This window comes from Eptatretus burgeri, chromosome 18 (genome assembly GCF_056783735.1).
Source record: "Eptatretus burgeri isolate ZD-2024b chromosome 18, Ebu_testis_v1, whole genome shotgun sequence".
NCBI lineage: Eukaryota > Metazoa > Chordata > Myxini > Myxiniformes > Myxinidae > Eptatretus > Eptatretus burgeri.
In genome coordinates this window covers 2,931,371-3,003,459 of record NC_140978.1, presented here as the reverse complement: position 1 = coordinate 3,003,459, position 72,089 = coordinate 2,931,371, and the positions used below count along the sequence as shown (strand labels likewise).

At 43.4% G+C, this 72,089-nt stretch overlaps 1 protein-coding gene across 1 annotated transcript; it reads left to right on the top strand.

Moving 5' to 3' along the window:
- The first annotated feature begins 17,354 nt into the window (after window positions 1–17,354).
- Window positions 17,355–47,546, top strand: LOC147008476 (beta-1,3-galactosyltransferase 1-like). Its single transcript, XM_085864652.1, has 2 exons — window positions 17,355–17,825; window positions 45,393–47,546. The coding sequence occupies exon 2, from the start codon at window positions 46,047–46,049 to the stop codon at window positions 47,061–47,063; it is 1,017 nt and encodes a 338-aa protein (XP_085720778.1). The 5' UTR covers window positions 17,355–17,825; window positions 45,393–46,046; the 3' UTR covers window positions 47,064–47,546.
- The last annotated feature ends 24,543 nt before the right edge of the window (window positions 47,547–72,089 follow it).

Here is a 72,089-nt window from a genome sequence, read left to right as displayed (position 1 = left end):
AGAGATCCCTGATCTCAGTTCAGCCCCGTAGGCTTAAGCGGTCCCCGACCACAGGATCCTTTCAGGCCTATCAATAAAGATTCTCTGAAATGTACTTTCCTTCGTTCACGTACGTTTCCCGTTAAGGGCAGGCCTCCCCATCAGGGATTGGGTGAATGCTCTCCGCTTACCTTCTCGTCTGCGATGCTCAAGCGTTCGCCGTCCCTCCAGACCATCGGCTGCCCCGAGGGATTAGTACATCCGAGTCACGGCACCAAATTCAGTGGAATTCTTAAGTAGATTCAGTGCAAAGTCCTATTACTCAATTTTGCAACACTTCTAAATGATTCACTGTCCACACAAGGAAAGCACATTAAAATCAAAAAATATATATTCATGATCGCGGAGCCACAAAACATCGAATGTAGGACATTACAATGGTTTGCGTTAAAGCTGAGCTTACATTCTTGCTATATATATATATATATATATATATATATATATATATATATATATATATATATATATATATATATATATATATATATATATATATATATATATATATATACCTTGGGAAGAGTAGGGGAGGGTTGAGAGGACAAATGGATGAAGGGAGTTTGGTCATGATGACCTACAGCTGGCCTTGATGAGGCGGCTATTTCACATGAGAAAGACATCTTCGACGTTTTATCATACTGGTCAAAAAGTCGTTACATAAATTGTTGAAGGCCTGACACAAGCTACTACAAACAGACAAGGAGGGTAGAGTGGAGATAAACAAAGTGAGAGAAAGAGAGTGAGAGATAGAGGGTGGTAAAGGCAGCAGATTACAGGTCCCAGTAAATACACTCGGTTTAAGATCTTTGACTATATGAGTTCCAATACAAAGAAATTAATAGTAATTGAACATAAACAATTGATTATCAGTCGTATACATTGAGTAAGCCATGTGTACATTTCAGAAGTTGTTTAAAAAGGAAATTTTCCCCATCACATGCAACACCTTCTTCTGACGCATACCTTTATTTGGGGCGGTGTATAAGCAATGCTCAGCTCTGTATAGGCCAAAAAATAAAAAACACTGGTTATGTGCATGAAGCAAAAACATACCTACTGCTTATAATTCAAAACACCTCACTGCACTGAAAAACGTGAGCACAGGCAAACTGCACTGTAAATGGTGGAGATTTGTAATACCCCCCCACCCCCACCTGGAGGTGGCGCTACACCATACACGTTTACGTCGACAATTTTTGTCATTTCTCTTCCCCCTCCAAGACGACTGGCAAAGAGAAAAACACCCCTATACATTAATTGGGGCATGCTGATCTTAGGTATCAAGTCTGGATGTAATCAGCTCAGAACTGTAGGAGGATTAGCGTGACAAACAACCAAGAAGGCATCAGGTGATAGTCTGATCGGTATGATGAAAATCATGCAAATTGACGTCACTGTCACCTCCACCTTTGAACATGGTTGCAATTTTGTACCTCTATCTTGAAGCATATCCGAATTATATCCTTCTCAAATTTCAAATTCTCAAATCTACTCAGAATTTGTAGTTGATGTTTTCCAACCCATTTGTGTCAAGTTTGATGTCACGAAGCACAAACACTTTTGGTGGCATCTGTTTTATGCAAATGACGTCACTTTCACCTTGACCTTTGACATATATATATATATATATATATATATATATATATATATATATATATATATATATATATATATATATATATATATATATATAGTCAAAAAACATTGACAGCCTCACTTTTATCCTTCGGAATCCTCTGGTAAAGTTTGACGAAGATAGTTGAAAGTGTTCGTGAGTTTTCACACTCACAGACAAACATACAAACAAGACAGTCCAACATATGATGGAAATGTTCAATTTTTGTCATAACAAACACCCATCCACCGGTCCATGAATTATAGTTAGGATACCCAATTAATTGTAAGACCTTCAAGAGTGAAAAGCAGTCAGGCTGATAAAAAAGTAAGGCTTCAGGCTACCTCGGTTAGGATAAAAAAAAAAGTGGTTCGCTTGTTATTTTATTGACATTTAAAAAAATGGAAATCATATATGCGTGAATACCTAAATGGGCATGTTAGAAGCAGCATCATGATTTTCAGGCTGTGCACAGCATGTTGTTAATAAACTCATTCCCTGTTTATAGTCCTTTGAGTTTGCCTGGGTGGATCAAATTTGTTGAGTGAAAAAATTCACCATCTGAAGCAGTTTGGAGATATCAAGATAGCTGGTAATTTCTGTCTTCTACGGAATAAAAAAAAAATTGGGGGAAAAAGGTAAGAGACGATTCGGAAGCCACTGTGGCTATAAAAGTCACGTGTCCCCCAATCCTGGAACCACTCTTATGTTCCGCATTACTGAAATTAATTTGAATATAAAATGTCAAGAGAACAAAACCGAACCTCTATTTTTTTATTCTACCCAAAGTGGAATAGCCATCGGCCTGAAGTTTATACTTTACTAGTGGGGTATGCTTACACGTTGTGTAAGCATTCAAACCGTGCTTCCCCATTGTCTCAGGTTGCTCACCTGCATTCGATTTTTCATTTATTTATTTTCATTTATAAATTTTCATTAATTTATATTTTCATTTACAGATGCTTTCCGATGGTTCTGTGATTTTTCCTGGTATATCGGCTTTGATGCCCATTGGCACACAAAATTGCCGTGCTTCATTTTTGTCTTGGGTTGCTCAACTGCATCTTTTTTTTTTTCATTTATTTATATTTTCATTTCTGGATGTTGTCCGACAATTCTGTGATTTTTCCCCAGTGTACCGGCTTCATTATCCATTGGCACACAAAATTTCAGCTTTCTCCATCACCCAGAAGGTACCAATCTTTAATATCAGTCAGTGGTTAGAAAGAGCTTTATATATTAGATAACTTATAAACAGAAGATACCAGTTATAAATGTGTGTTATAACTGACAGTTGTAACTAAAAGGGGTCATGGAATCGACATTCAGCTTTCTCCTTCAGTCTCTGACTTTTATGTAAGGTTGTTGTGTATGATTCACATGTACAAAACCAGAAATTGTGAAATATTGACTGTAATTACCTCCACCACCAAAAGTGGATGGAGGTTGTTTCCAACCCTGTCTCTTTGTCTGTTTGTGAGCAGGGTATCTGAAATAGATTTGGATGGATTTCCACAAAATTTGGTGGACATGTTGGGTGTGTGACAAGGAGGCACTGATAAGCTTTTGATGAAGATCTGGATCCGGATCCGACTCCTATAATTTTTAAAGTGATTCTTCACCATTGAGAGATGGAGCCCAAACCGCAACACACACATATATATATATATATATATATATATATATATATATATATATATATATATATATATATATATATATATATATATATTTTTTTTTTTCGCTCGATATTTCAAAAAGTTGGTGACGGAGTATGACAAAACTTGATGGATGACTTGTGTAGGTGACAAGAACAAACCAATTAAATTTTGGTTGAGGTCTGGATGCGTATCCGGCCAATCAGTGGGATACAAAATGGAGACTGTCGAGCCTTGTGGAGGTACAGTATATGCTCTACTGAGTGCTGTTCTAGTTACAGAATGTGGTTAAGAAAGAGCAATCCTCACGAAATATAAAAAAAAAGTTTGGATGAAAGTCTGGCGAAAGCAATGGACTGAAAATGACAGTTCAAGCCAAATATTTCAGGAATCACCTGTGAAAGCGACAATGTACTTTGTGAACCACATTCCCCAAAAATGTTTGCATGCTCTTCTCAACTCCAATTAGCTTTCTGTGCAAAACTGATGGATGTGACTGACGAAAATTTATACTCGATTAAACTATCTCAATTATAACTTGTTCAAAGAAACGACAGTTTCATATACATACTCTCTTTCATAAATGTCATTTTTTTTTCCTCGACTTGAGAGCTGGAATCGTGGAACAGCAAGGTTAAGTTGACATTGTGCTAATGACGCAACAATTTGGCACATCCAGCAAGGGAATAAATGAACAGGAAAGGAAGAGAGAGACAGAGACAGAGAGAGAGACTGAAATCAGCAAGTAATATGTTTGAGTTAGGTTGAGCTAATGTGGGTAGTAAAGATCATGGATCGGGACGGAGGATGACATGTGGTGGTGCTCTGCCTGCTTGAAGCATTGGAGGGAAGAGGAGGAAAGAATGTCTTCTGGAAAGTGGTTCCATAATTTGGAGAAGCAATGAATAAAGGAGTTAAGTTGTGCAGTTAACCTCAATTTTGGAAGTTTAACCGGGAAAGAGTTACTGGAAGAATGCGTGCATCCTGGAGTTGCCGGGGATGGTTGGAGAACTACAAAGAGAAGGAGTAATATGGGAGAAAGGGCGATAGAAAGAAGAGAAACCACCGATCTGCCTGAGATTTGAAAGATTTGATTTGAAACCTTGTGCTTCAATCTCATCACAGGAGATTCCAATAATGTTGAGAGCTTGAAGTTCTACAGAATCCAAGAAACACAGATGTGATCCTGGAGTGCCAAACCATAGGGAAGAAGAGTAATCCTTTTAGTGATCTACAGACAAAAGTGAAGTAGACTGATTAGTACCTCTGATTTTTTTTATCAAAGAAAGCTTGGATTGATATTGATTCCTAGTCTGTGGCTGGCTTTGGAGACCAGCTTTGCTATGTGGTCGGCCCAGGAGAAGTCATGCATGGCTGATGGTGAGGTTGAGATGTTCAAGGGACTGAACCTCTTTCAGTGGCTTACCATGGAAATACCCAAATGGATTAGTTTGACAATCCTTTGGGAGCAACAGGATGAGACTGACATTTTCCAGGATTGAATGACATTCCATTAATCAGACCAGCATCTAATCAATGCAAGATCAGCAGAGAGTGATGCATCTGTAGTTTATCCAACGGTGGAAGAGGGTACCCCACCCCCACCCCTCCTCCTTCCAAATTTCCAGTTTTCCTCCCTCAGAGTTTCCTTCTGCATCAATCTTGTCCACTCCGTGCATCCTCTCCTGCCCCCCCCCCTCAAATTCCTCTCCACACCCATTGTTTGGCCAAGTCTAATTCTATCTTGGCCTTCACCTCTGCTGTTGGTGTTTCCCCTCTGTCTCGACTGTTCCTTTTGGCCTGTTCTGTCCTGTAAAAGTCCATGAGGGCCCAAAAGTTCCCGAGGACCCAGAAGACCCAAAAGTTCCCAAGGACCCAAAAGACCCAGAGGACCCAAAAGACCCAAAAGCCCTGGAAGACCCAAAAGTTTCTGAGGACCCAAAAGACTCCGAAGACACATAAGACCCCGAGGACCTCAAAGATGCAGAGTACCCAAAAGACCCTGGAGACCCTTTAAACTCCACGATAAATGGTGTACATGTGTATGCGTGCACTTGCGCACGTGCGCGCACGGGAACATGCGCGCCATGTTTTTGTGGAGTTATACGAGAGCATTCAGATGTGAAATGGGAGAAACCAAAATGATTTTCATGACCTCCTGAGTTGATTAGGCAAATAAACTATGAAAAAATTCTGATAGAATTCCCATGTTTTAAACGCACGCCATGTTAAGGTAAATAAAGCAGCTTAATAGGTCCTTCTACCACGGCATGGCACTCTAATTACAAAATAAATAACAAAAACAATGATAACATTGTGACAAAGCATTAATTAATTAATACTAATAATATTTACAGCAATAATTAGAATGGTCATATCACATGGCAATAATAATAATGAACATGTAATCCCCACCCTGGCCCCAAGCACATCTAAGCCTGCTCAAGCAGCACAGCAGGCTGGTATGTAACAAGGCTGTGAAGACCAAGGAAAATTTGGTCAATCAGACCAACGGGCCCACGAGTTTATATAAATGAGGAACAAGATGGGGCCCAACATACTGCCCCAGAGGACTCCAGCCTCCACTTCGACAGTCAAAAAGTAGCATTTTCACTTATTTGAAAGAAAAAAATAAATTAAGACTCGTTACGATTTTGCAGCAAGACAGAAGGATACCTTTGGACCACACGGAATGTATCAGACACCTATAATTTGTAAAGAATTATTCTCAAATAACTTGATACGAATAAGATATATGGGGAATTGCATTATCACCTCAAATAAAATAATCACACTCCCCTCTGATATATAGATCTTGTAAAATGTTAAGACTTTGGATTGGTTATTTTGGACAAACTCAGATCTAAACAGTGGATGAGGCCTACAATGTATTTTGTGGTGATACTGTGAAGCAAGTTCTGAAGATGGTGGGCTAAAGAAAGATCGAAAATATTTTCTGCTCCAAAATTTGAAACATATTTTATTATGTGTGGATTGATCGGCCATATAATCTCTTTTAGATGCCATTAACACCAGCCAAACTGCATTTTGGTTTCAGCTGGAATAACTAGTTCAAAAGAAATTGAAGTGAGCTATAAAATGAGGTGACTAGAAAATTAACATTGCTCACGAGTTACAGCCGATTGTTTATGTGAATTAGCCATGATAATCTTTATCTATGCACAGCGCCTTCAGAAAGTATTCACACCCTTTGACTTTTTCACATTTTGTTGTGTTACAACCGGAATTTAAAATGAATGAAATTTAAAGTTTTTGTCTCTGATCTACACAAAATACCCCATAATGATAAAGTGAAAACAAGTTTTTAGACATTTTTACAAATTAATAAAAAATGAAAAGCTGAAATGTCTTGCGTCAATAAGTATTTAACCCTCTGAGTTAATACTTTGTAGAATCGCCTTTGGCAGCAATTAGAGCTTCGATTCTTCTTGGGTATGTCTGTGTCATCTTTGCATGTCTGGATTTGAGGATTTTCTCCCATTCTTCCTTGCAGATTTGCTCAAGCTCTGTCAAGTTGGATGGGGAGCATCGATGAACAGCAATCTTCAAGTCTTTCCACAGATTCTTAATGGGATTAAAGTCTGGCCTTTTGCTGGGTCACTCAAGCACTTTCATGTTCTTGTTCTGAAGCCATTCCAGTGTTGCTTTGGCTTTATGCTTGGGGTCATTGTCCTCTTGAAATGTAAATCTTCATTACAGTCTATGGTCCTTTTCACTCTGAAGTAAGGTCTCCTCAAGGATTTGTCTGTATTTGGCTCCAGTCATTGTTTCCTCTATCCTGACAATTCTCCCAGTCCCTACCACTGAAAAGCATCCCCATAACATGATGCTGCCACCACCATGCATCACAGTGGGGATGGTGTTAGATGGGTGATGAGCTATGCTCGTTTCTGCCAGACATTCAGGCCAAAGCATTTAATTTTCATCTTATCAGATCACAGAATCTTTTGCCTCATGACCTAAGAGTCTTTCACATACCTTTGTGCAAACTCCAGGTGTACTGTCATGTGCCTTTTTTTCTCAGGAGCGGCTTCCGTCTGGCCACTCTCCTATAAAGCCTGGATTTGTAAAGTGTTGCAGAGATTGTTGTGCTTCCAGCAGGTTCTCCCATCTGAGCTAAGGAACTCTGTAGTTCTTTCAGAGTGGTCATGGGTTCTTGGTCACCTTCCTCACCAAGGTCCTTCTTTCCTGGTTGCTCAGTTTGGTCAGACAGCCAGCTCTAGGAAGAGTCTGGGTTGTTCCATATTCTTTCCATTTCCTAATGATGGAGCTCATTGTGCTCTTGGGAACTTTCAACACTATAAATTGTTTTATTCCCTTCCCAAGATCTATGCCACCTCACAATTCTATGTTTGAGTTCTACGGACAGTTCCTTGGACTTCATGGTAGAGTTTCTGCTCTAACATGCACTGTCAATTGTGGGACCTTCTATAGAAAGGTGTGTTTCTTTATATATCACGTCCAAGCAATTTAATTGGCCACAAGTGGACTCAAATCAAGGATGTTCAAAGGAAATTGGATGTACCTGAGCTCAATTTGGAGTGTCACAGCAAAGGGGTTGAATAATTATTGATACAAGGTATTTCTGCTTTTCATTTTAAATAGATTTGTAAAAAAAAAATTAAAACATCTTTTCACTTTGTCGTTCTGGGGTATTTTGTGTTGATTGGTGACAAAATTTTTAAAGTTTAATCCATTTTAAATTCAGGCAGAAACACAACAAAAATGTGAAAAAGTCGAGTTGTGTGAATACTTTCTGAAGGTGCTGTACGTAATATGTTATACAGGATGTTCCAAAAATATCTGGACCATTTTAATTGTTAATATATTTAGTACCACAAATGATACAACGATACTCTTTGGTTTATATGATAACGAAACTCATAAAGATTTCTTTTTTTTCAAGTCTTGTGATTTAATGTAAGAGAAAATGGTGACTCCACAGGAGAAAGCTCAGTGCATCAAATGCTTCATGAGACGAGATCCGACATGCAACTTCAGGGTAATTTCCGTTGAAAGTATTGAAGGAATCTGCCATGGTGGACTAGAATCAGAATCAAGTGAATTGGCCACAATCAATTGAATAAATACATTAACAACCAAAGTTGTCCGCATACAAGAGATTTAAGGAGACTGGAAGTTGTCAGACAGAAAAGTACCGGTTGACCAGACACTAGTGCAGCAGACATTGAATAAGTCCGTGAATCATTTCAACTAAGTCCCAGAAAATCAATTTAATGTGAATCCAGAGAATTGATACCACCAACCACCATTGCACACAGGATTTTGGATAAAAGACTGAAGCTTTATGCTCATAAGGTGCAGATTCTGCAGGAACTCAAACCAAACAACGGACCCAAATGGAAGGTATTTAATTTCGACCGGTTTGCCCTTTTATATCTTGTGCCTGATATAATCAGTTTTTCATCAATCTAATCAAGTACAATTATGAAAAGACAGAGAGCAAGTGTCTCCCCTTCATTACATCAGTCTCGCCTCAGTCTCAATGAAGGGTCTGTGGCTGGGAATCGTCTCTTGGCTTCCATCCAGCAGACATATCACCCAGAGTCTTGTAGGGGAAGATCCAGCTGTAAACAAGTACTACCTTGTGGAAGGATAAATATGAGTGTGCAGGGAGTGAGAAAGTTCACAGGATCATGGTGCCATCTGGGAGCTGTAATGAAGAGGATTACACACTGGACAGCATCGTGCCAGAATGGGATGCTTGGATCCGAGGACGCAGGAATGACCCTCCAACTCTTCATGAGGTACAGAAAGGTGCAGCAAGGCAACAGCTGTTTTGGAAGCGTGGTTAGGATGTGATTGAGAGGGAGCAAGAGCATAGTGAGAGGGTGTTTCAAGAGGGTCTCGTTAGCAAATATAGACCTGGCCCCTTCGAGCCAGAGGCCTGGAAGCCAAAGGGGAAATGATAAGGAAGCAAGAAGATATGGGGAGCCAAACATGTTGGACAAAAGAAGGTGATGAAGAATTTTTGTTTTTAATTCGGCAGTAAATAAATACAGGTTTTCCCTCCTTGGAGTTTCCTTCTGTATGCATTTTGTCCACCCCATGCATGTGTGTTTTGAGTCCTGTTTTTGTCTGTTCCGGCCTGATCCGTTCACTGTACTAGCTCTTCCACGAGCCTCGACTATGCATTCAAAAAACAAATGCTCAGTTTCATAGAGGATGATGAAGATTACCTGAAAAATGTCATGTTCACAAACGAAGCTTGCATTCATGTGTTTGGTGGAAGGTCAACTGGCACAATGTGAGGATCTAGGGTTATGAAAAACGCCACATGGTTATTGAACACATACTTGACAGTCCAAAGGTCAGTGTGTGGTGTGGCCTGCTCCATGACCGCTTGGTGTGTCTTTTTTCTTTGCAGAGGATACAATGACCTCAACGATTTACAGTACATCAACATGTTGCAAGGATTCGCCTTCCCACAGATTGAAGACCTGCAACCTAATATTATTTTTCAACAGGACAGCGCTCCCCCTCATTCGGCCTTCATAGTTCGAGCCATCCTGAATTATAAATTTCCAGGTCGCTGGATTTGCCAAGATGGACCAACCGTCTGGCCCCCATTATCACAACACATGCCCCCCAACCCCTCTGATTTTTTTTACTTTGGGGGTTTGTCAAAGATGTTGTCTACAACACCAAGGCGGCAAACCTGCAGGATCTTCCTTCTCGGATCACAGCTGCATGCGCACTGCTGGACACAAACTTGCTGAGCCAAACACTGTGAGAACTCGTGTACCGCCTTGATGTCTTGCACATGACAAATGGAGCTCACATTGAAGTGTATTGATGGTGTGCACAAAACTATGAGTTTCTGTATCATATAAACTAAATTGTATCATATTTATGGTTCCAAATATATTGACAAGCAAAGTTGTCCGGGTATTTTTGAAACATCCTGTATGTACATATACATGTTTGTGTATGATATATATATATATATATATATATATATATATATATATATATATATATATATATACACATATATACATATGCATTGATAATAATTATTCAACCCCTTTACTATGACACTCCAAATTGAGCTCAGGTACATCCAATTTCCTTTGAACATCCTTGATATGTCTCTACAACTTGATTGGAGTCCACCTGTGGCCAATTAAATTGATTGGACATGACTTTTTTTTTCTTTTTTTTTGTATACCTTGGTCGAGGCTCATGTGAGAGCTAACACACAACTCACAGCAAGTGAGGATGGGACGGGGAACATGGCGAAGAGAAGATGGACATTTCGGGGACTTTCAGGAAGGAAAGCAGGAGAAATGAAGGAAGTGGGCTTGGGTGGATTATTGGGGGTAGAAAAGATCGAGGATTTGGATGGGGGAAGATAAGAGGTGGTGGTGAACAGCTGTTTTGAAAGCCTGGAGGGAAGAATGGGAAAGAATAGAGTGAGGAAGTTTATTCCAAAGGCGGGAAAAAAGAGGAATGAAAGAGTGAAGATGAGCAGTGATTTGTGATTTTGGTAGTTTTACCAGAAGGGGGTTGTTGGCGGACCTTGAGCGCCCTGTGGAAATGTGGTGGGGACAAATCGCAGAGAGAGCAGGGGGGGCAAGGCTGGAGAGGAGTCGGTAGAAGACAGAAAGGCCACCGACCAACCTGCGGTGATTGAGTGAGAGGCCCAAAGACTCAGCTTCATTGCGGGAGATGCCGATGATCTTAAATGCCCTGGTTTCGACAGCGTGAAGCCGAAAAAGGTGAGAGGCAGGAGCACCAGCCCAGAGGGGAGAGCAGTACTCCATCAGGCTATGGACAAAAGCTTTGTAAGTGGTCAGGAGCTCAAGAGGGCCGAGGAAGGACTTAGCACGACGGAGGATTCCCAGTCGGTGACTGGCTTTTGAGGCGAGGTTGGAAATGTGACTTTCCCAGGAAAGGTCATGGCAGATAGTGAGACCTAGAAGCTTGAAAGAAAAGACTTCTTCCAGAGGATTGTTGAGAAAGTGGATGGGGGGGTTTTGTAAACGGTCCTTTCAAAGAGACATAGTGAGAGTGTGAGATTTGTCTGGATTGAAAGACATGTTCCACGTGTTGGACCAGTTTGTGATTTTATCCAGATCTGCAGTGAGCGAAGAAGCTGCTGCTTGCCGGTCTGAGGGATGACAGATGGTACGGCAGAGGGTGGAGTCGTCGGCAAAGAGAAATAGAGGATTTTCCAGAGAGTCCGAGAGATCATTGATGAAAACCAGAAAAAGAACAGGGGCCAGAACGCTACCTTGAGGAACTCCAGCCTGCACAGGAAGAGGGGATGAAAGAACTCCATTTAGGGCCACACGTTGACTGCGACAGGAGAGGAAGTCTGCGAGCCATGAGTGGAGATGGCCTTGAATACCATGGGAAGAGAGTTTGGTGAGTAGGGCAGGGTGCCAGACTGTGTCAAAAGCACGTGATATGTCCAGGGATACGGCTCGGATTTCCTGTCTGGCATTGAGGACCTCCATCCATTGATGGGAGAGCAGTAGCAGCATATCTAGGGTAGAGTGACCTGGTCTGAAACCAAATTGATGATTGGAAATCAAGCCATTGGAGAAGAGGAAGGATTTCATCTCTGAAGCGATGATGGATTCCATCACCTTGCTGATGATTGGGAGAAGGCTGATTGGTCTGTAGTTACAGGGATCTGTTTTTGCACCTTTTTATGCAGGGCAGTGATGTTAGCAGATTTCCAAGCAGATGGCAGATGACCTTGGGCAAATGAGAGGGTGAATAGAACAGAGAGAGGGTGAGCAAGAGCAGAAGAGCAGGCTTTGAGGACACGTGGGCTGATGCCGTCTGGACCGGTTGCAGAATCTGACTCGAGGTTTGAAAGCCAGCTCTCCACCTTGTCAGGAGAAAAGGATACAGAGTCCAGGGACAGTTGGGTGCGACTGGGTAAAGTGGGTAGAGATAATGATGGGTTTAGGACACAAGATTTAGCTGCAAACACCGAGTTTAGACATTCAGCTTTATCACGTGTGGAATCAGCAGTGCGGCCATTTGAGGTAAGGGAGGGGATGGAGGGGGAACATACACCAGAAACAGATTTGATTAAACGCCACCAGGATTTTGAGGAGGGAGAGAGGTTTGAGAGTTCAGACTTGAGATGAGAAAGATGTTGTTTTCTGGCTCTCCTAAGGGTAGATACACACTTGTTCCGAGCTTTGTGGAAAGAACTGAGATTGCCCTCAGTTGGGTTTGCTTTCCATGAGGCAAAGGCAAATTGTTTCAGGACAACTGCCTCGCCACAAGCTTCAGTAAACCAAGGGCGGGAGGAAGGGTAAGACAACTGAACACGAGAGGGGATAAATCTGTGCATGAGGGAGAGCAAGTTTCTTTGAAAGAATTCCCAGGATGAGTTGATGTTTGAGAAAGTAGTGATAGGAGACCAGTCTGTAAGTTTGATGGCTGCTCGGAGACCCTGCCAGTCGGCTTGAGTGAAATGCCAGACTCGACGGCGGTGAGGTGGTTCTCTGATAACAGCCAGAGAGATGTCCACTTTGACAAGGACGTGGTCAGAAGAACCAATTGGAGCGAAGGAAGAGCAGCAGATATTGTCAGGGAAATTTGTCAAAATCAGATCCAGAAGAGATGGAGTACCATTGGTTGAGATCCGGGTCGGGAAGTTGACCGATTGAGTCAGTCCCAATGAGTCGCAGAAAGCTTTTGCTGAGGTGCCATGGCAGGTGAGAGAGGTACCCACACCTAGCCAACTGGCGTGATGACAATTGAAGTCACCACATAAGAGGAAGAGAGAGTTTGGATGAGAAGATAGAAGATGGTCCATGTTTTCGGATAGTGAGGTGTAGATGGAGTCATCACTGTTCGGTGGACGGTACAGTACACATATAAACATGAGGTGGGAGTGGAGGGGAAGCCGAAGCCAGAGGTATTCCTGGGGGTGTGGGGGAGTGAGAGCAGTGCATGGAGAGTGAGGAATAGAGTCTTTGATGAAGAGAGCAACACCTCCACCAGGACGAGGCTCAGGTCTGTCATACCGTAAGAGGGAGTAACCAGGGAGAGATACTTGGGAGTCAGACACGTCTTGGGAGAGGAAAGTTTCTGTTAGGCAGATAATGTCTGGTTTGTCAGTGGCAACCTGTATGGAAAGATCTGAAAGGTTTGAGCGAAGGCCCCGGATATTTGAGGTGCACACTTTTAATGAAGAGGAAGGGGAGGAGGCTTTGGGTGCAGGAGGTGGAGGGGAGGGGGAGGGTAGGACAAGGGACGAGGGGGCAGGTAAGGAGGGTTGCTGAAGGAGTGTGGGGTATTGCAGAATAGCGAGGGGAGGGGGCCGAATGAGGAGGAGAAAAGGCTCTGTGGTGCTGGGGGAGAGGGGGGGCAAGAGACAAGGAAGAAGGCAGTTGAGGATTTGAGGAGGTGGAGTGAAGAGATGGAGGTGAGAGGGCAGTGGAGGGAGGCAGGTTGGTGGATGAGAGGGGGGACAACTTTGAGAAGGAAGAATGAGGGGGATGAAAGGTGGGAGAAAGGTGAGGGGGAATTTTTGAGAGAGGTGAGAGGGAGGCTTGGAGGGAGAAGAGTGGGATGGTTGCTTTGAGAGTGAGAGTGAGGGGTGAGGGGGGTGAGTTGGCACTGAAGTTGGAAAAAAAGAATGGTTGATGGAAAGCGAGCATCCATGGCAAACTGTGGTTTTGAAAAGTTTTAGGTCAGAGATGCGATTTAACACAATTCTTGATGGATGCAATGAAGGCGAATTCAGAGCATGGAGAGAAGAAGCGCTGTAATAGTTTGATTTTTTAGGCAAAGAGGAAGGGGAGAAATTTTTTAGGCAAAGAGGACTTGTAAAGAAACATACCTTTATATAGAAGGTCCCACAGTTGACAGTGCATGTTGGAGCAGAAACTCTCCTATGAATGCCAAGGAACTTAAAATATCTTAAAACAACCTTGGTTGTTCATATATTTACTCAATTGATTGTGGCCAATTCAATTGATTCTGATTCTAGTCCATGATGGCGGATTCCTTCCATACTTCGTACGGAAATTACGCTGAACTTGCATGTCAGATCTCGTCTCATGAAGCATTTGATGCACTGAGCTTTCTCCTGTGGAGTCACCATTTTCTCTTACATTAAATCACAAGACTTGAAAAAAAAGAAATCTTTATGAGTTTCATTATCGTATAAACCAAAGAGTATCGTTGTATCATTTGTGGTACTAAATATATTAACAACCAAAATGGTCCAGATATTTTTGGAACATCCTGTATAACATATTACGTACAGCACCTTCAGAAAGTATTCACACAACTCGACTTTTTCACATTTTGTTGTGTTTCTGCCTGAATTTAAAATGAATTAAACTTTAAAAAAAATTGTCACCAATCAACACAAAATCCCCCAGAACGACAAAGTGAAAAGATGTTTTAAATTTTTTTTTTACAAATCAATTTAAAATGAAAAGCTGAAATACCTTGTATCAATAATTAAACATTACAGGTTGATAATTATTTGGACAATTTCATACTTAACTGTCGATTAATTGGTTTGTTATATTGTTCCGAGTGCATGAAAACAAAAACAAAACTAGAAGTGCACTCAGTAGAACACATACCTCCGCCACGTCATACCTGATCCATGAGAACATATCGGGCCCAATACATTTTTGAAATATGCTATAGAGTACTATATCGTTTTTGGCCCGATCTCTCAATGGTGAAGAATCACTTTAAAAATGACATAATTCTCATATCCAGATCCGGATCCGAATCTTCAAAATCGAATCAATTCGTCCTTGTCACACGCACAACATGTCCACAACATTTCATTCAGATCCGTCCACAACTTTTTGAGATATCCTGTACACAAACAGACAGAAAGGGTGAAAACATAACCTCCTTCACCTTCGGTGGCAGAGGTAACAAAACAATGAAATTGCCTCGTAGTTTCATAAAGCAGTCCAACGTCACATGTTTCTATTAACAATGGTGCCGTACAATTAATCTTAGCAAGACTAATACTTAAAAAGGAAAAATACACAATGAACATTTTGCCTCATTTCAAAACAGTCTATTTATATATTTAAAATGCATTTGTATATTGTCTTACTAATCGTTTATATTTGTTGCCAATTCTGTCAATTAATGTATTGAAATTTTTGAAACCCTCGGCATTTTGGACTATTACGAATATCGCGTTTGTGGAACCTTATGAACCCCCTCGTCTAGTAACTCAGAGAAGGGGAGGAGTTGATGCTCCTCGCTCTTGAGTAGCATGGGGACCTGCTCCTAGTGAGGAGCGGTCCAATTGTATGTTGATGAATCAACAGCAAACTCATACGTGTTGTATATTTTGTTAGCGTAGGTGCTGTTCCCCAAAACAAGAAAGAAAGGGATATATGGAGAAAGAAAGAAAAAGATGTATGGATATGGAATAAACATTTTAAAAGACAGATACATGGGGATAGCAGGATGCAATGAAAGAAACACTGCGCTAGATGGAAGTAGAGATCTGTGTTGAAAAATAAATTTGCCATGTGTTGGTGCTCGAGAAAATGTTGGTCAGTGATGGACTTGGGCTAGATCTCAGCAGGCTGCCAGAAGTTTATCCGTGAATACATTTGTGACACCAAGAATCAACTCTTCCTGAAACCGATGACACTTTTCTTTTCTGGATGGCTATCTGCACTGACAGTACCATGAACACAAGATATGCACGATTTGATATATTAGGCTACAATTTTTTTGGGATGATTGACATGTATGATGCAGCATGCAGGCTTGGAGGTTTTATTGACCCTGTGCTATGACAACAGTTGCATTTATTGAACATCCCTTCTGTGAGTTACAAAATGAGGAGGTTCAAAATGTTCCATAAATGAGATACTCATAATAATCCAAAACGTCAAGGATTTTTCAAAAAAATGTAATACATTAATTTACAAAATTGACAGCAAATAAATGATTAGTAAGAAGATACATAAATGCATTTTCAATTTATAAATTATCTTTTTTTTGACTTTTTCCATGTCTTGGACTATTCTTGTTTGTGTAACTTTTTGAACAGCCAACATATCTGCTTGCTCGGTTAATAAAGGGAAGATGTCAACGAAACACACAATTCACTGAAAGTTGTGCTTACATTGAGGGGTGAACAGAATCTTTCATGTGATGCAAGAGAGGCTGTTCTCAGCTTGAAAGATGGATTGACACATTCTTTATCGCTGTGTCAAGTAAAAATTATAGGTCAGAAAATAAATTGTCAACGCATGGAGCAAAACTACAGTATATTTAAATGCATTTTAAAAATGTCACTACACTATTTTAAGTTTAATTAATATTAACATCCTAAACCTACAATAACACGGTTTATGAATTGACGGCAAACTCGTATCACAACACAGGTGAGATGGGCCTATTGACCATTTCCTCCTGTGCTTTGTTCACTGTGTAACTGTTTAAAGGCAGTGTACTTTTTTCGTTCAAAATTTTTTTTTATGATGCCCGAGCTAAGAATAATTTTCATGATACATGTTCACGAGGATGTTAAATGTTTGCTTCAGTTATTTTTGCTGCCTGGTTTGTGGCAGCTGCATATCCTTTGTTGATTGCATTGTCTCTTGGTCACTACTGCATGGGCATTGTGTAGTGAATTTAATGTTGGTTCGGTCATATTGTCAATGAAAGTCAAATGCACAATGAAGAAGGGAATGCAATAGTATGTTTGCATTGTGTGATGCTGTGAGCTATGCACGCTCGTGCTAACTGGTTACCTTCCCATTTCCTCCAACATAGCATGTTACAATATACCTGCTAAATTGTACTTTATACTGTATATATAAAGTTATTTGTGCTAACTGTACATATACAGGTAATTCGTATTGTCTGTACAAAATTAATTGTGTATACAGCAGGCAAAATAGTAAGTATAAATAGTCCATGTAGGCTTTCAGTTATTATTAGAGCAAACTCAAGGTGGGGGAAAAAATCAATGTAGTACGGTTTTTGTAAAGCGTGTGTTTGTGTCTGTGTAATGCCGTGTTGTCAGTCTGTCTGCGAATCGCACGATGCAGCCCCATCCGAATGAACAGGCGCTCCAAACACGTGCTGATGCACTACCTCCTGCAGGTTGTACATGATGCGCGTACTTGAGACGAACACGACTTCAAATCATTCTGCTCTAGAAAGCATTTTAAGGGAATCATGTTTCCTTCAGGAGGAGAAATCCTTGTTCATGAGCGAAACGCGAAGAGGGAGAGAGGAAATGGAGAGAAAAAGAGAGAGAGAGAGGAGGGAGGGGAAGCTGAAAAAGAGAGAGATTCTGAACAGCGGACGAGATGAATCCAACAGCACGTGTGTTCCTTTCGGTGCCTTCTCATGTGGCTCTTTTCAATACTTCTTCATGCTGCTTCCTGGCCATGCTTCTTTCTGCAGTCAATTATTCCTCTCTACTCTCGGTGCATCTTGACTCCAAGCCTTGACGAGCTCGTCCGCACCATCTACAGTGACTGCATGAGGTTTGCGGCATGACGTTTAGTTTGTTTCATTCAAAAAATAAGCAAAATGATTCATTTTATTTTTGTAACATGGCAGAAAACAACGTATAATTTAGATTTGTAGTAAATTTGGACTGAGAAATGGAGGGAAACATTGAGACTTTATGGATGCTTAATCACAGATAAGTTACGTGATGAAGGTTAATATTTGAGGCTCAAGTGAACAAGGTATCGTCATTTTTATGAACTTTCAGTTTCGAATTGCAGGTCGAGGTCAGCTCAGCAGAACCCATGCAATTAATGTGTATGTGTATGTATGTATGTATGTATATATATATATATATGTATATATATATATATATATATGTATAGATATGTATATGTATATATATATATATATATGTATAGATATGTATATGTATATATGTGGACATATTTTTTTTTATATATATAGATATACTTGTTATATAGTTATATAGATATATTTTGTTATATAGATAGACATCATTGTTATATATATATATATATATATATATATATATATATATATATATATATATATATATATATATATATATATATATATATATATATATATGCTATTTGATGAGTACATTAATTTATGCAATTATAGACCCCATCATTTACATGATATTTTCAGGAAATAAACAGCTACACCAATGGAATGTTTCAGTTGATGTCTGCAATCTGTAAAAGTGGTCTGGAAGGAACTGTTTATCCCGATTAGATTTGTACTTTCAATAATTTCTCACGATGAACATTTGCTTTGTTTCTTGTAAGTTAAACGTTTTCGTTAGATTTACTGATGCTTTCTGTGTGCGGTCATGTCGGGTGATGCAAGTTTGTTTGTTCAACGTTGTTTCGGGTGAATACATTTGGATCAACCGTGAACAACCATGGATGCACGTTGAATTAAGGAAGGATAAGAAAATATTTTGGCAAAGTTAAGATCTTTTGAGGAATAACATCAATAATAAAATTTCTGAAAACCAAAGGATTATAAAATTAATGATCTTGTTCACTTCGCCAGCAGACCTGCTTTGCTGACTTTGAACCATCACAACATTTTTATCATGCTCGGTAAATCTTTCTGTGATGTTTATCAAACAATGAAAGAAATTTCATAACGGGTGAACACTATGTTTAGTCCAGTCGAAAGCAGTATGATTGGAGAAAGGAGTTCATTAATTTTTATCATTAAGTTAATGGCTTCATGTACACATCGACAAATAAACTAAGGCAGATTGTTAACCTCACTAGTTCACTTTTTGTAACAAGACTTTGCAGAAAATATGAACTAAAATCGCTATTTAAAAGTCACAGCTTTCCGAAGGTCAGTCAATGATTTGTAATGTCAGTCCACAGATTTACTGATCTGTTTAAAAGATAGACATGTCAATGCAAGATTGTATGAGAGAGGTAAAAACAAATGGTTCGTCTGCAGAACAGAATTGACATTGTCACGGAGATAATGTTTACGTGTTTATCATGTTAGTTGTTTACACTGTATATACTGTATTTACTGCTTCCATTAGCTTTACACAGTTTCTCCTGTTAAGTTAGGTCGAGTTATTATTCTTATTTTAACACACTTAATAAGTTTCATTTACCTACACTACGAACATGCTTAATAAATAATATAGAACAATTTTATTTTTGCATGTTTGTACGAGAGTATTTTCTGATTTTTATCTTATTTATCATCACTACCTTTGGGTAGATTTCCTATATTAATATGAGCATTCGATTTGAGAGTCTGAGAAATTATTGCTCTTACATTCCTGTGGTTGTCACGACACCACATAAGAGACGATGTCCTACAGTTCGTGCACCTGATGAGTGAGCGCAACACGCTAAACTGACCTTCTGGTGCTGTTATGGTATTCCTCAATGAAAGCCTGGTACAAAGTACCTTCAGGATTTGCAATTTTAGTGCAAAACTTGAATTAATTTATTGCAAGATTCTTCTGTGGGAAGGTGAAGATGTGATCCAGGTGAAGATGCGGATTCCATCTTAGATGATGCCAAGCACCTGGATATATGGAACTCAATAAGTTGTAATAATAACAATACAAAATGTGCTTTCTACAATCCCTGAGAAGCTGAAAGGGAGTTTGCATCTGTAGCCTGTTAAATATTTATATGCTCGGAAGGCAACGCACATGCCATTTTGCTGCCATAATGCACCTGTCTGACACATAACTCAGAGTGCTGGGAATAAATAGTTAAATATTTTGTCTAATTTGACTGCATGTACTGTAAGGTTGTCTTACTGTTTCTGCTCACAAATGAAGCTAGTGGTAATTCCTGAAAACAATGCATTTCTTAAAAGAAGCTTTGAATTAACAATACAGTAATTATTATTCATACTTTTCAATCAATGATCTTGCCTTTTGGAAAACTATAGTATAAATACATTGGCTAACATGATGTAATTTGTTGCTGTCTAATTCAGTGATAAATGCCAGTGTAGCAATTTCAAATGTAGACCAAAAGTTCCTGCTGTACAAGGAATACTCAATAAGTGAAAAGCCTGATTAACTAAAAAAAATTTAAATCACATGTTGACATCATTGATATTTAATATTATAAGGATTTAATGAACAATCTATTGGATGTTGTTATTCCATATAATTAGAGATAAACCCTTGTATATGAAGTGGTTACTGTGTGTATGTATATATATATATATATATATATATATATATATATATATATATATATATATATATATATATATATATATATATATATATATATATATATATCCAATTAATTTTTATTAATTTATGTTATACATTAGCTCATAATGTCCTATGTGTGAGACTTGTACAACAGCAATTATTTAAAGCTACGAGCTCCGGGACATGGCATGCTTGGGCCCATATACACCACAACGCAATCTTATCTTCCCCCAACTTATTAATGCCCAAACAAGGTATTGTACCTTATCGATCTTTACCTCTGCCACCGAAGGTGAAGTGAAGGAGGTTATGTTTTCACCCCTTTCTGTCTGTTTGTTACTTGCAAAATCGAAGATTTTTCATGTATATTGGTTAGTCGAATTTGTTATTCTGTCTGTTGGGTAGTCAATTTATCTACCCTTAATAACAGTAATTCCATCGATATGTTTGTCTGTCTGTCTGTTGGCTGCTCTTAGAGCACCCTTATTCGAGACATTTCCATCTGTCTGTCTGTCCGCGAAGCATTGGTCAAGCCTAGGGGCTAAACCACTCAACTGATTCCAACGAAATTTGGTAGGTAGGACCAATATTTCTGGGAATCGTGTGCTTTCAAATATGGGACCCCGGGCCCTAGCAAGGGCAGAGCAATGGCCCTTTAAAGTGGTCAAAAAATCAAAAAAAATCGAAAAATCGAAGCTTAGAGTTCTGTGCGCAATCTATCTAGCTCCCTTCATGCCAATTTTCAGCCCTAACAAAAAAAAATGTTGGAGGAGATAGGTTTTGGGTGAGTACATGTCGAACATTTCAGAAACGGTTAATTGCGAATATCTCTAAGAGAAAGAGTCTGATTTTGATGAAACTTGGGTGAAATGTGTACAATGTGGCTTGCATGTACACAAAAATGAATGGTTGCTATGCACACCTCCATTGCTTAGCAACAGCTAAAATACTTTATCGTACATCGTACACTTATTGTGGACTGCACAAAAAAACAATACCTCCGAAACTGGACCTCCGAGGGACCTCTTTTTTGTGCCCAAGGAGAATGTCTTACAGCATCATATAAAAAATAAAATCTTTAGCGAATAGATAAATGGAATTACCAGGGCTGCCATTTGTTAGAGTCTCTTTGGAAACATGCCTGAAATTTCACAAGGCGGGTTTCTGGGCGCAAGCTAAGAGGGCTGTGATAATCATATTTATTGTGCTAAATTGATTGATAGCATGTACATTGCACATGAATATCGGCTAGTCGCGTCGGCCAGCTTTCCATCTAGAGCGAGCAGCCATGTTGCCTACCGGCTTGTCTGTATGTATGTCTGTTCAGTCCAGTGCTCTGTTAATACAATGGCAATTTCGATGAAACTTGGTTGGTAGGTTTATACCATGACCTAGTTGTGTGCAAATGAGAACCGTTGCTATGGACCCATCCGTTGCCAAGCAACGGACCTTTGAAATTTTCAAAAAAAATCTCAAAAATCAATTTTTTCGAAAATCAAAAATCGGGCCACGAGCGACTGTGGGTAGTACATTCAGCCATATTGTCAAAAATTTCCAGCCGGATCCTATGAAAACTGTCGGAGAAGATAGAACCTGGTCGAAAACAATAAAAAAACGAAGTTCTTTATATCTCAGAGACTATGAGTCAGATATACATGAAACTGGTATGGTAGGTTCATGGTATGTCCGAGTTATGTGTGAGAAAGAACTGTTACTAGGGATGCTTTTGTTGGCTAGTAACGGCTGAAAAATGACTAAATTCGTCTTGATCGACTACCCATGTCCGCCTACCGGCTTGTCTGTCTGTCTGTCTGTTTATCACCTACAGATCACAATTTTAATGCGATCTTCATGAGACCTCACCACATGGTAGAGTTTGTCATAAGGAAGAAATATTTTGTTTTTGAGGTCAAAAGGTCAACATAGGCCAAAGGTCAACAACTTACAATAGGTGGGATTTCTAAAATCCTCAATTTTCATCTGAGTGACTTGAAATTTGAAGAGAATACATATTTCATGTCACTGAATTCCACCACCAATTACTTGTTGGTCCACTTTGGCCAAAAGGTCAACATAGGCCAAATTTCTAAAATTGTCAAGTTTCATCCAATTCACTTGAAATTTGAAGAGGAGTTGCATATTTGGTCATTGAATTCAACCACCAATTATTTTTGAAGTCAAATTAATGTTTTTTGGATTTTGCAGGTATCGTGCTCTGCTTGACGTCTTCTTGTTTGTCTGTTTGTTCGTTTGTTTGTTTGTTCGTGTTTAGGATATCTCAAAAAGTTGTGAATCGATTTGGATGAAAATTTAAGGACAGTTTGGGTGTGAGACAGAGACAAACTGATGAGATTTTGGTGAAGATGTGGATCCAGATCTGACAACTCAATTTTTTTTAAGTGACTCTTCACCTTTGAGAGATAGGGACAAAAACTATATATAGCACCATATCTCAAAAAGTTGTGGACGGATTCTGACAAAACTTGGTGCACATGTTTAGTGTTTGACAAGAACCAACTGATTCGATTTTGGTGAATTTTTGAATTCCGAAACTGGATATGAGAATTATTTAATTTTCAAAGTGATTCTTCACCATTGAGAGATCGGGCCAAAACAATATAGTACTGTATAGCATGATATTTCAAAAATGTAATGGGCCCGATATGACCTTGTGGTTCAGGGATTGCATGGCAGAGGTATGCGCTCCACTGAGTGCCGTTCTAGTTTCTAATGCTTCTCTCAGCTACATTTACTATGTTAATCCATCCATCCATTCCATCCATTTGGACCGTACTCTGTGCAGAGCGTTGGTACTGCTTAAGCAGTCTCCTTGGCTATTGGGCACAATCCTGGACAGGTCACCACTCCGACACAGGATACCAGTAAGCTGGCACTCATTTTGCCGACCTCGGAAGGATGACAGGCAGAGTCAACCCCACCTAGTATTAATTCAACAGCTGAGTGGAATTTGAACTCAGGATCATAGGATCACAAGCCGACCACCCTAACATTAAGCCAACACCAGGCATGCTATTTTAATGCTCCTTTTTAATTAGCTTTATGACAGATTGTAGCTCAATTGCACAACATCCAGCCTTCTAAAATTTCCTTGCATTACTTTTTAAAATTAGGATTGTAACATAAATATATATTTTAATATCGAAAATTAATTGCATTTTTTTTTTTGCATTTAATGACGACAATATTACTGTACTTTTTAATACATCAAAAAGACATTACCATGCAATGGAAAAAGAAAATCAAAGCTTTATTCACACGTCTTAAATAATAGGTCTAAATCCCACTGAACATAAAATGAATAACACAATGATAATGATAATAATAACAACACCGACAGCAGCTGTAATTTCCACATTAATTATTACTTGTTGGCATAAATCAGAAAACAAGCAACACCATGGTTCAGGGTTGTCCTGAAATGACCCACATCTGCCTGGAGCAGTCCAACCTCTCTTCCCAACTTCATATTCCCCTTTTTATGTCATACCTAGAACTTGCCACGGTATGTGGAGTGGCCTCGTTGAAATGCTGCTCAGGTTCAAAAAAAATCATTTAACCACTGGCGATGCCCTCATAACTTGCGAAGGGCATTATTTCATGTGCATTAGGGCAGAAAACAACAATTGGCATCAGCTATTCTGCATCACAGTGTTCAAAGAAATCGCTCCGCGAGCTTCCCTTTCATATCAAAGTGCTTTATCTTTATAATGTAGTTTCATTCCAATTATTATTTCCGTATAATTATGAATAATGAAAATGAAAAAGGATAAATTATGATTAATTTCATGTTGAGTTCCACTGTTTCATTGATGTGCCCGAGTAATAAACAAGATGCAGGGAACGTTAGAATCTTTGATGCAGGAGTGATATGACTTCTTACATTTGAAGCTATTCCTATGAGGCTATATCACAATATCCAAAAGCTCCATTCAGTTACACATTTTAATGCAAAAATGTTTTGTAGTGGAGTGGTGTTGTGTCGGGTGCGATTAAGCGGGCTCGATTTTGTCGCCGTGAGAAAAAAGGGCCCAGTGTCAAATGAATCCTTGTTGTTTATCAGTGCAATGCAATTGCAATTGTGCAGCAGATATTCACACGTATGATTGTGAAAATGTGTAAAATTTTATATATATATATATATATATATATATATATATATATATATTCGATTACACAAATGCAACAAAATGTAATGTATTTATTCATAAAAGTTTTCAACCTCTGAAGTTCACATGGAAAATCTGATGTCTCATCCCATAAATAGTTTATATTATATTAGTTTCCTCAGCCAATAATAAAAATGTGCTCAAACAAGGAAACATTTCCGATTTGATCAGCTGCAAACTCTTTGGATTCTTTCTGAGTATGGCTTGACAAAAATCAACTCATAAATCCAAGTCCAGGTTTAACCGTTCTGGTGTCTGGCAGACAGCTCTTCTTCTATTTTCTTCGCTTCTCGCAAACCTGCACTTAATCTCCCATCGCATTCCTTCAGTGCTGTCTTTCTTGGTTTTCTCAAACATCCTTCCCGCCTTCCCAATTCTGAGGTCAGTCTTCGTCTATCTGCCAATGGAAATGTCAAACCAAACCCATTTTGTTATGAGTGTGGGATTATGGTGGTAACCCCCTTCACATCAGTACCCTCCCCCACATCATTTCTTTCATGCACAGGTTTCCCCAACATTTGCTCCAATTCCCTCCATTCCCACCCTTGCTGTGTGTCCCCCAATTATGCATCCCTCCACCCCATGTCACCCCTCACTGCTTCCCCATGCCCTACCCACTCTCCACTCCCCTCCAACTTTCCATGCTACCCCCCCTACACATTCCCACACCCTAAAAACATCCCCTCCTCTCTTATCCCAAACTGTATGGACCTCCAACATCTCAGGCATTTACTCCAATTTGACATTCTCTCAATCCAGGCCATCACTACTAAAGCTGACATTATCTACTTTATATAATCCTTCCTGCCACAGGATACCCTGAGTCATCTGTCTCTCCACAGCTATTGTCTCCTTCAGTTTGAGAGGCCTGATCCCAATCCTGGTGGCAAAACTGCAGTTCATATCAAGAACTCGCTTTGTCACTGTCCATGTACCATTGCTCCCCCACCTTCAAACACCCACAAGTTCCATTGGCTCCATTTTCCCCTCCACAAATATATATTGTGTATGAGCTGTACTGTCCTCATAGAGACTACTCTATTGATATTTCTCTCTCTGCCTATGTGGACCAATGTATAATCACCCATCCCAACGCTCTCTTCCTTAACTCTCACCATGCCAATTGGCTGGGTGTTGGCACCTCCTGATCCAACCATGGCATTGTAACAACTCCATGGGGTTTGAACCACTCTGTGAACTTTCCAACCCAAATTTATGCCAAGGGAAAATCCTCCCTCTTGACTTGTTAATGATGGATTTTACTGCTCACATCTCCTGTTTTTCCACTTCAGCAATTGCTTCATCTGATCACATGCTAGTGAGTCATTTTCTCGCTGGTTATTGTCAGAGAGCTGCCTCAGTGTCTGAGTCTAGCAGTTCACTTTGGCTGCAAGCTGCCCTCTCACTTCAGGACTCGTCTTCCCTCTCCACCTCTCCTGAAATTAAAGCCACCTGATGATTCTTCCACAGAAACCTGCTCACCTTTATGTAGAGACCTATCCTCTCTTTTCTGCAGTTATCATACCCATCATCTTGTCCTTTGTACACAGAATCATGTGGTGAGCCAATTGCGTTCAAACAACTTGCCTTCTCTTCCATAAGGCAAATCTGTCTTGAGGCAACCTCATATCACTCCACAAAGACTATAATAATCGTATATCCACTTTAAAGAGAGCCAGAAAACAACATCTGGTCAACCTCAAGGCTGAACTTTCAAACCCCTCTCCTTCCTCAAAAACCTGCTGGTACCTTGTTACTCCTGCCTCTGGTGTATGCTTCCCTTCCATCCACTACCGACATCCATGTACCGACTCTACCCTCTCATACTGAACTGCTTTATGTATCACCTGAGAAGGTGGAAAAGCTTCTGAAAACCTTTGACTCCAATTCTGCAATAGCCTTTGATGGCATCAGCACACAGATCCTAAAATAATGTTCTTGTTGCTATATTCACCCGATCATTCTCGAGATCACCTTCCGACTACGTGGAAGTCAGCCAACATCACTGCAAAAACAAAAATGGTGCAAAAACAGATGCTCTTTAAATACAAACCTCTTAACATAATTCCATTTATAAGCAGCGTCATTGACTCCATTATCTCAGACCATCGGTTCAGACTCAGACCTTGTCATTCTGCTGTGGTCATGCTGCTTATACTCTTCCAGCACTCAATGAAGGCAGAGGCACTCAATCTCAGAAGTGAGATCAGCACTGTTTATCTGGACATATCTTGAGCATGTAACACAATCTGGCACCCCACCAAGATTTGCAAACTCACTTTTAACTGAATCCTAAGCAACGTCCTTTCATGGTACACTGATTTCCTCCACTCTCATAATCAGCATGTGTCTCGTAATGTTATCCTTTCATTTCCCCCTTCCTGGCAAGGCTGGAGGTACCGCAAGGCAGTGGTTTTGGCCCAGTCCTGTTCCTTGTCTTCACCAATCTTTCTGATTTATCTGGAAAATCCTGCTTATCATTTTGCTGTTGACTCCACCCTCTGCCATATCACCTCTCTTCTTTCAGGTTGGCAGGCAGCAGCCTCTCCCCTCTCTACAGATATTGATAGAATCAGCAGCTGGTCCAACACTTGGAATATGGTCTTTAAACTCTGACAAATCCTACTCACTCTGTGTTTCTGGAATTACTGCCTGGAGAACCCTCCCATTTACTTCCTTAACAAATCTCGAGAAGTTCAGCTGCTCAAATTTTTGACACTCACCATTGATCAGCACTGATCTTTCTTGGGTAAACCATATATTTGAGTTGATCTCCAAGGCCAACTAATGGAATTCTCCTCTCCTATTTATGTGGTTGTCCCTGCCCCTCACCTTGCATGTATTGATGCTGTGGAAACCAGTCACTCAAAATCATTGAAATCTCCTGCGATGAAGCTCAGTTTCTGGCCCTGTTATGCATCACAGACAGTTAGGTAGCCTCTGTCTTCCACTGCCTCCTTTTTGGTCTTACACCCTCTTCCCTTTCCTTGTTCTGTCCACACCCCACCCCTACTCTCCATTCCAACCCACCTCTAAGTTTTTGCAAGGTGCACATGGTCTGCTGGTGACCCACTTTTGGCGAAAACTCCTAAATGCTCCGCTCATATTTCTCACCCACGCTCATTTGTTCCTCGTGTTTGTGGAACCAACCTCCTCAGTCTTTTGAATCCCATTCTTCCTTCCAGGGCTTCAAGATGGCGGTTCACCACCACCACCACAGGTCATGTTTCATCACATACTCATGATATTTTCTACCCTCATTAGACCTTCCCAAGTTACCCTCTTCCTTTGTAGGTTATTATGTTTCTTCCCTCTCTCTCATCCTATTTTTCATGTATTTGTCTATTTCTGTTTCATCTACAGTTTTCCCTTCCTCTTCTTACTGTGTTTGAGCTTGTTCCCAGCTTTTTTAATTTATGTGTCCGAGTTCCTCTGTTGTGCCCCTCCACCTTGCTTTTGGTTTGTGTCAACCATTTCCACTCTGTTTTTCCTGGGCAATTTTCTGTTATAGCTCTTCCATGAACCTCAACTTCATCTAAGGCCTGGTGTTGGCTTAACAGTTAAGATGGCTGGCTTACGATCTGAGGATGTTGAGTTCAAGCCCTTGTCGGGCTGTTGAATTAACATCAGGTAGGGTTGACTCAGCTTATCATCGTCAAAATGAGTACGATTGTGCCAGTAACAGGGGGCATGGCATCAGTGGCACAGCTGTGGCCCCCAGAAAATATTGTAGCCAAGCAGCGACAAGTTGCATACGAATAAATTTAAAAAAAAACTTCATTTACAAAAAAATTAAAAAACAGCCAAAAATGGCATCAGTCGTGGGTTGTGTGGATTACTCCAATGGCTGTGCTGAAATTATGCAATTCACGGTGGTTAACTATATGGGCCACAGTTTGGTCAAGGTTCCTGCAGTGCAGATTTTAAGCAATCCAAGCATTGGATATGCAAATCCATAGAATATTCAATGTGGACCATTGTTTCCAGGGTAGATTAAATCCAGGAGGTTCTTCCGTCAGCTCAAGAATCAAGTCCAGGATTTGTTTGGGATGTTGGTATTTTCTTAGTGCTGTATAGCCATTGATCTTGGATATCAAATCACAAGTCACGGAGGGCCCTTGCTGTGCTTCAGAATGGCTTGCTTGATTTGAGATGGGAGGTAGGTAAATTTTGCAGCTCTTCATGGGTGGGGAGATTTTGAATGGCTTGAGTTTGGTAATTTTTGTGCAGTAATCTGTATTGCCCAACGATATCATATGGAGGGATATTGGAGAGCACCGGTAGTCAAAGTAGGGAGTTGTTTTTAGTGTCCCAGTGATAGTTCATAATACGAAATTTAGGATAGGATCCATGTGTTTTGTGTGCTTACTCTCTGCCCACACAAAGGCACAAGTATTCTGCAGTAGAATACACCAGGGCCAGGTAAAGCAGTGCAGAGAGAATATGCATCTTTCCTAAGCTGGTGCTTGCAATTAAGTTTCCAGTTAATATTGGCCCATGTCTTCATCTTTCTCCAAACCTTCCTCAGACCTCTTTGGATAGCAATTACATTTGCATCCCAGCAAACCAAGCACTTTGGATCATAACGATATTTTCTTCTAAGATTAGATTTAGAGATACATCCTCACCCAACATATTTCTGGGATATCTGAATGCTCTCATCGAATATACAATAAGTATTTTTCTTATGTCATGACTTGGAGATTGAATTAGGCCCAGCTCAAAAGATTACAATATTTTTCTATTCCTCAGTCCAGTTAGCATTGTCCTTGGTGCATTCTCGCAGCTGTTGTTCATACACCAGGAGCCCTTTCCTCCGTTGACTACTATCCAGAATTTCAATTACAATTTACTGTTGCTTCACAGTTTGACTGTTATCATCTAAATGATAATATACTGTTGCTGTTTTGGAAAGTCCTTCGGGAATTACATTCAATATATAAAAGAAGCCTGGAGTTTCGAAATTTCCATAATAATTCTGTTTCGTTAGGTTACTCACCCCCAATGCCTGGTGTTGGCTTAATGGTTAGGGTGGTAGGCTTGGGATTCTAGGTCCTGAGTTCAAATCCTACTTGGCTGTTGAATTAATACCAGGTGGGGCTGACTCTGCATGTCATCGTTCCGAGGTCGGCAAAGATGAGTGCCAGCATGCTGGTGCACTGTGTCGGAGTGGAGACCCATCCAGGATTGTGCCCAAGAGCCAAGGAGACTGCTTCGGCAGCACCAACGCTCTGCACAGAGTATGGTCCCAATAGATGGATGGATGGACTCATCCCCTTGTATTAGTAGACAGGGAAATACGTTGTGTTTGTGCAGCAGTTCCGAATCCTCCCTTTGTAATTCTTCCTTTTCTAAATTCTCTCTCTCCCCCCTCTTCTCTCTCTCTCTCTCTCTCTCTCTCTCTCTCTCTCTCTCTCTCTCTCTCTCTCTCTCTCTCTCTCTCTCTCTCTCTCTCTCTCTCTCTCTCTCTCTCTCTCTCTCTCTCTCTCCCCCTCTCTCTCTCTCTCTCTCTCTCTCTCTCTCTCTCTCTCTCTCTCTCTCTCTCTCTCTCTCTCTCTCTCTCTCTCTCTCTCTCTCTCTCTCTCTCTCTCTCTCCCTCTCCCTCTCCCTCTCTCTCTCTCTCTCTCCCTCTCTCTCTCTCTCTCTCTCTCTCTCTCTCTCTCTCTCTCTCTCTCTCTCTCTCTCTCTCTCTCTCTCTCTCTCTCTCTCCTTCTCCACACGCACCTTCCTACAGCGCAACCATGCAAACAAAGCAACATGCATTACAAAACATATACGTTCCATGACAAAGCATTATGTTACATTCCCAATCAAAGCCATTCAAGGCTGAGCACAATCAATGAGGGAAGCTACATCGCTAACCCTCTGAGCGGCTATGCAAACGCCACAGTATATGGCCAACCCTCTGAGTGATAGATGAAGGTGTGGCATCGAAAGTACAGCTCCCTATCTGGGGAAATTAAATCGCCAGCAAGGTAACGCGAGATTTGGGCGCTGGGACCTGATTTCGTCGCCTCAGATGACATCCGTGGTTTCTTAGCAACACATGGTTCCATGGACTTTTCTGTGGCTTGTAAGCTTCAGGTTCAAAGGTCGAGACGTGAGTCCAAGAGCCACTAATGACCTGCCTGGCAAACCCGTAACAATATATTTCCTGCCAAGACCATTTTATATTAGGTTTCTCAACAAGACTAATCTGTTTTAGAGTCTCCAACTTTGCTCTTGTGATGACGTGGGTTCCTGCTTCCCCATCTTAAATGTACTAATCATGTCAGTAAGTCCTGTTATTTTTCTACTGTCGCTGAGGAATCATTCATTATAAGAAATTATATTCACAATTTCCTTGTTGCTTAATCTTCTTGCACCCAAAGTAAGATAACCTTATTCCGTGGAGTGAATTCAACACGTTTTCCAAAAGTAACCATTGTTCTGATTTTCAAACACAATGGCAAGGGGCTAATGAAGTCCTTCATTGAACAGAAAGATTGAAAGTAGAATATTTGAGAGTGAATCACCAAATCTAAAATATAGTTGTCTCTTTATGCTATCATTCGTGTACAATGATTTTCGGAAATAATGATAACATAACAAAGTATAATCCAAACAATTGAGATACAAGTCTCTCCCAGGGCCTCGATGCAAGGAACCATCAACCGAAAGGGGGCGCCATGCACTGCATTGAACTCGATGGAGGATTAAGTCAGTGGGCAGTGGCTGGAGGTGTGGAGTTGGAAGGAAAGGGGCAATCATTATTTTAAAGTACACAAACATTAGAAGGAGATGCAAGTATAAATATAAAGGAGTTGTTTAATAACCCAAGGTAATTATTGAAGTATTTGCAATTGGATATTATGCCAGGGAGAAGGAAGAAGGGAAGAGGGTGATTATGATGTGAAGGTTTCAATTAACTTGAACTCATTTGATGAGCTGAATGAAAGTTGTTTGTGGATTCCAAAAGTGAGAGGTGTACAGGTTAACGCAAACAGCAAGAGACATGAAAATGGAAGTCTTAGAATGTGATGGTGAGAATTGAGGCCCAGAAAGTTGAATTTTGTTTGTATTAGGATGACTGTGCACCTCCACAGAATGTTTTCTCTTCACTGACCAAAACACCCACAGTTTCCCAGAAGTAATAGTTTATCAGTGGGTGTCATGCTATCACTATACTTTTTTTTCACCTGATTCTTCCTAAGTTGCTTTTCTCTTGGGATGTTGCCAAAGTGTGCGTCTTGAAAAGTCACTCTCACAATGTCACCCTGTATTACACCATAGATGTGTTGCATATTGTGTATTGAACCAATTTTTATAACCTAATCTCTGTTTTTTTAGCTCTTCAAGCAAACTTTCTTGACTTTTTTCTTTAGATAATAGTGTACATTTTAGAGTACTGACATCTCATTGACAATACAAAAATAATACCATAAAATAATACCATTCATTTTGTGCCATAATGGCACTTTGGGCTGCCAAGGCAGTATCATTGGCAAGGAGTAGAGTGCTGTACAGGTTTCCACTCCAACACAAGTTACCCTGAATGGTTATCACCCCAGTATGCTGGAACTCATTTTGCTGACCTTGTAAGGATGACAGGCTGAGTCAACCCCACCTGGTGGTGATTCAACAGCTGATAGGTGCTCAAACTCAGGACCCAAAGGTCCTAAGTCAGTCACCCTAACCACTGATACAACACCAGCTTCAAAACGAAAATACATGGGACTTATTAACATGAGTGATTTTACGTGATGCTTTGTTTAAATTTTGTAACGTAACCAATTGAAATAGAGTACCCCTTCATTTATCTATTGCTCTCAAATTCACAAAGATGGAATTCTTCTTTATTATTGTGAAGATGGTACTGAATTATCTCTCTTTTAGAGTGGACAAGAGGGAAAGAAGGTGTCATTTAAAGTAGAACAAAAGTCAATTTGTGACAACAATTATTAGATATTCGATATGTACATGTGGGAAAATTATGCACCCAGACCCGAGATGAAACCCATACCAGTCCTCTTCAATCTAAGCTCTCTGGGCAACATCTGCTAAGCATGCAATTCTCCCACATAAAGAAATGCCACTCTCTTTATGTTGCCGCTTCTGGGGCACTCACTGCCAACCATAAGAGCAGCAATGGCCTGTCCAAAAGAGGGTCTTTCCATGTCTGCTATTAGTCAGACACCACAGGGGGTGAAGGAGTACAATTGTATAAACGAACAGGATTGTAAAATGTACTCATAAGTGTGTGAGTGTGTGTGTGTGTGTGTGTGTGTGTGTGTGTGTGTGTGTGTGTGTGTGTGTGTGTGTATATGTCAGAGTTTCTCCTCGATAACTCCAAGTTATCTCCGTCACACTGAGCGAGTTATTGCAGTGAAATAACACTGGATTTCCAAGCCTTTTGCTGTATCGACGCGTTTTCTAAATTACCGAGCCAATTTTTTTCCACCCATCACATGCAACTGTTTATAAATATTCATGTTTGTGAACATATCCCTGAAACATCTATGTGTATATATATATATATATATATATATATATATATATATATATATATATATATATATATATATATATATATATATATATATATATATATATATATTGTTGTGGTTGACCAAATTCGCAAACCACCATTCAGGTCCCTTAGGTGAGATATCTCGGTAAGTATATGTGTAGTTAGGCCCAAACCCGTGGTCTAGTGGGAATACATGTCATTTATGCGTGCTGCGACTCTTCAGGATAGCCGTTTTTCTTTTACTATCTTTATTTTGGACCAACCGCCATTATTACCACCACCAACCACGTCTCAACAGTCGTCACAACATCAACCACCCACCACAGCGCCGCTTCACCACAACAGCCACGACCTTTACCGTCAACACCTCGCAACCGTCGCATCGCCACCGTTCTTGCGCCGCTTGTGGGTACCGGTATTGGACTCGTGCAGGGCGCGCGCCGAACAGCGTGTGCAAAACCACGGACTTTCCACTCCAAAAACGGATAAAAAAGCATTCACCCCCACTTTTTCTCGGGCCAATGGGGAGCGAGGTGAAAGGTCGAAGGCAGGGGGTCAAAGGCGAAGCCACGGGGCTTATATAAGCGGCTGCGTTCGTCAGAAAAGGTCGTCGTGTGCGTTGGAGTTGAGTGCAGTTGGGAAGTTCGCAGGAGGAAGAGTTTGGAGTTGGAGTCGGAGCGAAGAGGACGGAGCTGTGGAGAGGGGGCGGCGGCGAAGGCAGACGAGGGGGTGCTCGCGTCGGTGCCGGGAGCTGCACACCAGGGAGGCCGACGGCGCGACCTGGTCGAGGTGGAGACGCTCGTCGCGGGACCCGAGACAGAGTAAAAATCCTCCTTTCCCCGAGCATCAGCAACCCCCTCCTGTTTCCCCCCCGCGCTGAGATAGTGCGACCAAGGGGGCCCCCTTCCCACCCCCTACCAGACACTGTCCGCGAGGCCCGCGGAGTTGAGGCACCACCGCCGCTCCGCGTCTCATCACCAGACGGGTAGGCCCGACACGGTCTCGGCCCCAGGCCCGCCTACCCCCTCATCCTGGAGGGTGGTTCTCTTTTCTTTTGCTTTGGGAATGTGTGTTGTCGGCGCCGTCTGTGAAGTAAAATTGTATAAGTGTTGCCGTGTGCTCGCGTAGTCGGTATTATATCTGCATTGTCGCATTTGCTTTTTGTCTTCTTTTCTATGTGCTTTTGGTGGAATTGTATATGTGTGCTTTCCGTTCATCGCGAATAAATGTGCTTTATGTTGAACTGTTTCCCGCTTCGCTTCGTCATTTCTTTCATTGAATCCTCATCTTGCTTCACGTAAAGGGTTGGTAGTGGGCTAAGACGCCCGATAATTAATCGAACCGTCGAGGCCGACGATAACCGCTCGGTTATCCCGATAGTACGGAACGGGTCGCTTAAGTGGCCTGTGTCCGAAGTCGACCTGCGGCGAGGTGCGATCGCCCGGTCTACCCTCCGTGTGGGTACTTAGGTAGGTCGAATTTGGCGAGCAACCCTATCCCACGCGGGGGCCGATTGGTTCGATCGCGGTGAGACCGAAAGGTCCACCCGTGACTGGTTCCCGGCGTTAGTCCGAGAGGGTCACGACTGGATTGTCCGTCCGGTGGGCGACGTGCCGCGATTCGAGTTACGTGGCCGTCAGCACGCTGGCGGGCGCGAATCCGTTACACTGGTGTCAGGTCGTGCGATACAAATCCATCGCCCTCCTCGCAGCACTGGTAACGGAGAACGGGAAAACGGGCTGTCCTGTCTCCAATTAAATTCACGGGAATCGGTCCAGGGGTGAGAGAAGCGACCCCCGATTCCCTCCAAATTACGAGCGATTCAAATTAACCCTTAAGAGAAGCAAGATGGCGTCTCAAGGCGAGCGGGAGCCGGGGGTATTAGAAATGGATGTAGAATGTGTAGAGTCCATGGCTCAGGATGAAATCCCCGTGCAGGAAATGTTGGTTGTACAGGAAAACGAACTCGCCCAACTGAACCCAGAGCCCGAAATGGGTGCGGCAGCGGCCGCGGTGTATGACACCTCCCCTCCCCCTCTCCACCAAAACCCTTCCCCAACCCCTGCCGAAACGGCTCACCCAAGCGCACCCGACATGGCCCAGCTATTCACCATGCTGGCACAAATGAATGCGGAAATGACAGCGAAGATGAATGCGAACATGAACAAGCAAATGGACGAAGTAAAAACGAGGATGGATGCGAATACACAACAAATAAATGCGGATATGAAAGACGAAATGAAAGGCATGAACGAAAGGATAGATACAAATACAAATGAAATGAAAAACGAAATGAACAAGCAAATAAACGGAATGGAAGCAAACATGAAAAAAGAAATGAAAGAGCTACGGGGTGAGACGCAGAACATGGGCCGATGCCTGCAGGCGGGCATGAAGGCCGTGACCAGGGATCTGGGAATGGCGACTCCACGTGTGGGAGCGAACGAGCTGGAAGGGGGTGCAACGGCTGATAGGCCCGCGGTGGAGGCGGGTAAAAAAATAATTCGGGGGGCGTGTTGGGCGAGGGTCGTGACAGAAGAATCGACGGTGACCAAAAGGGAAACATTAAATGGGGAGACCAAAACGTGTGAGACGAGACACGAGGTGATGACAAAGGAAATAATAATAGTTGAGACAAGGGAGGTAAAGGGTGAAGAGGTGACTGAGTTGGCAGAGACACGGGAAATGGGAACGATAGAGGGAAGACTACACGATGAAGACGGGGTAAGTGACGCACACACACACACGGAGGTAGTGGAGGATAATGGGGGTGAGCTCGCGGACTGGGTAGAGACCCAGTGCGAGCAGCTGGATAGCCTCCTCCAGGAACGAGGGGAGGGAGTATGCCCCCTTGAGGCGAGTCACGACCAGGTGAGTTCGGTCGTGCTTTGCGAGGTTCAGAGGAGGAGTGCTGCGAACGGGTGCACGGAGAGCTTGGGGGGTATAGAGGCCCCGGAGACCCTTGTGGGGACGCGAATCCCCAGTGTGGTTGTCCCTGTGTGTGTGGTGCAAGGTGTGAGTGCGTCCCCGTGTGTGGAAGCGACCCCGTGTGTGAGTGGTGTGGTGGCGATGGTGCCAGAGTACGTGCTTCCCAGCACGCCGTGTGTGGATGAGGGACCGTGTGTGGAAGAGGCCGTGTGTGTGGATGAAACGGCCAGTGTGGATGAGGAACCGCGGTTGAGTGCCCCCGCGTGTGTGAGTGAGGCACGGTGTGTGGATGAGGCACCGCGGATGAGTGCCCCCGCGTGTAAGTAGTATGGTTTGTGTTAGTAGTGAGGCACGCGTGAGTGAACGGCCGAGTGCAAGGGAGACCGTGTGTGTGAGAGAGCGGTATGTGAGGGAGATGTCGGTTGGCATGCGGGAGCACGCAGCCGCGTCTCCCGGTGTGAATGTGATGGAGTGGACTGTGTGCGTCGTAACACGCGGGAGTGCGTGTGTGGAATGGCGACGACGACGGCGACATGTGAAGAAAGAAAGCCGGGTAGCGGCTGTAGTTGTTTCGGGGACCGTGCCGGGTTCACCCAGCAGTGAGCACGCGGTCCGTGCTGTGCAACGCACGAGACCGCCACGTGCTCGCTTGCGAGAGTGAAGTCCCGGTCCGGAAACGCACGCGGTGGATTTGCCGATCCCGCGGACGGACAAAGTTTAGGCAGGTAAACGGATTTGGACCGGACGGGTTCTCCACGCGATCGTGTGTGTTAAGCTCCAACGGGCAAAGCACATGTGTTCGCGTGGGGAACCCCTCGAGACGTGGGGCTTGTGTTTTTTTTTTTATGCGCACGGTGACGTCATGGCTGCACGTGTGGTTGGAATCCGGCAGGAGGGGTATCCCTGCCGGATGGTACCGTCCAAGGAGGGACGAGGTACACGTGCAGCTGCATGACGTCACGGGCAGCTGCAAAGTGCGCGAGCTCTGAGTTGCCGCGCTGGTGCTGCGCATGAAAAGGAAAAAAAAAAAAAAAAAAAAAAAGCCTCACTTTCGGGTGCACAGGATTCCTGGGCAAGGGGTGGAAGACCCCCTTACCAGGGGCACAGGATGGAAACTAGTTAGGGGGAAGGGTTAGCTTAGTTAGACCGACTTCATGGGGCAGGGGTAAGTCTTCATGGAGTCCGTGGAATGGATTAGTTAGAGGGATTGTAGCCAGATTTAGGTGGGGAAATTGATTAAAGAGATTAGGAGACCGTGACAGACTTGTGAATGTGTAGTGGGGACGTAGCTTAGCTACGTAGTGTTAAATGGAACGTGCTATAGTATAAGGGACGACGTGGGAGCACGAGTTAGTTAGGGGATGTAGTTCGAAGGATGGCAGAGTTCAGCGGTGAGTGTGTTGAAGAGTTGGTGAGTGAAGTGGAAGCATGTGCTTGGTGAGTGAGTGAGGCCAGCGGGTCTGTGTGTGTGGAGCGAATGGGGAATGCATGGTGCGATGAGTGATTGGGGGGAGGAGTGACTCCCGCCCAAGGGACCCCGGGGTCAGTGTAGAGTGAGTTAGGGGGTTAGTCAAATTGAAAAATGGAGGTTGTTTTGTTGTTGGTGGGAATGTAGGCTCGAAACCCATTTGGAGGGGTGCAGGAGCCCTGTTGACGGGCTTGGGAGCGTGGCTGCGAAAGGTGAGTATCGCTGAGTGGGTACCCCGGGCACCAGGCTAGTCGGCCGTGGTAGGCCAAGGGCCCATGGGGGGCCGGGATAGCGTAGTGGGCACGGGTGCGCCTGCTTGGTGCGGGGGCCCGGGGTGCCATTTGCCGCGTGGGCAGTGTTGTGGGCAAGGGTGACCCTCGGAAAGGGGCCTGGGAAGCCAGCCTGCCACGTGTGCGTTTCAGGGGAGGTGCCATGGGGGGCACTCCCCGGTGTTAGGGAGCTGGTAGGCTCGGAGGCAGTGTAGTGCCCGGGGGTGCCATAGCGGGAGATTCGGCAGAGGGTCATGCCTGCCAAAGGGAGCCACGTGTCCCAGCCAGGAGACCGTGTGAGGGCACGGAGAGAAAATTGGGGGGCGAGGCCTGAAATTGTGAGGACACCAACACAGGCGACGGGAATCTGGGTTGTTAGAACCAATAGTTTAAGCGAGAGGCGCTTGTTGAAAGCCCCGGGGTAGTTTAACAGTTAAATGGTTAGGGTAGATTAGGAGATGTACCCCTCCGCACCATCCATCCCCTCGCTGTCGTTGTGGGCCGCTGGACCCACTTGGTGTTAAGATCGCCGAACTCTGGGGAGGCCATCCTGAGGCTTTAATTGGGCCTCGGCACAGGACGTTAGCTCTCCCTTATTCCCCTCCGGGAAGGGAACGTAGGGGTTGGGAGTAGGCTAGGTGACAGGATAGGTTAGCCGAACAAGGACGATAAAGGGGGTTAGGGGACGATTTATAGTGGGGAAGTAAAAAAAATAATAATAATAAGTTGGGGCTAAATTGGGGTTTGACAAATTAAGGGAGTGGGTATGTACAGTGACAGGCAAAGGCGATAGGTGGGAGGGAGACAGGTAGGTAGGTCCGAGCCCGCCTTCCAAGTGGCCAGCACCTCCACCAACCTCCACTGAACGGCAAAGGCTGGCCAACTTCATCTGCAGCTGCTGTGCTGCAAGGCCTGTGCCGGCCAGTTCATCGGCTGGCTGTGGTACTTCAAGGCCTGTGCCGGCCAGTTCATCTGCCGGCTGTGTTTGCCTGCAGCGGCCTTCTTCTGCGGGCTGTGTTTGCCTGCTGCTTTTGCCATGCCATGCCCACTGCCCACGTTCACCAGCCCCGTTCAATTTTTGCTTTGCCCCCCCCCCCTGTTCATTTCCATGTGCGCCAGGATCCGCAATGCAACAGTTTGCAAGCTGCGAGAACTGCCCTGTTGGCAGCTACAACACGGGCCTGCAGTGGCGGCCCGTGCACCGTGTTTGTGTCCATGCATCCATTCGTTGTGTTCATTGCGTGTGCCACTTGAGCTGGCACGGAGACTGCGTTTGTGCAGCCCATGCACCGTTGTGGTTCACTGCGTTCAGTTCAAAAAGGGAAGGCCTTGGACTGCGTGTGAGCAGCCAGCCACGTTCCCTGTCACCTGCATTGTTTTGAGCCAGAGACTGCATGTGAGCAGCCTGGCTCCCTGCTAACTGCTTTCCTTTTGCAGAGTTCATTGATCCTGGGCCATGGTTTAGTGTAAAATTTGTAAGTTAAGGTTAAGATGTACTGTAAATATGAGTGCGCCCCCGGCATGTCTGTCCTAGCGCCGGCAATTTTATTTAAGTCGTCCGTGTGAGTGAGTTTGTTTAGGTAGTTACGCAGCCCTCAGGTTATTTATTTTGGGGACACGAATACCATGAATGTCGCACTCAGGGATCCGTAGGTAAAATGTACTAGGGGAAAACTACACATAATGGCACACGAAAATTTGACGACTCGGGACGAGTCTGTAAAAAGGGGAGGGGGTAGTGTTGTGGTTGACCAAATTCGCAAACCACCATTCAGGTCCCTTAGGTGAGATATCTCGGTAAGTATATGTGTAGTTAGGCCCAAACCCGTGGTCTAGTGGGAATACATGTCATTTATGCGTGCTGCGACTCTTCAGGATAGCCGTTTTTCTTTTACTATCTTTATTTTGGACCAACCGCCACTATTACCACCACCAACCACGTCTCAACAGTCGTCACAACATCAACCACCCACCACAGCGCCGCTTCACCACAACAGCCACGACCTTTACCGTCAACACCTCGCAACCGTTGCATCGCCACCGTTCTTGCGCCGCTTGTGGGTACCGGTATTGGACTCGTGCAGGGCGCGCGCCGAACAGCGTGTACAAAACCACGGACTTTCCGCTCCAAAAACGGATCAAAAAGCATTCACGCCCACTTTTTCTCGGGCCAATGGGGAGCGAGGTGAAAGGTCGAAGGCAGGGGGTCAAAGGCGAAGCCACGGGGCTTATATAAGCGGCTGCGTTCGTCAGAAAAGGTCGTCGTGTGCGTTGGAGTTGAGTGCAGTTGGGAAGTTCGCAGGAGGAAGAGTTCGGAGTTGGAGTCGGAGCGAAGAGGACGGAGCTGTGGAGAGGCGGCGGCGGCGAAGGCAGACGAGGGGGTGCTCGCGTCGGTGCCGGGAGCTGCACACCAGGGAGGCCGACGGCGCGACCTGGTCGAGGTGGAGACGCTCGTCGCGGGACCCGAGACAGAGTAAAAATCCTCCTTTCCCCGAGCATCAGCAACCCCCTCCTGTTTCCCCCCCGCGCTGAGATAGTGCGACCAAGGGGGCCCCCTTCCCACCCCCTACCAGACACTGTCCGCGAGGCCCGCGGAGTTGAGGCACCACTGCCGCTCCGCGTCTCATCACCAGACGGGTAGGCCCGACATGGTCTCGGCCCCAGGCCCGCCTACCCCCTCATCCTGGAGGGTGGTTCTCGTTTCTTTTGCTTTGGGAATGTGTGTTGTCGGCGCCATCTGTGAAGTAAAATTGTATAAGTGTTGCCGTGTGCTCGCGTAGTCGGTATTATATCTGCATTGTCGCATTTGCTTTTTGTCTTCTTTTCTATGTGCTTTTGGTGGAATTGTATATGTGTGCTTTCCGTTCATCGCGAATAAATGTGCTTTATGTTGAACTGTTTCCCGCTTCGCTTCGTCATTTCTTTCATTGAATCCTCATCTTGCTTCACGTAAAGGGTTGGTAGTGGGCTAAGACGCCCGATAATTAATCGAACCGTCGAGGCCGACGATAACACCGCTCGGTTATCCCGATAGTACGGAACGGGTCGCTTAAGTGGCCCGTGTCCGAAGTCGACCTGCGGCGAGGTGCGATCGCCCGGTCTACCCTCCGTGTGGGTACTTAGGTAGGTCGAATTTGGCGAGCAACCCTATCCCACGCGGGGGCCGATTGGCTCGATCGCGGTGAGACCGAAAGGTCCACCCGTGACTGGTTCCCGGCGTTAGTCCGAGAGGGTCACGACTGGATTGTCCGTCCGGTGGGCGACGTGCCGCGATTCGAGTTACGTGGCCGTCAGCACGCCGGCGGGCGCGAATCCGTTACAATATATTTATATATATATATATTTTAGTTGCATGGAGGGCCCCCACCCAGAACTGCAAGTAATTATATTGGGGAGGGGAACATACACACTTGAATCTCATGATCCCACTGATGAGCATGCTCCTGTCCAATTTGCATGAATGGCTGCCTGAGTGATTGATGTTCAATGTCTGTGTGTTCTTACACTGTTTATCAAACTCACGATTAACACGAATTTAATCCTTCAAGTGTTATAAATAAATAAGCTGAATCGTCAGGTCAGATCAGGTATGGGGGCATGCAGCGGAGCAGCGCTTCACTGCGTCCACTTTCCGCCGTACTCCAGGGTCCTCCGTCTGGTCATCCCCCAGGCAGATGCCTGGCCCATCCTCGTATCCTTGAGATGCCGATCAACCTGCTGCAACTACGAAGCACATGGTCAGTCCGTTGGCCTACTCCACTCATGAGGCTCCCTCGCTGAAAGAATCTGTTGAGCAGGATCAGCATCAGGAAAACGAATCGTCAGTATTGCTAAAACATGGTGGGCACTCAAATCTATGCACATCTTTTAAGAAAAAAAAATGTATTACACACAACAACAGGTGGCACAAAATCCTGAATACTTTGACACAATGAATAGAATGGTATTGTAAATACAGGCAGAAATGAATAACCCCTTGGCTCCAAATACACATAGTCACCCATTCACACAGAACCAGGCCAAAAGATAATCTGCTTCAGGGCTGCTACACACTGGACAGACTCAAGAACCGAAGAGGGTGAGAAGACACAACAGTTAGTGAGCTTGAGCAAGAGGGTGTGCTTGATCGGGTGACAACATGTCTGGCAGAGAGGGAGACAGACAGACAGAGACAGAGACAGAGAGAGATGAGCTTTTATTAGATGCTTCCATGCTATCCCAATTTTCCTCTCTTGGAGCACTCCCAGGAATTACGTGACAGTCATTAGCCAATGATGACTGGCGACTGCATTGCTAGACAGCCATGATTGATGTCCATGATGGCAGAGCCAGCTGCCTGCCTCGGCAGCTGTGCCTCTTGCTTTTTGCCGTCCTGAGTACAGCCAAAGACCGGAAGGCATGCTTTGAGAAGGCCCTGACCAAGTTCTTGGCCGGTTTCACATCCAGAGAGAACACATAGACGAAGCAATCTTAACCTCTACATCTAAAGAGACAAGGCCCATATCTCTAATTAGCCATACACCAGACACTTAGGTCCAATTAAGATAGGACCAATTAAGTCCATAATCCACGGTTCAAAATGTTGTAAGACTACTCCAACACAAACAGTGTCAAAAGCAGCTTTTTCCACCATATTTGGATCGTTAAAAAGAAGTCTAAAACTGCGCTTCCCCTTTTGTGGTTATTTAGAAAGTGGCTGAAAAAGAAATGCCAGACTAGATATAGAAATTCCTCATCTGTTCTGCTCTTTCTGGTTTCGACCCCTGACAAATTATAGTCCCACATAATCAATACTCTTCCCTTACCACATGCCCTTATGAATTCTTCATGAACCCTTCTTTCTTGATCTTTCCTCACGCACCAGGGGTCCAATACCAGGAGCACTATAACAAGCCCTGTAAAAAGTATCCGATGAGTGCCTTACTATTCTTCTCATTTCCAATTTCTCATCGACACGGAATCCTCTACATTAATTCCCTTTTCGATGTCACACCTTTGTCTCAATATAACACTGGTCTTTACTCAGATAGCTATACGCATAGTTTTGCTTTCCTATCTGGTAGCCTTCTCATCCTCTCCTCCAATTTCTCTCTTCATTACACCATATATCTGTTAAAGCAGATATGTCATACTCTTTCCTATCCAATCTTTCTTCAAGCTCCTCCATCTTATTCTATAAACTCCTTTTATTGATGTGAAATGCTTTTTTTTTTTTTTTTTTACCTTTTTCTTCCTGGAATTATATATTCCTGCCGATCCTTACCAATCATGTTATCATTTGCAGTATCTTCCTTTTTAGCCTCTCCACCTTCCTCTAACATAAAAAAGCTATCATTACCTCTGCCACCGAAGGAGGAAGGAGGTTATGTTTTCACCCCTGTCTGTCTGTTTGTTTGTTTATCTGTTTGTTTGTTTGTGTGCAGGATATCTCAAAAAGTTGTGGACGGATCCAGATGAAATTTGGTGGAGAGGTTGGGTGTGACAAAGACAAACTGATTAGATTTTGATGAAGATCTAGATCCGGCTACTAGAATGTTAAAGCAATTGTTCACCACTGGGAGATAGGGCCAAAAATAGTACATAGCACGATTTCTCAAAAAGTTGTGGACAGATTCGGACAAAACTTGGTGCACACGTTGGGTGTGTGACAAGGACCAACTGATTCGATTTTGGTGAAGATCCGAATCCAGCAGGATACAATTTTTTTTTTGTTTTTAAAGTTGTCTCTGTTCCCAGTGTTTTATCCTTCCCTCTCCCACCCCTCTCGTCTCATGCCCCCTTGCCGTGTGTTGTGTGTTAGTTCGCATACGAGCCTTGACAATGTAAACAAACAAAAAAAGGAAGTGATTCTTCACCATTGAGAGATGGGGCCAAAACGATATAGTACTGTATAGCATAATATTTCAAAAATGTATTGGGCCAAATATGTTCTCATGGATCAGGCATTGCATGGCGGAGGTGCATGCTCGACCAAGTGCCCTTCTAGTTCTCTCTTTAATTTACACTCCAAACTTTCCTGCACCCTTTCTGTTTAGCCTCTGCTTATCATTCTGCAAACACTCCTGATTTGCTTCTGAAATGATTCCCATTGCTTCAAAAACCAAAACCTTTCTACGTACACTGATCTTCCAACCATAAGTTAACATCCATCATACCATCAAATATAAATTATCTTCCCTATTTTTAGAAGAATACCAGAAAGCATAACCTCACAACCCTTTACTTACAGTTGGCCACCAAATAATCTGGACATATTTATAAAATTATCTGGGTGAAATATCCCAATGAATTTCCCACAACATGTACCACCACAAACATCTGCCATGACCAGACACGATGTCATTGTAACCTTCGTTCAAAATAGCCCTCCATTGAAACAACACATAATTCGACGCGATCCTTCGCTCAGAATGACAATTTTCATATATATATTTATTTTCATCCCCACCAAAATGTTCTCTCTGGCTAATTCCCACCGATGTATCTTTACCCCACCTTCACTAATGCCTGCACTCATTCCAACCTCACACCTCCCTTTAGTTGCTTCAACCTCACACTTCCATGAGTCTCAATCTTCTGAAAAATTAAAAAAAGAAGAAGTAAAAACAAGGAAAAAACCTTCTTTAGAATATTTTACAATTCCTTACTGCCTTGACATTTGATCATATTAAAAGCTTTAAAAAGTCTGTTACAAGTTTTAAAAGTTGTAAAATTTAAATGCTCAGTATTTTTCTCCTTATATTATTTCAAATTCAAGGAAATGCCATCTTTTGAAACTAACTTACTCTCAAACAATTTTATAAATTCTACATCCTTTATGTTGTGAAATATCAATTTCACTAGCCAGTGTTTACAATAAAATAGCACTTTTGACTCATAAAATATGAGTTTAGGATGAGCCAGACAATGTATATATTCTACAAGATCTGCCATTTGTTCCACCATGAAGTCAGCTCTACCATTCTACCAATGTCCTTACACACATGAAAATGAAATGAAGTTGCTGCTGTTGCATGGAAGCAGATATTTTTAGGTTTCGAATAATTCATCATTTTATCCCACAACCACCATTTTCCCTATTTGTCGTTATGTTTGAATTTAATGCATATTCACAATCTAGCAATATCATGAGAGCCATAACTAATGTAGTACAAGGAACTCAGAACTGTCTCAGGGCATTAAATGAACTGTAACTTAATCCAAATGGATAGATAGAGTTCATGTTTTTTTGTGTGCACAATTAAGTATGTGTGTGTTCCCTTTGTGTTTGTTCATCCCACTTTGCCTCTGGACCAGGCTGAGCTGTATCGTCATTAAACAGCTGAGCACCTTCCTAATACCCTCCTAATACCTCCCTAACACCCTACGAATACTCATATCCGATCATTATTCCATCAAATCAGATTAACTGATGATTTGGGATCTAGAAAATAATGAAATAAACTTTCTTGCATATAATGATGGTACAACATTAAATAAATTGTTTGTTGTTTATTTTGTTTTATTTGGTTATCTTTTGCAGGATTTCCATGACTATTTGATCAAACTGATCTACTTTGTACAAGAAACCAACACATCCTCATCGTCGTTCATATGCAAAACTGGTTCCATTGCTTTTCATTTCGTTCACGCAGTTGGCTGTTGAACACTCAAAGTGTTTAAATCAGTTTTTCTTTTAATTAGGATATGTGATGTCCTTTTTCTCATGTGGATCTTGAGAAATAACTTTTCTTTGACTTTGCACTAGTATAAAAAAGGAACAGAGATGTAGTGACATAAATGCAGGACAAATACTAAAATTATCATTATTTGTACATTATTTTTGTCTCAGTACATAAGTTCATACAATACTTGACAAAAATGAGTGAAAATCATTATTATGTCTTAATTACCAAGGTATAAGTTATGCCTCAGTACATTTTGCAACGATTATGCTGAGTGGTCCAGAATAATATTTCATTCTCTGCTTTCAAATTTAAAATGTAACAAAATGTCTGTAAGAAAGGGACTCGTGTATTTGGTAAATGATAGATTTGTGAAGACATGTCTTTATTGAACTATTTGCCTTCACAGCAGCTTGTAAAGATGCTCTTCCATGTCACATTTTCAGGATTTTCATAAAGCATCAAATGGCTTCCTGGTGGAGTTCATTTGTGTTTTTAAATAACATGTAGAGATGAAGAAGTACTTTTGGCTTCGTATGAAGCCTATTGAGAAGTTCTCTCATGGGTTTTGCTTTTCTCTGCTTATGGTGTTAAGCTGGGCCTTCTATCAATGGTTCCTCTCTGTGCTTGAGGCATGGGCCAGTGGAGGCCAGGAGCCAATGAGTAATAGGCAGCAGGTGGTACTGGATGGACCTCCAAGCAACGTGCATGTGCGTTCACTCTACCCTCATTCTTACCAGCTACTCATCAATGAACCACAAAAGTGCAGTGGACAACCACCATTCTTGTTGGTGTTGGTGAGCAGTGCTCCAGGTGAGTATGAAGCTAGGGCTGCAATTCGCAGCACTTGGGGACATCCAATATTGCGACGAGATACATCCATCACTACCCTCTTCTTGCTCGGGATGAGTCTCCTTCCTAATGTGGCTGCTGTCGTGCTGGAAGAAAGCTATGAGTACCATGACATTTTACAAGAAGATTTTGTAGATACATACCGTAACCTGACACTAAAGACAATAATGGGGCTCAAGTGGGCAGCTAATTTTTGTCCTGGAGCTCGTTATGTCATGAAGACTGATGGAGATGTTTTTGTGCATATGGAAAACCTAGTTTCTGGAGCACTAGAAACTGAAGGGTCGGCAAGTACCTTTTTCTACACAGGTCAGGTTATTAATGGTCAGCCCATTCGCGATCCACACAGCAAATGGTATATGCCTCGCTCAGTCTACCCTCGGCCCCGATACCCCCCATTTTGCTCAGGCACAGGTTATGTCCTCTCGGGAGAGCTCGCAAGTGCCGTGTATCGCTCCTCATTACGTACAGCTATGCTGCCTCTTGAGGACGTGTTTGTTGGAGTGTGTGCACACAAGCTGGGTGTACTTCCCACACATAATGGGGGTTTCAATCGACGACGCCTGGCTGGACGAACCTGTGACTTCCACAGTGTGCTCACACTGCACCAGGTGTCACCCACAACCATGCAACGTCTCTGGAAAGACATTAACAGCAATGGCACTATCAAATGCTGAAAGGGAAGTCACAAAAAATATCAGTTATGTGGATGCACACAAAATGTTAAGCTAACTATTGTTTCATTTATTCAAGCACTCCTGTTGATAACCTAAGTATGATTCACGTTATGATGCGATCAAATCCTGAAGTGTTATCCATCAAGTCAATGAAATTCAAATCAATCCTGACTATGACCAACTAATATGATGAACATAGATCTATCATTAACATAGCCATAGCCTTGAACATTATTTTGAAAACCTTGCCAATGATCTTGCACAGCTTTTTCAAGTATTGATATTTTACAAATATCAGAGCTTGCATGTTACATATTATGTAGTGTGTTTGGAGGAAATTATTTCTGAAATATAACTGATTCAGCTTATAATATATATGAGTATGTGGATGTACTGTTGGTTGATTTGAAATGCATTCTCTTAACTCATTGACTTCAAAGTTGATTGACATACTTGTTATAATAAATAAAGTAAAATCAAAAAGTGGAGTGTGTGTTGATTTCGCAGCTTGAATAGCCACTGCACTATACAGTGTGTAAACAAGGTAGGGATGGTCACAAGAAATTATCATGTGAACCATCCCTTAATCTTTCTTTGAATAACTTTTTCCCTGTCCATCCAAGCATCCATTTGCAATGATAGAGTATGTTTATCGTTTCCATGTATGTATTTTAACAGTGAAATATGTAACCATTAACGCACGCACACACACACACACACACACACACACACACACACACACACACACACACACACACACACACACACACACACGTTCCACATTCATGGATGATAAAATGCATGCAATTGTACAAGATCAATCCCCAAATAATCAAACCGATTGATAAAGCAATGGAGCTCTGGAACACCACAATGATATTACAGCACTCGAAAAGAAAGATCGAAATGCCATGGATGTCGTGGGATCTCCATCCATTGTTGGGAAAGCAGAAGCAGCATATCCAGCATAGAGTGCCCTTGTCTGAATCCAAATTGATGATCAGAAATCAAGCCATTGGAGAAGAGGAAGAATTTAATGTCTGAAGCGATGATGGATTACATAACCTTGCTGAAGATTGGGAGAAGGCAGCTGGTCTGTAATTGCAGGGATCTGTTTTTGCACCTTTTATATGCAGAGCGGGAATGTTTTGGAAATCTTACTATAATTCACTTTCTGTCTGTCCGTCTGTTCCCAGGTACCGCAAAAACGGCTGAACCGATCGCAACCCTTTTTTGGGTGTGTAATCCTGGAACCCCTTGGAGTAAAATAGGCATAAATATATTAACAAGACCCCCATGACGGCTCCCGTAGGGACTGGGTGCTTCAGTGCCTAGAATCACCCGATCATGCTGTTGGTGTTTGGAGGTAGTGATACAAATTCAAGATTGCATAATGCCAGTGATGGTATTAATGTGATAGGGGTGACTGAAATCATATTTTATGTCTTGAAAAGAAAGTGGAGGCAGTGTAGGACATGCCTTTCCAATTTGCCATGTTTTTTTTTTTTAACCATTTTCTGACTTGATTTCTGGTTTGCTGCTTGACATGCTTTCATGGCCTGGGCTGCTGCCTTGCGCTGGTTCTGCACCAGGAAATGGGAAAAATGCAAAGAAAGAATTGGCAGTTAGATCCTCCAAGGGTTTGGATGTGCCATAATTTGTCAAAAGGTCAAGCTTTCTTACAGCAAAGTAATGAATGGAGCTGCCATCATTTTGCGATACATGCAAACCAAATCAGTGTGACCATTTGCGATCGCGAGTTCGGGAATGAAGGGGGGCGGTTGGCACATGTAGTCTCATGGCTGTCGGTGCAGAAGTGGAATATTCACGCTGTGAAGATGTGGTTGTATGTGCCACCACAACTCCACTGGACTAAGAATAAAACCAAAATCTAACACCAGAGAATAACGGACTCAGATTTTCCAAGTCCAGTGGATATTCGCTGGAATCACACGTGGCTGGGCCTGTGTTACGATGAGTATTTGGAAACAACATATGGATAAACCAGAAAACAAGACTTGGCCTATAATCACAAACCATACCACCCACATTTTGCTGCTGACTTCTTGAACATACTCCGTTGACTGTAGGGTTTCATAAAATACAGACATACGATATTTATTGCAGCGGCGCACCGTTCCTCTGTTTGAACAATTATTTCAGCAATTACTTTTGAGGCCTGCTGCTTAGTTTATATGAATGTAAACCTTGGCCAGAATATTTTCTGCTATAAATAATTAATATTTGCTCGGTTGATCACAATGTCCACATGAGCCTAAACGATGGAGTGATGATAAATTGTGGAGGCCATGTGGATCACGTGACTGAAAGTGTGTCGAAATAGCGATTTAGTTAATTATTGGGAAAATCCGTAAATTCCTTCAAAAAACTTCTCCTCCAGACCCACCAGTCAGGGTACCATCAAACTTGGGTGACGATATTAGGCCAGGGCCCAGATAAGCTGCAGGTCCATTGATCATATTTTTGCGATTACGATGATGTATATTTTGCACTCAATTTATGACTGATTCGATTGATAAGCTGCTTCTCCATGGTTAATACCTCATGAAGGGTTTCGTGATATTGTGGAAATAGACATCAAAGAACCTGAAGTGGATTCACGTTGATTGGTATACGTATGTCATTCCAGAGGTAAGGTCATGGAAATTGATATGTTTGGTTTGTAATTGAGGTTCATCTTCTTCTGTGTGTTCATCACGCATCAAACACCCTCTCGTATCCACACTTCAGCGAGGCGGAATTCTGCTCTTTTTCCTCGACCTTTTCCCGTGGAATTATGATCCTGTGCGGAATGCCATTCAACCTTCAGTAACACTTGAAACAACCCGTGGAACGTTTCCCACAAAGCTTCCGTCCACCATTGGAACGGCGAATGGACATCTGCTCAAAACGACATTTCCACAGAGCGTTCAGTTTGAGATTCGTTCAAAAACAACGACGTGTCGTTCGTGATCCTTATCGATGTCTCTGACAACAGTGAAAACGAATCGTAAAATGAATTAAAGCGATCAAACACTCGATTCTGCCATTGCCCATTTATTTCATCACGAACCCATGTGACACGAGCCGTCGCTTGGCAACCGTAACTTGGTAGGCCTCAGGCTTCTTGCGTTGAAGTTCCTCGGAAAGAAATTCATATTTTATTTTATTTTCACCTTCCTGGATGCGACATCGATGATTTTCCCGAATGGATAACTCCTGAAGGATTTATCACGTCATTTAAACACTCTCCAAGAATAATATTGAATTGTGAGGTGTTTGTGATGAAACAACAACAAAACGGACGAATTCAAATATGTTAATTATGGATAATTAGTTTAAAGTAGTGGAAACCGCAGCAAGGGTGTGAGGTGATTTACAATCTGTTGGACACATATGAGTCACATGAGTGGTTTACAGTTGGGATCGTGTCTTTTTGGAAAGCGACGGGAGGGATTTGAACCCGAGAGACAGACGACAGCTACAAATCTAGTCACAACCACGTCTCAAACCACTCGTCCACAAGTTCCCAGTGGTTTTAATTTGGTTGTTTATACTTTTAACCCTCAGGTCGTCCGTCTGTGTCTGTCCAGGCCGTAACCTTTTTCCATTTGAGCTTTTGTCGTCAAATTTTCAACAAAGATTTACTTTGACAATTAGTGGGGCAACTTAGCATAACAATTGTGCATTTTGTGAGGAAAGCACCAAATTTGGCACACTAGTAGCCTAACATATTATGAACAGATTTGGATATTGGGCCATCTCAAAATTTTTGATGGCGGTGGAAAATGGCTGCCACAGCCATCAGCGGCTGAATTTGAGATGGCCAAATATCCAAATGTGTTCATAATATGATAGGCCACTAGTGTGCCAAATTTGGTGCTTTCCTCACGAAATGTACAATTGTTATACTATATTTAGCTAAGTTGCCCCACTAAATGTGGAGAAGACAATTTGATAATTTTAAAAATATGACTTTACAATTGTTATCGTGCCCCCTGGAGGGATGGAGCGGGATATTGTAATCGTCCGCTTTGTTTGTCTGTTTGTTGGGATTCGCTAAATATCCGTTATTGTCGGGTTTTCCGTGTGTGTGTGTGTGTGTGTGTGTGTGTGTGTGTGTGTGTGTGTGTGTGTGTGTGTGTGTGTGTGTCAGTCCCGTAGCCAGGGCTCAGTATTAAGGGGGGCATATGAACTGGATGGGGGGGGCACAATTATTAAATTTAATATTTTTGATAAACCGGTATACTATTGTATTCATGCAGCATTGACACATCTATACTGAGGTTGCCGTCGCATACTAACCAAATTGATCTCAGCTAGATTTAATATGTTCCGATGTTTTTGGCCTAAAATAATTCGAATGCAGGAGAGCCACAACAAACTGGCACATTCACAATGCAGATATTCAATGATTTGACAATTGGCACCAATTCAGGTGCACTTATACAAGGTGTTGTCAAGAATTGGCATTATATAATTAATATACCAGAGATACAATGACCAAACGGGGGAGGTTGGCACTTTCAAATAGTGCACTTTTTCAAATAGTGCATCAGTGCACTTTCAAATAAGATACAGTAGGCTATGACCTGCAATCATCACGTTAAACTATCAACAGCAAATACGACCAGCCTGAAGATACCACAAGGTCCGCATTTAAAGCGGTCAATTACACAGAGGTAAGGTTATGCACAAAGCACTAGATGTGGGATATGCAAAGCACCAAACACAACATTTAACTTAAACATCAGAAGTACAAAGCAGCCGACCACGGCGGGTGCTGACCACAACCACACTGCAACTACAACCACACACGCATCACCAGCAGTCACACACAGAATCTGAACTCCTCGTATAGTTTTTATACCGCTGCACTCACTCTCAGAAGAGCTGCAGGCGACGTGTCTCGGTGTGGAATCTTCTGAGGACCTTCTCCTTCCATTCATTCAGACATTTACGTGTGAGGTCTCTCTTGAAGTCCAGCAGTACCAGTTGTGCCTTGCGTGCATGGCGCATGGACCGTCGGTGGTCAGTGAAGACATTCCTCAATGTTGAGAATGAGTTTTCACACATGGCAGTGGACGCACCAAATGTTAATCCAAGTCTCATAGCAGTCACTACACTTGGCATGGCTTCCAGCGTTTTGTGGTATGTTGAGAGGAGTTTTTGTGTTGTCCATCTCTCATTTGGCTGCTTTTCTGTCTGTGAGCGAATAAACTGTTTTGCAACCACACACTCTGTTTCACTGATGGTTGACTTTGTTAATGTCATGATGTGCTGGAGCAAGTGGGGATCCAAAAACGTGCCATTTTCAGGATTCAAGGCAGCGAGTGAACGGGCGAGTTGTGTGTTGCGCTCACTGAAGCGCTGAGCGATCTCTCCAAGCACAGTGTCAATTGCGCTGTAAAAAACCCTTTGCAGTTCCGTCTTGTCATTGTCATTGTTTTGTCCTGTAGTCTCCAAAACTACAAACTGTTCCAAGTTCTTATGCATTGTGCGTGTCGGTTTTGGTGGTGCAGGTGTAGAAGTGTGAGCATTTTTGGCCTTGTTCCACAGATCATTGAACTCATCCTCAGAGCGGAGTTTCTTCATGCACTCTGTAGCACTCGCCACCAGTTCCAACCCTGTTAGCAAGTCCATGTCCTCTGCCTGCAAGAGTCTGTTAGGGCCATCTAACAACATCAGCAGTTTTTGTACAAAGATAGCAATGAACATGAAGGCATGCCCAGAGACTTCCTGCAAAAGCCCAATGGCCTCAATCCTCATCTCTGCACCGTAGGCACGCTCTGCATCAATCTCCGACAGTAAGGATGCGATATCCTTAAAATATCCTATGATCACAGACACGGTGGCGAATGTCCCGTCCAACTTTGATCAAGAAATCGTTTTAACCGCTCACCTTTATACTGTGCAGCAACAGTGGGCTTTCTGAAGAATTTGTACAGGTAACAACAAACCTCGAGGAAATCAGTGACAGCTTTCTCTGCTGCCAGTGCGTGGATAACTACCAGATGGAGTTGGTGATTTAAGCAGTGCACATAGGCGATTTCTCTTTCCAATATCTCTTGCAACAACTTTTGCACCCACCGTGCTTCCCAGCCATTACCGAAGCCCCGTCGTACACCTGACTTAATATTTTTGACGTGTCAAGTCCTGTTTTTGTCAACTCTGCAATTATTAGGTCTGTCAATGTTTTTGCATCTCCAGCGTCGGCTGTAGCTATTGTGAGTAGACGCTCTGTTGCTTCATTTGATGCCGATACAAATCGAATGATGATTGATATGTTCTCGCATTCAGTGGGGTCCCTCGTCCCATCCACCTTGATGGTAAACCACGATGTGCCTACTTCTTCCACGATGGCATCCGTCACAACATTACTCAATGGGCAGATCAGTTCATTCTGCATTTCCGGACTAGTATAGCTTACGTTTCGTGGGATATGCTTTATTATTTCGGCTAGCTCGGTGTCTTTTTTGAGTGTGTAGTTTAAAATCGAGAGAAAGAGCCCACTGTGCCCGTCTGACATATCTTCAAAATTATCAAGGCTCCCTCGAAAAGGTGTCTGATTTTCGGCGAGAAATCCCACAACATCTATAAGAGCAGACACATAGTACCGGTTTCTATTTAGCTGGTCAGCATTGAGGAGTGTGGAAATCTCCTTACCACAATCGATGCACCTCTCATTCTCCTTCCACCTCAAAACACAAGTTAAATGTTCCTTTGAAGTTGCGTGTTTGTGAAACCACCCCCCCCCCCGTCTTTCTCAACAGCATGTTTCCAATTCCGGTAGCCTCGCACTGTGAAAGTAGAGTCCACTGGGCCGCGTGCGGTGTTAAACTTCCTACATGGATAGCAGAATGCTGCATCTGTCTGCACACTGTATTCCAGCCATTCATTAGTCCGGTACCACGAGGACACAAATGAGCGACTCTTGTTCTGCAACAGATGGCCAGGGTACCGCTGTAGAACAACTTGATTCGGTCTCTCACTTCCAAGATCATCGGGAAGCGGCTTGACAGTCACACCCGACCCCGAGGCCGCCGCCGAGCGTGGCAACTCGGCTGTCTGCACTGGGGCACCAGCTGCAGGGCTAACGTTGCTGGCTTGGCCAGGTTGGCCAGCTTCTGTCGGTATTTCATCGATATGATAGTCTTCTCCTCCTCCTCCTCCTCCTCCTCCTCCAACTCCTCTCACAACATGTCTTTCATCATCTTCTTTATTTTCGTCGGTTGCATTTTTTTCCTTTTCTGAGCCATTTTCGTATATCCATCATCCCCGTCTTTTTCTCCTGCTGCGAGCTTGCGCTCTCTGTGACTCGTCCCTCGTGACTCGTGTCACTAGTCTCACGACTCACGAGATTTGACGGTTGACGGTTTTATTTATTAAATGATGCATCCATCAAAAACAGGTTTTATCTGCATAATTTCAAATGTAAGCACGATTGCAAACACACATTTTTAATTTTAATTATAAATTACTTTTGTAAGATGGAGGGTTGACGGGTTGTGAAGGTCACGTGATGCACGTGCACTTCATCTTTAATTATGTAAATTTATGTCTTTTCCTTAATCATATTATCATATTATGACTATATTACATTTATACCTAACTTACAACCAATCAGGTAACCTGCTTAATAGGGCCTCCGTATCGAATACGCTGATTGGCTATTCCTTAAAACTAAATGATCCATGATTATATATATATATATATATATATATATATATATATATATATATATATATATATATATATATATATATATATATATATATATATATATATATATATATATATATATATATATATATATATATATATATATATATATAAAAGCCTGGTGTTGGCGCAGTGGTTTGGGCAGCGGCTTGGGATCCAAGAGGTCCTGAGTTCAAGCCCCGTTGGGCCACTGAATTAATACACCAGGGGGTTGACTCAGCCTGTCATCCTTCCGAGGTCGGCGAAATGAGTACCAGTGTATACCCCGGCTAAAATAGGTGTACCATATCCCTGTGTCGTAAGAGGCGACCAGGGTTGCGTCAGGAAGGGCATCTGGCGTAAAACATGTGCCAAATCACGATGCGGATCATACGAATGATCCGCTGTGGCGACCCCCTAACGGGAGCAGCCGAAAGAGGAAGAATAAGATATATATATATATATATATATATATATATATATGTATATATCGCCCCACAGCATCGACATTCGACACGTTGTCTTGGGGCTGTCTGTCGTCTTGGCTGCTGGCGTTGGTGTTTGCGTTATTATCTTTTATCTTGTGGGCTTGGACTGTATTGTCTTGCCAATTGCTTTTGGAGATGCGCTGGCAAGCACACACTTATCTCTTGACTGGTATTCAAAGAAGGATATTATTAAAGAACAGTTTATCCAAGAAGGCCTTATTATTCACCATGTTGAACATCTGGAATAAGGGTTTTAGTTCACACAGGTGAACTCTTAAACAGCAAGGAGTTCACAGTGGGCGCTCGTCCTTATAGTGGGGTGGCTTAGGATGATAATCGTTACAGGGCGGACAAAAGCGCCAAACTTTGATAATGGCTTCTTTTGGCCATAGGAAACAAATTTAGAAGGGGAGCCCTGATGAAATATTCTCGGTACGTGATCAGCGCAGTAAAATCCAAGATGGCCTCCAACAAAAATTAAAAATCACATATCTCTGGTTCTAGAAGTGCTATCAAGATAAATCTGGTGTCAAAATAGGGGTTTTTAGGGTCAAAAAACATCATTTTACACATATGAATGTCCTCTGCTAGCTTTTTTTTGTCATTATGACATATATCACTAGAAAATAGTACTTTCTCAATAATATATTAGTTTATTTATATAGCATATCAATACATGTGTAATTCCTGAACAATATATTATGATTCAGACGATAAGTCAATCAATATACCAAAATAAGCAGCACAACAACTGATATGAGTTGGCTTTCTTGCCTTTCTTGAAAGTGATGTATCCCTCTTAGTTACATTTACATTTGCACAGAGGAGTGCAGCTGAGGTTGGCCTTGCCAGACTTACAGTGTGAACAGTCACCCTCACAACATTTGATCAACTCTCTACAAGCTCTGGATACTTCGGGGATAGTGATCCATGTTGGCACCCAAGTGTCATTGATATTGCTCCATCCAAAATCTTGGGGATCTGGACACACCATCTGTACCTCAGTACTTTGTGCCCAAATTCCAGATTGGTATACTGCTCTGCGGGCACGTTGAACAGGGGTGCAAATTAACGGCCGCCCGGTCACCAATGGCGCCTAACTTTTGTGCTGGGCAGGTGCACAATACTGCCTTACCTGCCCGGCTGGCGAATCACCGGTGATTCCTGTTATTTTGTACAATTTGTACTAGCTTCTCTACTAGTTTTCTCAACTCGAACTACTGTTTTTGTCCGCAGAAATCCGAAGAAATCACCAGTAATTCTGCGGCGGCCATTTTGTCTGTTTTCATCTCGTTCCAAATCACACGAGATTGCGCGAGATTTGACGGTTTGGCGCGGTTCGGGCTCATTTTCTCATGCCCAGGTTGCAGTGTTGGGCACAGAAGCAATAATCCGATAACAAATAATTATCGAAGTTAACTTTTTTCGGACTATTATCGGAAGTTAACTTCCATTTATCGTTATCGGACCAGTTAACCTCTGATAACTCAATTTTTCCATCCGGTAATGTCCGTTAAATTTTTTTGTCTGATAACATTTTAATCGTTTCCAGATCGCATTTCACCGAACTAATTATCAAGGAGGGGTAAAATGTACATGATTATAGATTACTATGATGTGTATAGCTTAGTTGGGAGGGCATATCATTTCACCAGCCTTATTCGAGAGGAAGTCGAACAGTTCCTTTTAGTTCATTACATTCCGAAGAAAGTCTGGCCAGTTGGTGGGGAGTTTTGCCGGGCCAGAGACTTTCCTTCTCATGCCTTTTCCTCGTTTCTCTCTAGTGGAATCCTTCAAACTGCCAGGAAGATACGTACCCCAAACAATGTCGACCCTTTTGCTGATATCTAGCTACTTTGACACATATGGAAAGAAGACCTTGCTGCTATATTCATCAAATGTGCTGACAGCATTAGTCTGCAGACAATGGACAATGACAGCACCATCCAAAACTTTACAGTCAAAGTTAATAGGTGGTTCAGGCTGACCTTTTTTCTCCAAACATTTCAAGAGTTCAGACTTTGTGCCTATCAGATAGAGTCTACCCAGATCTGACAGAGATGGAGGGAAGGACTGCATTTCATGTGAAAAAAAAATCCTTCAAGTCACCCTCACGGTTGTTGTTGACATGCAGTCTAAATGTATTATATTTTACAAAATCACTTGTTTTTATAATAGTTTCAGCTTACTTACAATTAATGTTGGTCAACCCATCCTTGCATGTGTCAACTGTAACTTCATCTTGGGTGTGGTAGAGAAGTGGGTCACATGGGGTGCCACGAAATGTTATCACACAAACAAAAAGACTTTAAAGACACTCCTGGCATTGAAGCTGTATGTTGAATAGCATTACTCATTTTTGTTTCTAATGTCCATCAGTTGTAAATTTGCTCATTTGTATTAATATTTCAAACTCGTGTTAATGGTATGCATTTGGAAAGCTTATCCTCATTATTTCTGACAATATGCATTAAGATAATCAATATTTTTGATAAAAAAATTCATAAACATATTTCAAAAACAAAATTTTTTGCTTGAAAAGCACAAAATCAAATTCCTGGACCCTGAAAAACCCCTATTTTGACACCAAATTCATATCAATAGCACTTCTGTAGCCACAGATATGGGATTTTTCATTTTCCTGGTGGCCATCTTGGATTTTGCTGCGTATATCGCATACCATGAATATTTTATCGCGGCTCTCCTTCTAAATTTGTTTCCCATGGCCAATAGAAGCCTCATGCAAAATTTGGTGCTTTTGTCCGCCTGTAATGATTATCTTGAAAATTGACCCTAAGCCACCCCACTATTAAACACAAGGTTGTTCACAGGGTGCAACAGGGCATAAATGGGTGGCGTACAAGTTGGGGGGGGCATTGTACCCAAACGCCCCCCCCCAGCGACGGGCCTGGTGTGTGTGTATGTGTGTGTGTGTGTGTGTGTGTGTGTGTGTGTGTGTGTGTGTGTGTGTGTGTGTGTGTGTGCGCGCAACGCGAGGCTCCACAGCACAAACCAGCAAACCGATTTCGATGAAACTTGGCAAAACAGGTGCCATATGTGCTGGGAGTGTGCGCGTTTGAGTTTCGTTGCTAAAACTAGGTTCCCACTATCACGATGCACGGAACGATTGAAATCGTGGTCTTAATCGTGGATAAATCGTGGTGATCCTATGAGATCTTATCAGATCTTGAGGTCAGTCATGGCAATCGTGTTAATCGTAGAAAATTTTTGAAAGGTTCAAAATTTTTCTACGATCAATTGTCAATCGGGATCATCGTATCAGATCATATTGCATGGTAACAAAGCATGGCAGATCACATCTAATCGTGCTTCCTAATCGTGGTGATCGGGATCGATCTTAGACAAGACAAACACCACGCTCTGTGGGACAATTTCAATCATGCCACGCATCGTGATAGTAGGAACAGACTTTTAGAGAAATTCCATGATCAGCTACGAATGGCCAATGGTGGCGTTTGTAACGGATCACACGACAGTGGGAACCTAGCATAAGCAACCACCCGTTGCACCCGAAAAACCACGTTTTAAGAACCCAAACGGTAACTGATGTAGCGCGGCTTCTATGATAGGTAGAGCGACCGGACAAACTCCTGCCTATTCCTTGCATCCCCATGTAGTTATCGTGACAGCATAACGTTCCTCTATCTCTCATAGTTTCCGAATGGCAGCCGTCCGAATGCGGAAAGGTGGTGAACCAGGGAATATGTTAAGTGACCTTGACCTCGGAAACCGTCAACGGCGGAACGTTCAAATTCGGTGTATGGATAGAGTTTAATAACTACTACAAAATTGAACCACATCATTTTTCCAGATTCGAACACCAAGGGTATCAGGGCTGAAATACGCAAAATTCGAAAAAATACTTTTTCTCGACCTACGTTCACTATTTTCAATACTTGTCCTACAGTTTTGAATGTGGAGAAACGAGACTTCGGAATTGAACACTTCGAGATATTTAGAAAATTTTACTCGAGCCGATTTTTTTATTTAGATTTTATTTTTCAAATGGTAGTCCTGTGAGGAGTGCCAATTGGCAAAATACGCAATAGGAAAAATCTTGCCAGGCAGAGGAACAATTGTCTGTGAACCAATACGTCATGGCAATGAATCTTCATCGGTGGATCGGTCAGAATGAAAAGCAACGTATCCAGCGCTTCGATTCTAGTGGATCCCTCATCGCCTACCGGCTTTTTACTTACGACACCTAATGATTTTGTAAGTATATTGATGACTTCCGTGCTCTGTTTGTGTGTTTGTTTGTTTGTGTGTGTGTGTTTGTTTGTAGGCACGATAACTCGAGAATGGAAGAAGCTACCAATGTCAAATTACACCACTTGATTCAGGAGGGTGATTGTGAGCGCTGATTAGATTTTGGTCGAAATCGGTCAAAGGTCAAGGTCACAGTGAGGTCAAACATAATTCCGTAAATTCATGTGGAGAAATGGAGTATTTTTGCTTCGGTCAATGTTGCGAGTTCGTTTTAACTCTGATTTTAATTTTGTGTTCGGTTTTTGTGATCGCTTAGGGCGCTTAACACTCGGTTGTCGAAATTCTGGTAAAAATCGGATGTTTTGGAGACGTTTCAAGATTGTATCAAAAATATTTCACTCGCCGCGTCACGGCTCGTCACGTGGTGCAGCGCGCTCGAGCAGACGCGGCGTTGAGTCACGTAAAGGTTTTGCGTGTGCGCGCTGACGGTGTTTTAGATAAAGATGGTGTTTAAAAGTCATTTTTTTATCCCAATAAAGGTTATCGTCGCATGCCTGACTCGCTAAGCCGTCGGATTATATATGTAAAGATTGTTGGTGGATGGCCGAATATTACGGTTTTGTGACTTTGATAAAATAATCTGAAATAATTGCGTGGAGAAATGGAGATTTTTGCTTCGGTCGACGTTACGAGTTTGTTTTAACTCGGATCACAATTCTGTTTTTCACTTTTGGTAACGGTTAAGTATGCTTAACACTTGGTTGTCGAAATTCTGGTAAAAATCGGTTGTTTTATGAGATTTATGTCGGGTGTCGTGTCTGAGGCTCAACTGAAGATTATGCTAATGAGGAGGATTGTAACACACGGCATTACGCGCTCGTTTTAAAGTCAATTTCAATCCTGTTTTCACTTTTGGTAATGGCGAAGTATGCTTAACACTCGGTTGTCGAAATTCTGGTAAAAATCGGATGTTTTATGAGATTTATGTCGGGTGTTGTATCTGAGGCTGAACTGAATATTATGCTAATGAGGGGGATTGTAACACACGGCATTACGCGCTCGTTTTAAAGTCAATTTCAATCCTGTTTTCACTTTTGGTAATGGTTAAGTATGCTTAACACTCAGTTGTCGAAATTCTGGTAAAAATCGGATGTTTATGATGGTTTGGTACAGAATCATCGTAGAAACTTCTGGTTTGCGTCGCTACCTTCTCTGGAGACAGCTTTTATTAGACATGATCAGAGGTCAAGTTTACGATTTCGTAAGTACCAGTCTATGACTGCTTGTTTGTTTGTCTATCTGTATGTTAGCAACTTTACGGCAAAACTGCTTTAGCAAGCACTAGCAAATTTAATTCACAGGTGGGCAATGAACCTTGGACGACCCCATTAACTTTTGTGTCCAATTGTATCAAAGGTCAAGGTCACGAAAAGATCAAAATCGTTTTTCGCTCATAACTTTGTCAAAAATGATCTGATTTACTTAAAACTAAGCTTATCGTGAACCTTATTCAATTTGTCACTTATAATCCTACCCATTCCTATAGTGAAAAATGCATATTTGTGAAGATCAGTAGGGTCCGAAGTTTTGGGGGTCATGGTCAGGTCAGGTCAGGTATGGGAGCATGTGCCAGAACAGCGCGTCGCTGCGTCCACTTTCCGCCGGTACTCCAGGGGCCTCCGTCTGGCCATCCCCATCTCCTTGAGATGATGGTCAACCTGCTGCAACCACGAGGCATGTGGTCGGCCCCTTGGCCTCCTCCACTCATGAGACTCCCTCGCTGAGAGAATCTGGTGAGCAGGATCAGCGTCAGGAAAATGAGCCACATGTCCATACAGCCGCAACTGATGCTCACGGACTATGCAGGTAACAAATCTCATCCGAGTCTCTCTCAGCAACCGCTCGTTGGACAAAAAATCCGACCAGTGATAGCCAAGGATTCTCCGAACAGACCTGGTACCAAAGGAATTAAGTCTCCATCTCAGATCCTTGGTCAGAGTCCAAGTCTCGCATCCATAGAGCAAGACTGGAAGTACCAAGGACCTGAAGACTCGGACTTCCGTCCTCCCGCACAGGTACCGGCAGCGCCACACCCCATGATGCAGTGAATCCAGGACTCCCCAGGCCCGACCCAGACGTCTATTTACCTCTGACTCACAGCCAGCAGAGACATGAATATCACTGCCAAGGTAAGTGAATCTCTCCACGACCTCAACATCCTCACCACAAACAGACACAGACAGGACAGCAGCATCCAAGATGTCACCGAAAGCCTGGATCTTAGTTTTGACCCAAGAAACCCGTAATCCCAGCGGCTCCGACTCCTCATTCAGCACCTCGAGGGCCCCCAAAAGGATGTCTAAAGTCTCCGCAAAGATGACTGCATCATCTGCAAAGTCAAGGTCCGAGATCTTGACATTACCAAACGATGCACCGCAGCTAGATCTCTCAAACATCCTCCCTAAAATCCAGTCCATACAAGTGCTGAAAAGTGTGGGGGCCAGTACACACCCCTGACGAACTCCATTAACAACTGGAAATAAATCAGAGATGGTACCACCACACTTCACAGCACTCTCAGTACCAGAGTAGAGTTCAGACATCAGATCGATCAGTTTTGGTGGCACCCCACGAAGACCAAGAATCCTCCAGAGGACATCCCGATTCACTGAATCGAACGCTTTACAGAGATCAACATAGGCTGCAAGCAGCCCCTGCCGAAACTCTCGTCTGCGTTTGGTGAGGACACGAAGGGCAAGGATACGGTCAATCGTTGACCTCTTTGGTGTAAAGCCTGACTGCTCTGGACGCTGGTGCTCAAGCAGATGGTGGCGAACCCTATCAAGAATTATCCGAGCAAAGACCTTGCCCGGCACTGAGAGCAGCGTCACCCCTCGGTAGTTGTTGCAGTCTTGGCCATCACCCTTCCCTTTCCAGAGAGGGACAACAAGGCCCCTCTTCCAGTCAGTTGGGATGATGCCTGTGTTCCAGGCAGAGCACAAAACTGCATGCAACGACACGAGTGCAGCATTTCCACCAGCCTTGAGAAGTTCAGCATGGATGCCACAGATCCCTGGAGCTTTGCCCCATTTCAACTGGTTCACCACAGCCCGTGTTTCCACAAGTGAAGGTGGACCACAGTTGATTCGAGGGTCAGCAACAGGGATTTTAACACCCTTGACGTCCAACTCGACAGCTGGGGGATCAGCCTGGTACAACCGCTCAAAGTAACCGGCCCAGCGGGCCTTCACTTCAGACTCCTCTGTCAAGAGCCTTCCACTCTCCGCTCGAACTGCAGTGCTCCAAGGGATGGGCTTGGATAAACGCAATGCGCGAATTCTCCTGTAAGCGGGACGAGAATCACCTGTTCACAGGTGATGCTCTACCCCCTCACAGAATCCTCGCACATAGGCCTCCTTGTCCACCCTCAGTGCACGTACAGTTTTACGCCTCAGCTCCCTGAACAGCACCGCTCTGCCATTCAGCCTGGCCCTGCGACTCTTGTCAATGGTATCCAGTGTCCCTTGAGAGACAAAATTCTTCTTTGCCCTGCGGTGAGCTCCAAGACATCCACCGACAACATCAAGGACGGTGGTCTTGAAGGCACTCCACAACTCTTCAGGACCCCCCAGAGCACCCAGACCCCCCCCCCCCCAAGTGTCCACTCAGCCTGTTCTCAAACTCCTCAGCTACTCTCTCATCCCTGAGCTTGCCAACATCCAGCCGAGGCTGGGATGGTACCATTCTCCAGGATTTAAGGTGCAACTTTAGAGTTGCTACAACAAGCCTGTGGTCAGTATTGAGGAACTGAGCACTCCGGTAGACCCTGCAGTTCTGGATCATCCTCCAGCGACCGTCAATGAGGACATGGTCAATCTCCTTTGCCACACCGCCAGCGTTGGAATACCAAGTCCAGCGATGAGCTTGTGGGCGCTGAAACAATGAACCAGCCACCCTAAGTCCATGACTTCTTGCAAAGTCAAGGAACTTAGTGCTATTCTGGTTCATAGTTCCTGACCCATGGGGATGAACACATGTCTCATAACCATCCCTATCAGTTCCAGTCGATGCATTGAAATCCCCCAAGACTAAAAGTGTATCTCGTCTGGGGCACTGATCAACCACAGACTCGAGTGTGGCGTAGAATGCATCCTTCACGGTGAGATCACTTGCCTCAGTTGGAGCATAAACAGAGACCAGGGAAATGACACCTAAGGAGTGACGAATCCTTAATCTCATAATACGCTCGTTGACCGGTGTTACCTCAATTATCATTGGGGTCAGCTTATTGGACACAGCTACAGCAACTCCTTGGGTATGGTAACCATCAGAGCGACCAGACCAATAGTAGGTGTAACCACCCACCATTATCTCGTCGCAATCCGGTCTCCGAACCTCAGAGGGAGCTGCAATCCCGATGTCAAAACGCTTGAGCTCAGATGATAAGAGAGACAGGTGATCATCCTCTCTTAGGGATAGGACATTCCAGGTACCCACCCGAAGGGACCGCCTCAGGTTAACCCAAGGAGACCGCCGTCTGGTGGACGACACCTCAGCACCACTCCGACACACTCTCCCGCAATCTGACCCAGGGATGTTACCCCGTGGTTTCCCTCCTATCATCAAAGATCGGGGGTCCCGAAGGCTTTGCCCCAATCCCGTCATCCGGTGAGCTGCCCTGCGAAGGGAAGCTGCACAGGAGGTACTCCCACGGAGTGGGTTTTTAATTTTTTTTTGCGTTTTTGCGTTTTGCGGAATGAAGGGTTTTACGGTGGCCGGAGTGCAAATCCTGCCACCAACCTCCTAATGAAAGTAACCCAACTGCAGGAGGACGTCCGCAGACACAGTTGGGCACTAGATATGGATGGCCGTTGGCTCACAAGGAGCTCCTCCGCCCTTTGACAGGTTTTGTTTTTAATCCTGCTGGGTGTCCATATCCAAACACCCTCCTCACCAGAAAACCTGGTGGGGGAGACGGTTTAGTCGCCGACAACCCGACCATGGAACAGGTTAGTACAGGTTTACATGGTACCTGTGGCAGGTCACAGATAGAACCTGACCTGGTCATGGTCATCGGTCAAAATTACAAAATGGGCGGGATTTGTTGTGCCTGGCACCACTTGTTATTATTGTTTTTGTATCTTTATTCTTCGTCCCCTTTTTTGGCCTTTTTTTGATCGATTCATATTTTTCTCGTCAACCTTTTGTCCGATTAATAATTTTCAGGGTTGGAGCGACCCTCCAATGAGAATATTTCAATGAGAAAAGGGACATCGTCGGTCACGTGATTTTGCAGCAATGTTGGATTTCACGCAGAAAAGTTAAGTATTACATCTCTGAAACCGCTGATCGGAAAAATTTGAAACTTGGCACACCTCATAAAACTCCCAATGGGAAAAAGAGGACTGTAAGGATGACGTCATCGGTGAAGTGGTGGGACAGCCAACTGTAAATGTTTTAATCGAAATCCAATTGTTTTTCCATTGAGATTCAGTGTGTTTGTCAAAGCAGTTGCATTTTTACCCATTGAGCTTTTGTCATCAAATCTTCAACAAACGAATGTTCTGAGATTGTGGAGAACACAAATGAATAAAATGTACATTTAAAAAAATATATATATATCGTTTTCGTCAAGTTTAGTTTGCGTACAAAGCGGACGGGCTTTGCATTTTGCGATGCTTTTAAGTTACAACGTGAAACGATGCCGATTGACTAAACAACACTTGCTGAAGATGAAAAGGTGCGAGCTTCTCCGGCCAAACCGCTGTGCCGATCCGGCTGAAATTTGGCACCGAGGTTCCGCTCCTGACTGGTAATGAGGATTGCTCAGCTCGTTCTCGGTTACGTGACTTTCTATCAGTTAAAATTGTGCATATATTTAAAATTCCTTCAAAAATGTTCTTCTCCAGACACACCAGTCAGAATGCTCCAAAATTTAGGTAACAACATTTGGCCAGGGTAGAGATGTTAAATTCAGGACATCATGCGGATCTCGTGACAAGAAATGCGTCAAAATGGACGACAATGAATTTTTGAGAAAATCACATAAATTCCTTCAAAAATCTTCTCCAGACCCACCAGTCAGAATGCTACCAAAGTTGGGTTACAGGATAAGGACATGGTCAGGTCAGGTCAGACATTGGGAGTATTTTCCAGAGCAGCGCATCACTGCGTTCACTTTCTGCCAGTTCTCTGATGCCTTCAGCACCTTGAGGGCCCCCAAAAAGATATCTAGAATATCTGCAAAGATGACTGCATCATCTGTGAAATCAAGGTCAGATATCTTGACATTCCCAAATGATGCATCGCAGCTTGATCTCTCCTACATCCACCCCAGAATCCAGTTCATACAAGTGCTGAAAAGTGTGCTGGCCACAACACATCCCTGACGAATTCCAGTAACAACTGGAAATAAGTCAGAGATCGTGTCACCACATCTCACAGCACTGTCACTCCCAGAGTATAGTTCAGACATCAGATCGATGTTTTGGTTGCACCCCACGAAGACCAAGAAACTTCCAGATGGCATCCCGATTCACTGGATAAAACATTGCAGAGATCAGCAGAGGCTGCAGGCAGCCCCTGCCAATACTCTTGCTTGTGTTCAGTGAGGACCCGAAGAGCAAGGATACGGTCAATCGTTGACATCTTTGGTGTAAAGCCTGACTGCTCTGGATGCTGGTGCTCAAGCAGATGGTGGCAAACCCCATAAACAATTATCCGAGCAAAGACCTTGCCCTGCACCGAGAGCAGCATCACCCCTCGGTCGTTGTTGCAGTTTTGGCGATCACCCTTCCCTTTCCAGAGAGGGACAACAAGGCCCCTCTTCCAGTCAGTTGGGATGATGCCTCTGCCCCAGGCAGAGCACAGAACTGCATGCAACGTCATGAGTGGGGCATTTTCACCAGCCTTGAGAAGGCCATTTCCATCAGCGAGATTCCTCGCACATAGGCCTCCTGGTCCACCCTTGGTGCACATGCAGTTTTATGCTTCAGCACCCAGAACAGCTCAGCTCTGCCATTCAGCCTGGCCCTGCGACTCTGGTCAATTGTATCCAGTGTCCTTTCAGAGACAAAATTCTTCTTCAGCCTGTGATGAGTTTCAAAACACCTTCAAGCAACATCAAGGATGGTAGTCACGAAAGCACTCCACAACTCTTCAGGATCCCCGAAAGCAACGAGACCCCCCAAAACTCCACTCAGCAAGCTCGCAAACACCTCAGCTACCCTCACATTGTTGAGCTTACCAACATTAAGCCTCGGCTGGGATGGTATCATTCTCCTGGATTTAAGCTGAAACTTCAGAGTTGCTACAGCAATTCTGTGATCAGTATTGAGGAACAGAGCACTCCAGTGGACCCTGCAGTTCTGGACCATCCTCGTGTGACCATCAACGATCACATGCTGAATGTCCTTTACCACATCACCAACCTTGGAACACCAAGTCCAGTGATGAGCCTGTGGGCGCTGAAACCACAAACCAGCCACCCTAAGTCCATGACTTCTTGTAAAGTGAAGGAACTTATTGCTATTCTGGATCACAGTTCCGGACCCATGAGGGACCAACACCTGTCTCATAACCATCCCTATCAGTTCCAATAGATGCATTGAAATCCCCCTGGACTTGAAGAGTATCTCGCCTGAGGCACTGATCAACTACAGACTCGAGCGTGGCATAGAATGCGTCCTTCACGGTGAGATCACTCGCCTCAGTCGGAGCAAATACAGAGACCAGGGAAATGACACCCAAGGAGTGACGAATCCTGAGTCTCATAATACGCTTGTTGACTGGTGTTACCTCAATTATCATTGGAGTCAGCTTATTGGACACAGCTACAGCAACTCCTTGGGCATGGGAACCATCAGAATGACCAGACCAACAGTAGTTGTAACCACCCGCCATGATCTCCCCACAATCCGGTCTTCGAAATTCAGAGAGAGCTGCAATACCGATGTCCAAATGCTTTAGCTCAGATGATAACAGAGGCAGGTGATCATCCTCTCTTTGGGATAGGACATTGCAGGCACCCACCCGAAGGGACCGCCTAAAGTTAACCCAAGGAGACCACCGTCTGGTGGACGACACCTCAGCACCACCCGACACACACTACCGCAATCTGACTCGGGAAGGTTACCCCATGGTTTTCCTCCTGTCATTATAGATTGGGGGTCCCGAAGGCTTTGCCTCAATTCCATGATCCGGTGAGATACCCGGTGAAGGGCAGCTGCACAGGAGGTACTCCCATTGAATGGGTTTACAACTTTTTTGTGCTTTTAGCAGCAAAAGCTGCACCGTTTACCTTTGTCTGTGAGGGATGCTGTTTCACAGGAACTGTTAAAGCTCGTTAAACTGGATGCAATTGAGTCAATCGAATCATCAGAGTGGGTTTCACCAATTGTGGTGATGATGAAGGAAAACGGAGGGATTCGTCCGTGTGTGGATTTAAGAGAACCAAATAAAGCGGTGGTGATTGATGGATATCCTCTTCCGCATATGGAGGAAATGTTTGCAGAGCTGTGAGGCGGCAAACTTTTCTCCACATTGGATCTGCCAAGTGTGTACCACCAGGTTGTACTGCAGGAGAACAGCAGGGACCTCACTGCCTTCATTACACATGAGGGATTGTTTCGCTAAAAACGAATCCCTCACGGGCTTGCTTCAGCACCAGGCTGTTGTCAGAGGATGATGTCTCCCATTTTAAAAAAAAACCCACCCGGGTTTTTGCCTGAAGTGGTTTAAAGCCACTTCAGGCAGACAGAGCCGTCATTTTTAGGACATGTAGTGCCGCACACAGGACTGAAATCTGACCCTACCCACGTTGTTGCGGTGACAGAAGCACCTCCACCAAAAGACATGCAGAGCTTGCGCTCCTTTCTCGGGCTCATGTCATGGTATGCGAAGTTCATCATTAACTGTGCATCGGTCATTGAACCCCTGAGAGAATTACTGCAGGGAACATCCACCTTCTCCTGGTCAGTCACAACACAGTAAAGTTTCGATTCGTTTGAGGAAATGATTGTCAGTAGTCCAGGTCTCGCTCTCTTTGATCCAGAGCTACACACCGTCGTGACAACTGACGCCTCCGATTATGGCCTTGGAGTGGTCCTGATGCAAATTCATGTTGACAAAAGAGAGAAAACTATCGCACTTGCATCCCGAACATTCACTGAATCAGAAAGAAAATATTCCACGGAGGAAAAGGAAGCAGTTGGATGCATGTGGGCGACAGAGAAGTGGAGGACTTATCTCTGGGGTAAACATTTCACTTTCCCCACTCACCACAGTCCACTCACTACACTGCTTCCCACAAAAGGATTGGGAAGAGCTGGAATGCGTGTGGCCAGATGGTCCGCACGGCTTCTGTCATTTAATTATGACATTCAGAACAAGCTTGGCTCTAAAAACGTTGCAGCTGATTGCTTGTCTCGCCTTCTACTACCTACTTCAGAGCCCAGTCTGGAGGATGATGTTGAGGTTGTCGCGTTCATGTCGACCCTCACTGTGGTGACCACTGAATAATTCAAAACCGCCTGTATTTCCTGCCCCATTCAAACAAAAAATGATGGTTTGCCGTATGAACGTATTTTCCTGCTATCTTCCAACTTGTTTCCTGCTATGTCCACATGTAGGTTAGTTTCATCAGGACGTGAAACAGAGACCTACCAGGTCTCTGTTATCGTGTGTGTGTGTGTGTGTCGTTGATTGGTATCACCATATGCGGGTCCTCCCAGGGTGGGCTCAAAGCATCCACCTTCATTTCGGTAAGGGGTCACGATTCATGGACCAAGTTGTGAAGTTTTCTGTTATCAAAGCCCTGGACAGCTTCCAACTGCGGTTAGTTTGGAATAATATTGCCAGGGATGGTTTTTAGCACACCTGTAAAGTCATTCCGGGGAGCTTATGGGATTGCACGTCATCCGTCCGGCCATCCACAAATACTTGCAACTTCTTCTTAGAAACGACACATTTGATTTCAATGAAATTTGACCACAACCTTTGTCGCCCGTGATGGCATTACAAAAATAACAGGGTCTGAAGGGGTCTACAGAGGGAGTTTATGGGTTGGGGGGGGGGTAGTGGGTTTCCTCCACAAAGAGGTATTTGCTTTCTTCCAAAACGATACACACAATTTCACTGAAACGTCACACCAACCTTCATCACCCATGACCTACCAAAGTTTGTTAATGGCATTAGTAAAATCTGGCTCTAAGGTGATTTAAAGGGGGTTGTCCCCCAAAATATGTATTTGCTTTCTTTTCCAAAACTGCACAAACATTTCCGATGAAACTTGACCACCATCTTCACCACTCGTGATGAACAAAAGCTTGTTCACAACATAAAAAAGATTGGGGTCTGAGGGGTTCTACGGTGGGGCGGGGGGGAGGGGGTTACCCCCAAAATTATGTATTTGCTTTCTTTTCTGAAACCACATGCGCAATTTTGATGAAACGTGACCACAATCTTCATCACCCGTGATGTACCAAGGTTTGTTCATGGCATTTAAATACTAATCCATAAGTATTTACTTTCTTCTCCATTATATATTTTGTGAGTCATCCATGCCGATCAGTGGTTGCCTGATTAACTTATCCAGCCACTACCAGGTGAGCACCTAGAGTTATTGCCCTCGTGTTAAATATCTCTGTGAGGTTCTTTGTTATCATTCCTGTATTTCCAGCTGTCACTGGTACAACTTTGGCATTCTTCAGATTCCGGGATCTTCTCCCTTCGTTCTTGAGGTCTTGGTGTTTGGTCATTTTCTTGATTTCTGCATCGTTTTGTCCAAAATCACTGGTATTAACACATTTATCAACAATGCCTTCTTCTATTTTTTTTTTTTGTACCTAAGTATATGTGGTCGCAATGATTTGTTTTCAATGTTCACTCTCGATGGGATCATGAAGTCGTACTTGAGCGGTGCTGTACTTCCATGTTTTGATTGATTACCTTTGGTTAATTTTCCCACAAATTTTCTGGAACTGGGACATCAAAGATTTTGCAGATGTGCCAACGGATTACCTTACAAACTCTGTTGTGTCATTGTGTGTACAGCTGCTCTGACGTGAGTTTGTTTTTGTGTGTGTCCGGTCATTAAGCATAACATATCATTCTCTTTACTAACCCCACCTCCACCCCTCACCATTCTCTCTTCTGTTTTTTCATACTCCCCCCTCTCTTTCTGACTCACTCCTTGCATCCCTCCCTCCGACGATATAGCAATGCTTGGTGAGGCATAGCTCTCCCCACCTCCCCCCTTCTGAGCTTCCCTCCCTCATGCCTCTCTCTCTCTACCCTCCCTCTTTCCTCTCTTACTCTACCTCCCTCTCCTCCGTCCTTTCTCAACCTCCCCCCCCTCCTTAATACCCCCCGCCCCCATCAGCTAAGCGACAGGTTGTATTTGCTAGTGGCTGTTATTTCAACTGCTGATACTGAAATGTCAGAAATCAAATTTTTTGACCTCAAAACCCAAAATCCTAAAAACCCTCAAAACCCAAAACCCATATACACAACTCATATCAACAAACATTGGTGATATATTATGATTGGTGTAGATCATCTCAGAATTTTCCGTCTGTTTTGGATATTCTGAAAAAATCCGTTGAGGGCTTTTTGGCTAAAATTAATTCGATAGTTGTCTAGTTATGTAAAGTCTTGGCCGACTTCTGGTGACATTCATGATCAGAATTCTCCAAACATCTCTATCTGCACTGCTTCCAGAAGCTCTGGCAGAGACAGTATGGATGCAGCCTTTACACCATCCATTCAGCACATACAAGGTCTGTCTCTTCCTCTTCTTCCCTCAACCATACCCAGCATGGTTGACTTCTTCAGACTTTTGTTTTCTGCATGTATGATGTGTGCAAAGTCTGACAGTTTCTCTTTTAGCATCAGTGCTTCTCATGTACATGGTGTTCTAATTTTTTCAAACACTGATTTGTTGGGTCTTCTTGCAGTCCATAGAATTTTTAACATTCATCTCCAACAACACATTTCAAAACTGTCAATGTTCTTCCTTTCTTTTTCACTCTCTTTGACTCACAAGTTTCGAGGTACGCACACACCCCTCTAAGCCGTCTCGCCTGGGTTTGAATGTCGACCCAGCTATGAACTGTCATCCCGGCGTTTCACGGGTGGGATGATTCATCAATGTGTGTGCCATCCCGAGGATGGACATTAACAGTATCCTTTGTGAAGAATAGGCAAGCTATCGCCGGCACCATGGCCAAAGAGTATTCCAAAAATTCCTGCCATAACCTCACATTCCCTCTATCCAAGGGGAATGAAGTGCAAAGGGTCACCCCCCCCCCCAAGGGAGGTCACTACGACCCTTAGCTGGGCATCTGGAATAGAAGTAATAGTAGTAGTAGTAGTAGTAGTAGTAGTAGTAGTAGTAGTAGTTGTGTTTTTGTTGGAATTGTCACAAAATCCATTTAATGTCGCTCATTTTTCTCATCTCTGCAAGTCCATGGTTAGACAAGGTAGAGCATTTTAAAGAGAAAGCACTTCCGAGTCAGACAAGACAATGGAGGGAGACTAAACCAGTTTTTTTTTCCTCTTTTACAAAAATAATGCTAATTATAATCAGACAAGTAAAAGTAAAGAGCCT

Bases quoted from the DNA above. Each gene is read 5' to 3' on its own strand.
- LOC147008476 (XM_085864652.1), top strand. From the start codon at position 46,047: ATGAAGAAGTACTTTTGGCTTCGTATGAAGCCTATTGAGAAGTTCTCT.